Below are 70,990 nucleotides of genomic sequence, written 5' to 3'. Positions count from 1 at the left end.
TTGCCAGGTTAGAATAACAGGGGAGCAAAACCTTTTCTCTGCTGCTGTATCTGTTCCCCTGACTCCATTAGAAAACCACAACACTTAAAGCCTTTGCAGACTGACTCCAATTTGCACTTCAGTGACTCCAGGTGTGCAAATGTGCTTATAAGAAGTACTACTGAGAATTAACTGTTTATTTTTGTGCAAAAATTGTCATGGTAGGGATGTGCCGAGCAAACAGATGAGGGGACCCAGACTGTTTGAAATTAATATTTAACATTACATGATATTCACAAAATGGCAGCCAAACCCAAAAGAGATTATATATTTATCCTTATTTTGGCTTGTCTTACACTAACGGTGTTTAAAAATGCAGGAACTCTTCAGTGACAACATCAGAGGTCTCTGACCTGCATATTAAGGGTGATCTCTAACCTCTAAGTGTATCCAGGGAATGTACTTCACCTGTCCCTTGGAGCCCGTGCTATTCTTGTCCCAGCCGGGTGAAAAATACCCAGAGCCACTCTCCAATCTCCAATTAGAATTCCTCCCATCAATTCTTCACAGCAACAATTGCAACTGAGTGAGAAAGAGGCTGTTTATGGCTCTTGGCCCTCCACCATGCCACAGAATGCAGCCATGTGAATGGACACACGTATTAAAGGCTTTCTGAAACAGGTGTTGTTTAGCAATGGGATATGATGACAGATCTTCTGGACATGAACTATTTGTTCCCTTTGAGCTTGCCCGGGGAACAGAAAAATACATGCAACAGAGAAGGTGAGGTTCACACTTGGATGCCCAAACCACAGATGCTTCCTCAAAAGCGCTTGTATTTCAAGCCCACAGTGAATTTACAAGACGCTTCTGCTCATCCTTCTGTAATCCAACTTTGCTTAAAGCGATAAGGATAAGGAGTTTAAAAACAACTCTGTTGTGTGACTGCATTTGTAGCATTATAATACATGCATTTATAATCTAAGCTTTCTTTTGGAGTGTGACTGATTTTGCTGCTTTACTCTAAATAAGAGTGAGAGTAAGATGTGGAAGACAAAGGTGTGAATACTTTATATTTAAATGTGCATTTGTTTTTACATTTAGATTATACTTCCCGTTATCTAACATTATTAGTCATTTTATAAAATGTTTAAATGAAAGCTTTAGCATATCAGAAAATGGTATCTTTTTTCCATGATATACATTATACATTTGTGATGCCTAAATACATTTGTAACATTGATTTCAGTCTTTATTTATTTGGACAAAACAGTATTTGATTCTGTTACCAACCATAACATCTTAATTATCTTAATGACATAGTTCACCCAAAAATGAAAATTTGCATTTTTGTTTGAACTCCCAATCTGACGGCACCCATTCACTGCAGCTGAATCCATTGGTTAGCAAGTGATGTAATGCTAAATCTGTTCTGATGATGAAACAAACTCAAACTTACTACTGTTGTATGAACATTATTCTGTTTTATGACAGAAAGCTGAAATAAAATGTAGTAAATTATAGACAAGTAATGGCTGTAAGTATTAGAAAAGAGTATCTAATATTTTGTACATGTTGTTTATATTTTACTTGAACAAATTAATATGAATATTGATGCTTCTCTGTTTTTCATGATTATGAGGAGCAGCTAAGAGAGGTCACGCTTGGTTAAGATCACAACAGTCTGAAGGACAGATTATGATAATTCAGCTTTGTGCTGGTCACAAGTCAGTGCATGTATATTGTGTACCCCAAAGAGATTCTAATGTAATGCAAAAGAAAAACATGTTTGGAAAGATGATATCATCTCACATGTTCCTACTTCCTGCCAGAAGGCAGCACACGTACGTGTATCAGTGGTTTAAACTGACTTTAACAGAACTTTTCAATGACACACAAGTAAGGTCACCTCAGGCTAAACTGAATGCATTAATGTAACTGGGTCATTGCACATGTGCTCAAGTTCATTGTTAATTTTAGGCATTTTTATGGACAATGGGTGACAAACATTTGCACATATGCTGTATAATATAAACTTTGAAGAAACATGCAGAATCAAAAGCATCTGCAATTCAGTAAATATGCTGGTGGGACGGAGACAATTTGTTTGTGAAGGCTCGGATTCAGATTTCATTCAAGTCATACACTTGTCTTGAAGAACAGAGTATAAATCAAGTCTGAGTCCATTGATTTTTAGTGTGATTGTTTAAAGGTCAAACATATGGAAGTGGTTTAGGCTCATATGTCATCTGTGAAAACCACAGAATCTGTTTCATTTATGTATGTATTAGATGACCATAGATAAGAGAACTGTTTAGTTAAAAGATAGGTCTGGTCGATTGGGAAATTTCCCCAGTGAGACCTCTGCATCTTGCTGCGTGTTGTAATACAGGACACCCATTAGCAGGGTCATATGGTGCCCTGGATAGTTTAGTGTTTAAGCAGTCCTAAATAGATCCGTTTTAGGGCAGCAGGATTACACGAAGAACCAGGATGATGCTCACAATGTGAGGCAGACTTATCGAGCCCCCAAATTTAGTCCATAGGTAACTGCTCTGCTTTATTACACAGACAAAACCGGTCAAAACAGGGCATCTGCACCTGTTCAGTGATATTAAACCCTGCTCTAAACTGATCTCATTGTGGCAGACCTCATAAATCACATGCCGGGCGTGATGAGAATGTCGAGTGACCAAGCAAAACAAACCAGTGATCAAGTAAGTGCTTTTACCACTCCGCCCTATCAACTGGTGATAAATCAGGTCCTGCTGTGCATTACAACTCTTCTGATTAAAGTGCTCACCTGGACCGGCCCCAAACCTTGCGCTCCTTTAGCTCTGGCTCATGCAGGATGCTGTTTGAAATCTCATTAGCGAGAACTTGCACAGATTGATTAGTGCTAACTAAGACATCTATGACTTCCAGGCGCCTCCAAACGCCTCAGTGAGCGTGCGACCTGAGACAGAAAGCTGAACACATCTGAGCTGACCATTGACATCCTGAATACTATATTTAGTTGTATATTTGACTTCCGAAACGAAGGCATTCAAAGTCATGTGCCTCATGGCCCTGTCAAGTGGGCTTCAACGAACAAAGAAACGTATCTATCTATCTGTCTGTCTATCTATCTATCTATCTATCTATAGATTAGTCAATGACTCTAATTGATGCTTATCAATTAGTTTGTCAAACAATCAATGAAAATGCATTAATCAGTCAACACATCGGTCTATCCATCCATCTATCTGTCTGTCTATCTGTCAGTCTATCTATCTATCTATCTATCTATCTAGTATTGATAAGTCTAACTGATGCTCTATCAATTGCTCTGTCTACTAATCAATCAATCAATCAGTCTGTTTTTCTTTCTATCTGTCTATGAGTCAATGAGTATGATCCACCCTCTATCAATTAGTCTGTCAATCAATGAAAAACAATGAATGAATTAACAAATCCATCCATTCATCCATCTATCTAGTCAAATCAATGCTTTCCTATTCCAGTTTTACCGAATAGTTGATATTTTGGGCAAATTATTTTAATAATATATTTTTCTTCATTGTCTGTTGTTTACTTTAAAATAAAATGTCATATATTTACATTTAATATACAACATATGTTTTGACATCTATGTAATAGCCTGAGTCAAACGAGTTTCAAAATGAGTTTCTTCCAAATTACTCGTAACTCTGAAGAACTCCAAACAACATCGTTTTGAATATATAAGTAGGAAATAGCCTACGTATATCTGAACAAAAACCAAAGCGGAACTCACCCGCAGTCGCTTCCCTCACGATAAATTCATGGCAGCGATGTCATAGCTCTCCAATCTCGATTCGCAGTTCCTCACTTCTGCACAACATCGTGCTCAGAAAGACGACGAGCATGTCTTGAGACAAGACCCGAATGTTTTTAATCGCTTTGCTCCTTCATTAATTCCTTCTGTAGCGACACATCCCTCTTGGGTCTAGTAGGATAATTGTAAGCTTAATTTAGGTTGGCTGTTCTCCGCTCTGACGCTGCTCTGCACTCGATCCTCTAACTTCCAACTCGCCACCTGCCCGTTTCAATAGGATACTGAACATCCAAACCCCAGCGGTTTACTGTTTACTGGTCTGTTCAGCAGAGCCAAGTGAAGGATAAGACCTCGTGAGAGCACTCTGGGAGAGTGACAGATATTTGCGCGGCTTGGCCAAATCTCTGGATTTAGGTAAAACAGCAGATGGTTGCTGGAGTGAAACGCGTGGCTTGCAGATGGAAGAAAACATCTCAAAGGACATGTTTGTTTCAGTCGATTTATACGATACAAAGACTGTTAAAATAAAAGTGCCTTTTCTGTGGTAAACTGGCTATTATTGCACTGTTTTTTGTCGAAAAGATAACTTTATTTTTTTTGACATGTAAGCCTATTTTTATTTTTATTTTTTGATCTAGCCTATATAAGGTAAAAGGATGTAGCTATGTGGTTGTCAGAACTTTGAAATACAGTGACAATATTACAAGAGGTAAAGGAATGGTACAGAATTAGCCATAAAAAGTCATTAAAAAATCTCTATGAAAGTTAATAAATAGCTCATGCTATAACAAAGTTTTTATATATTTAAGGTAGGAAATGTACAAAACATATATTCACGGAACATAATCTTTATTTAATAACCTAATGATTTTTGGGATAAAAGGAAAATCGATAATTTTGACACATACAAGTATTTTTTTTTTTTTTTTTTTTTTTTTTTTTTTGTTGGCTATTGCTACAAAAATAAATCTCCAGCAACTGGTTTTGCGGTACAGGGTTACATATGTGATTCTTACTAGTAGCCTATAACTAATAAAATTAAACTTTTCTTTTTTTTTTTTCTGTACAATTTTTCTTTTACAGCGTCAGCTAACACAATGCAATTAAAACGCAATTTGTTTTCCATGAGGCTTTGAGTCAGATGTGAAGGCCTGCAACAAAGATCCTCTAAAATGCTGACCACGTTCAGATCTCCAAGGAATACTGCTGAACTAAAATAGCTTTTATTAAATAATATTTAAGAACTGTAGCCATTCACTTTCATTTTATAATATACAAAGTTTCACAGTCTGTAGAGAGACAACAATGTTATATAACTCGTGTGAAAACATCTTGATGGTTAAAGGCTGTGGCAGCTATTTTAGCCTTCATGCCAGGATTTAAGAAGCTACACAATCACTAACATTCAGACTACATATATTCTTAAATTACTTAAGTGCCTGAAGTTGGGCATCACACAACAGTAACCAGCACTATTAACGTAAAATGATAAGACATGTTTTATCTTATTCCCTTTTTGTGTGAGGGGGACAGATACTGCACCCAATGAACAATAAATAAATTCTGTCACCAATGTACAAATGACTAAAAAGGTGTGATATTTAGTCTCAAAAACAATGAATCAGACAGGTCTTGCCTTAGACACTGTATACATTTGCTGACATCCATCATAAGAATGTTCCCTAATGGCAACAGACTCATTTCCACATGGTTATTTACTGCTGTTACAACTGTATAGTGCAGGTCCAGTTGAAACAGAGATACTTTCACTGGAATATCATACATTATTAGTTTAGGAGAACAGTGACACACTCCACATTGCCAGTAGGATTTTAATTAAATCTGGCCACTAGAGGGAAAACATTTCAAATAAAGAAAGGGACTGAGAGCAGAAATGTCTCTAATATAGGAAACTCACCTTTATCCTCATTTAGTAGCTTTAAGTTCTTTAAACTTCACAAGATTAATACATAACAGCATGACTGGCCTATTTTGCCAAATCCTTTGTCTTTTTATTGCACTGTAGCCTAGTTACCAGCAGTGATATATATTATATTATTTAAGTTCTTTAAACAATGATTCATTGTTTCTTTGGGGAAGTCGTGGCCTAATGGTTAGAGAGTCGGACTCCCAATCAAAAGGTTGTGAGTTCGAGTCTCGGGCTGGCAGGAATTGTGGGTGGGGGGAGTGCATGTACAGTTCTCTCTCCACCTTCAATACCACGACTTAGGTGCCTTTGAGCAAGGCATTGAACCCCCAACTGCTCCCTGGGCGCCGCAGCATAAATGGCTGCCCACTGCTCTGGGTGTGTTCACAGTGTGTGTGTGTGTGTGTTCACTGCTCTGTTTGTGTGCACTTCGGAGGGGTTAAATGCAGAGCACAAATTCTGAGTATGGGTCACCATCCTTGGTCACGTCACTTTTATTATATTATATTATGCCTTTATTTATGCAAATAATAATTGTCTAGCGTAAATGCCTCAGACTTTGGGAGAGCTGAGTTATATTGATATAGAGCTGAGTTATAAGGGCACTGAGATAAAAGACTGGGGCTGAATAGGGTTTAAAATTCCTATGTGTGTTGACGTGTTGCACATGTTTGTTTCAGAAACTATTTGTCCTTGCATGTTTGCATGTTCAGCTTAAGATAGCAGTTCTTAAATTATCTTTGAATGTACCATATGTACATAACTTTGTTGTGTTTAGAAAAGCCTATAAATGAGAGTGCTTTAAATGGTTAGTTCACATTCAGAGTCTTTTCTCTTTTCTTCTTTTTTTCATATTGTAAACAAAATCCTTATTGCTGTTTGTTGTACATTTAAAAAGGATTTATCTTTTATCCCGGCACAACCTTCTGAAATCTACTACATCATTCCTAGCAGAATATTTCTCTCTCTTTCTCTGTTTTTCTCTATATCCACTGACACAACAATCTCTTGACCTGCCTTAATAAATGCCGTACTGACTTTGGCTTAGAGTAAGACGGGCTGCACACTGATTTGTATTGGTCAAATCCTGCCATCACAAACCCTCAGATCCCTGTGCACGTGGCAGATGGTTTTGAAATTGTGAATGTGCTCTTGCTCTTAAAAGGCTGTTTGTCACACTGCATTAATGTATAGTTTTCCAGGCCTCTGTTTCTCAACTCTAATCCCCAGCATGTGAACATCTGTGCATCAATGGTGGCGGCACTGGAAATGCAGGAAGAAGCTCCTGTGATGGGATTTATGAATGGAGTGTTGAGGTTCCTCATCGCTGCTCCGTTTTTTACTCATAATAGAATAGATCTAAACATTTAACAAAAAGTTAAATGAAAATATTTGCGCATTTGGAATCAAATGCAAATATTTTCTCATGGAATCACGTTAAATAATTTTTTTTTTAAAACATCCCAGAATGCACATCATGAGGTTGGTTGAAAGAAGTCGAAAGTGTCAAGCTTATTTAAAGTAGCTTAAATAAAGACTTGATTTGTTAAACCTCTTTTGGCCACCTGACTTCTGTGTTCATTCAAAGTTTTGATGACTTCATTATTTCACTAAAATGTGAAAAATAGATATTTAAGGGTGTTCGGATTTATGACAGGTAGTATATATAGGACATATACATGCCCACAGAAAAAGGGGAAGTTTGATGCATGGCTCTAGTTCTCAGTCTGAATAATCAAATGTAAAAAAAGGTTTCATAAGTCTCGTGACAGTCATGGGAGCAGACATGTGACCGCAGCAAGGCATTCTGGGTTTCTTTATCTCTGTGGTGGAATGTAAAGTAATAGAACACAGATGTAGAGTTTGCTGCTAGCTAGCTGGGTTAAGGAGTTAAGTTAAGTTAGTTAAGTTTTTTTTTTTTTGCTGTGTATAGTAACTGAACATTTGTCATGCTGGAGCTATCTAAATTGATGTATTCTAAATAAAACCTAATATTTAATGTTTTTATCAGGTAAATATGATTGCATTGCAGTGTTTTGTGTTACAGTTTTTTTCAACTGCTTACACACAAAATTATTACTTGTCGCACAATTTCTAAAACCTGAGACTCAAACACCAGAACCACACACTAAATCTGCAAAACCATACACACATTTTTGGCCTTATACTCAGTTTTCAATTTCATTAAACACTTTTTGCAAAACACAACACACAATTTTCCATGCAACACACAAAAATCTGACAGGAAGTTTCTTGATTTCCTTTTATAAACACAACCAATCAAAATGCCACACTAATTCATCAGTGCCTCACACTAACTCTGCACATGTGCAAACACTTGTTGCTTTACTAAACAACAACCAATCACAACTTTAGTAGTGGCCTATAAATAGGCCAAAGGTCAAGTAATAGCTTTGGAGAATGGATGCAAACAGAGTAAGGGGAGTTGGAGTGAGAGCCAGAGGACGAGGTCGACTGAAAGGAGTTGCTAGGGGAGGAAGAGGTTGAGTCAGAAATGGAGGAGGAAAAGGAACAAGAAGAGTGGTCTCGAATGAGATTAGGGCTACAGTAGTTGATCATGTGATAAACCATGGTTTAACATTGAGAGAGGCTGGACTGAGAGTCCGGCCTAATTTGAGTAGATTTACTGTGGTGGGTATAATTTGAACCTTTAGAAATGAGAACCGGTATGTAACAATCTAATGTATTGACACATGTTGATTTTTTTTACCATAACAAACAATAGGCCTATACTATAATAAATATATTTTACTGTAGTACCCTTGCATTCATTTACAGTTTTTTTTCATCTGCTTACACACATTTTCCAAAGTTTTCCTCTTTTTTTTTTCTTTTTTTTTTTTTACTTAACACACAAATTCAAGAATTGCACACACAAGATGCAAAATGCCTCACATCTCTTTCAAAATGAAACACCACAGTCAAAATATAACAAACATATTTCAAAAGCAAACATTTGCATTACGTTGTAAACCCCTTTACCATAATGCTATATTTTTGATTATGTCATATACACACTGTTATTCAAAACCTAAAGCTCTTCTTTTAAAAGCTCACATGTACATGATTGAATGTAATTGGGAGAGAGCTGTTGAATATATAAAGTAAAAACAAAAGCAAAATTGAAACCAAACTTTATTTTTTTTATTTTTATGTTTTGCTCTTTTGTGGTTGTAAATGTAGTATTAGTGTACTGTACACAGTTTGAAAAGAAAAGAAAAAAAAACACATCAAAAACATGTAGTGTTGTAGCATGTAGTGTAAAACCAAACATAATGTGTGTGCTTGCATGTGGAGATGGTTGGGTGTGTCTAGGCTCCATCTCTCCTCCTGGCTGGGTCCGGCCAACATACGTCATCCATGTCACATGCTATATTCTCTCTTGATACCTTACCAAACTGGGACCAATACAATGCACTGTAGTAAATGAATGCAAGGGTACTACAGTAAAATATATTTATTATAGTATAGGCCTATTGTTTGTTATGGTAAAAAAGCCATTATGTGTACATTAGAACATGTGTCAATACATTAGATTGTTACATACCGGTTCTCATTTCTAAAGGTTCGAGTTATACCCACCAAAGTAAATCTACTCAAATTAGGCTGGACACTCAGTCCAACCTATCTCATTGTTAAACCATGGTTTAATCACATGATCGACAACTGTAGCCCTAATCTCATTCCAGACCACTCTTCTTGTTCCTTGTCCTCCTCCATTTCTGACGTGCCTCTTCCTCCCCTTCCTCCCCTTTCAACTTCACAAAACAGACCCACCCACCTCTGTAAAACACTCAGAGATGTTAGTCCCGTCTGAATTGGTACATGAAAATTCCAGACATCAGGTGGTATAAAATCAAAACTCAAACATAGTTTAGAAAACTAGTCCCGTCCAAATAGGGCTTTAGTCGACCTCGTCCTCTGGCTCTCCCTCCAACTCCTCCTACTCTGTTTGCATCCATTGTCCCAAAGCTATTACTTGACCTTTGGCCTATTTATACGCCACTACTAAAGTTGTGATTGGTTGTTGTTAAGTAAAGCAACAAGTGTTTGCACATGTGCAGAGTTAGTGTGAGGCACTGATGAATTAGTGTGGCATTTTGATTGGTTGTGTTTATAAAAGGAAATCAAGAAACTTCCTGTCAGATTTTTGTGTGTTGCATGGAAAATTGTGTGTTGTTTTGCAAAAAGTGTTTAACGAAATTGAAAACTGAGTAAAAGGCCAAAAATGTGTGTATGGTTTTGCAGATTTAGTGTGTGGTTCTGGTGTTTGAGTCTCAGGTTTTAGAAATTGTGTGACAAGTAATAATTTTGTGTGTAAGCAGTTGAAAAAAACTGTACTACAGTGCATTGCATTGGTCACAGTTTGGTAAGGTATCAAGAGAGAATATAGCATGCGACGTGGATGACGTATGTTGGCCGGACACAACTCCGGACCCAGAGAGATGGAGCCTAGATACACCCAAACATCTCCACATGCAAGCACACATATTATGTTTGGTTTTACACTACATGCTACAACACTACATATTTTTGATATTATTTTTTTCTTTTCAAACGGTGTACCCTAATACTACATTTACAACCACAAAGAGCAAAAAAAATAAAGTTTGGTTTCAATTTTGCTTTTGTTTTTACTTTTATATATTCAACAGCTCTCTCCCAATTACATTCAATCATGTACATGTGAACTTTTAAAAGAAGAGCTTTAGGTTTTGAATAACAGTGTGTATATGACATAATCAAAAATATAAGATTATGGTAAAGGTGTTTACAACGTAAGACAATTGTTTGCTTTTGAAATATGTTTGTGGTATTTTGACTGTGGTGTTTCATTTTGAAAGAGATGTGAGGCATTTTGCATCTTGTGTGTGCAATTATTGAATTTGTGTGTTAAGTTTTGAAAAAAAGAGGAAAACTTTGGAAAATGTGTGTAAGCAGTTGAAAAAAACTGTAATCTAAGCGTTTGTTTGTAATATAATGCAATTAAACTATTCAATAATTTAATCTATCCGGGTCAGAGTTAGACCTTCTTTCTAGGTATTGCTGTTTAATATGTTATAATATCAAATTAATTCCTGTGAGCACCATGTTTTACCAAGAAATTCCAATAAATGAGATGAACAGTAATTATCTGAAGTATATTTCTTGATACACTGAAAAAAAAAGTGTATTGAAGCGCTGTATTGAAGCGCTTTTTATTGATTAGTTTGTACATTTGTTGAATAATGTGCAATAAATTGTAATTAATAGCAACTGTGTTCCACAAACTAATCCCAGTTTTTACGATTTTTTGGGACACAGGTTTTTTTTTTTTCAATAAACAAAAGCTGAATACATTTTTAAATATAGTCTTCTCAGGCTTGTCACCATGTCAGCAGGCTGTACTGCTTTTGGCCTGTGATATTTATAGATTTGCTTGTATGTTTGTGAGTAATCTGCACATAGTATGAACACTAGGGGACTTTCCTCGTTATACATTTATATCTTAGTGCTGACCCCATGCCTATACAGTAGACATCATGGGACAATTTTAAAGTAGACCTCATGCAGTGACACACTGCACAGGGAACTCAGGTTGTTGACTAACAAGCGGAAGTGTTCATGACAAGCTAACATGGCCTCAGGAGAACGAAGTAGAAAAAGATTATTGATACTATCAAATCAATTGTGAGTTTGAAGTCATATGTCCTCTATTTATGCCAGCTAAAATACCAACTGAAATTGTGAACTGATGAATGCACAGAAGGTTTCAGACTCTTAATCACATCCATCTTTTTGCAGGAACCCAACAGAAATTCCCTAAAAATCTGGATGGGTTGTTTCTTTTGTTAGTGTGACTAAAACTATCTAGCCTGCTAAATTAGTGGAAATAATTAAAAACCACTATCATTAAGCAATTCCCAAGATGTTAGAGAGAATTTAAGCAGTTTTGGAACAAGGAAAAGCTACACCAAATGTATTATGTAAAACTAATGGTTGTTTATGTAAAAATAATGGATGCATTTAGAAACTTCTTGGTGCTGTTGCTAATTTTTTTCTTGGCAACCTTATTATGCAAAAAATTTAATATAATTTAAAGCGGAAAACAACACAAATGATCTCTAAAATATTATTATAAATTCTCTCGTTGGTAGTGTTGGTTTTAGTAAATTTACTCAATTTAATTTTAATTTTAAATATAAATCTCTTTCCAAGACCTTGGACACTATTCCCAACTTCCCAATTTTCCTAAAACTGTAACCTGACTCATGACATCATCGCTTTGAGCTGGTGTTTAAACTATTCCAGATGAACCGGGTCTTCTTTTTCCTGCAACAGGAGCAACTTCCTCAAAACTCCAGCATATAAAGAGGTCGTCCACTAACCCAGTTTCAAACCAACATTCACCTTTTGTTCTGAACTTCTGGAAATCAGGTAAATGAGTTTCCTCATCACCACTGTTTTTATTTTTAACTCCTCGTAAATGATTTGCATTGTTTATTTGTAAAGTGTTATAATTGCTGTTTTAATATTATAAAATGTTTATTTGAAGTTGTGGGTGCACATTTGTTGCAATCACTTTCGCATTCTTTTTATTCTTTTTATTCTTCATTCTTTTAAAAACGTATAACACTGCAAATTTCTTCTAGCACATTTCAGAAATCACCACTTAATCCTCATTTCTCTAAACTAAATACACTCAAAAAATGCTGGGGTTTGCAGCCCAACTTTGGGTCAAATTTGGACTAACCCAACTTTTTGGTTAAAAATGTAATGTAAAAATTTAACCCAAGTGTTGGGTTAGTCCATATTTGACCCAAAGTTGGGTTGAAACAACCCAGCATTTTTTAGAGTGATAAGTTTCACTGTCTGCGGGTGTTGTTCTTGTTTGTGGTTTATGGTTAACATGGTTTCAAGAGCGCCACGGGTGTGCCACTGAAGTTTACAGTGTGGCTTTACACCTCTGACTGTAGTTTTGTTTGTCAGGGCATAATGCATGCATTTGGTGGAATCACCCTGCTTGTGGTGGTGTGGGGTGGACTAGCTCACACTCTGGAGAACCTCACACTCGATGAAGCATGGGAGGACTGGAAACTCACCCACAAGAGGGAGTACAATGCCCTGGTGAGTAATAGCCTATAAAGACAATACAATCATATTTAGTACCTTAAAAAAAAAGAGGGGAAGGTAGCTTGTATTTTTTTAAAGACTACATTGATTGGAATGTAACGGCTAAATCCCTTTATAATAGGGCTGTGCCTTAACATGCAACCCGGCTCAATAATAAAAAATAAAGAGAGAAAGAAAGGGATCTGTTCATTTTTTATTTTATTTTAAAGAGTTTCAAGTATTATATGCGAATTCCACCTAAATCCTTACTCAAAGATGCCATGCATTAGAGTATAAAATAGATACATCTTAATTAAAGGAATAGTTCAACCAGAAAAATGAAAATCTCCTGAAAACTTACTTGTCCATATGCCATTCTAGATAAAGATGAGTTTGTTTGTTCATTGAAACAGATTTGGAGAAATTTAACATTACATCACTTCCTCATCAATGGATCCTCTGCAGAAAATGGGTGCCGTCAGAATGAGTTAAAACAGTTGATAAAAACATCACAATAATCATCAAGTAATTAACATGACTCCAGTCCTTCAATTTAGTCTGTGTGAAGCAAAAAGTTGCATGTATGTAATAAATAAATCCATCTAGACATTTTTTACTTCAAACAACTGTTTCCGGCTAAAATAAGAGCCCTTTTTTTCAAGTGTTTTGCAAAGTATCATAAGTTGGTGGTTTATATACAGTTTAGGAACCACTGGCCTACATCATTCAAATCACTCATTGTTTGTGCCTTCTTACATCTGTGCTTTATGGTGGACAGGATGAAGAGTCTATTCGACGGGCGATTTGGGAGAAGAACATGCAGTTTATTGAGGCCCATAACAGAGAGTACGAACTGGGGATTCATACCTATAATCTGGGCATGAACCATTTTGGAGATATGGTAAGTGCCCTAATTCAATCTATTAATAATTTACTGCTTTAAAATGTTTAACACATTGTTTTACAAACATTTGTCAGTCTAATATGTTGGAAAACAGCCGTACATGTGTATTTCTGTGCCTTTAAGATGTCACATTCTTGCTAAACTTGTTTGGGAGTAAACATGACAACAAGAATGTTCCAAGAACAACATATGTATCATGAAGGAAACTAGATCCAAGTTAATTGATAACATTTTTGAGTGTTGATCAGGATTTTTTTTTTTGTTTTTTTTTTTTTGTCTAATGCTTATATCTCTGCAGACACTAGAAGAAGTGGCAGAGAAAGTCATGGGACTTCAAATGCCCATGTTCCGGGACCTAACTAACACATATGTGCCTGAGGACACAGTGGAGAAGTTGCCCAAATCAATTGACTACCGCAAACTGGGATACGTAACCTCTGTCAAGAACCAAGTGAGGAAATGTCATAATAATTTAGTAATATTGTGGCAATATTTCCTCATTCTGAGAAACTTTTACATTACCAATCCTATCCTCACGTGCTTTCAAACACATTTCTACAGAATGAGGGTTACCATCTAACTTTGATCAATACCGTCTAAGTATCATTTGTTGTTTCAAGCCAACTATAGTTACCAAAGTACTTAAGATTATTTCTCCACCAGTATTTAAGTGTTTTTCTCCCTCGCTCACCTCAGGGTTCTTGCGGCTCATGCTGGGCCTTTAGCTCTGTCGGGGCTTTGGAAGGTCAGCTGAAGAAGACCAAAGGTCAGCTGGTGGACCTCAGTCCTCAGAACCTGGTGGACTGTGTGACTGACAATGATGGCTGTGGTGGAGGATATATGACAAAAGCCTTCAAATACATCAAAGACAACCATGGCATTGATTCAGAGGAGGGCTACCCCTATGCTGGAATGGTAATAGTTAGTCAAAATGGCTTAAAAAAGCATTTTTTTTTTTTTTTTTTGGTTGTTTTAGTACATTTGATGTGCCCAGCTGAAAGTTGGTAAGAAGATCTGTGTGAAGAATAATATTGAAAAATGAGTCCTAGAATTTTTTTTTTTTTAGATGTTGACAGTCACAAGTTTTCATCACTTCTGCCCAATGCAGGAACAGCAGTGTGCCTATAACAGTTCAGCAAGAGTGGCCAGTTGTAAAAGGTATAAAGAGATTCCTGAGGGAAATGAGAAGGCACTGACTGCTGCCGTGGCAAAGGTGGGACCTGTATCAGTGGGTATAGATGCCATGCAGTCCACCTTCCTGTACTACAAAAGCGGTACTTGACATCACTTTTACAACTACGTAGTCTTTTGGTGTTGTTGTTTTACTGAAATGTTTAAAGTGAAGGTCACTAATAAGACTAAAATCTCAATCCCTGCTATGTCCAAAACCCATTTCTAGGTGTGTACTTTGATCCCAACTGTAACAAGGATGATGTCAACCATGCAGTTCTAGCTGTTGGTTACGGAGTCACGCCGAAAGGGAAAAAGTATTGGATTGTGAAGAACAGGTAAGGCACATTAGCTGGGAACAAAGGACAGCACTGATTAAAATAATAAATACATTTTATTCATTGATTCAAATGAATAATTTAAAAAAATATGATTAATTTAAAAAATGACATTTAAATAAAATATATAAATATTACATTTTTAAAAGAGTAAAAACATTTCCATGTTGTCCTAGTCAGCATGTAATAGCGTAAAAATCTCCTAATCCATCTGTTTTTGTTTCTGTGCCTGAAGCTGGGGTGAAGACTGGGGGAAGAAGGGGTACGTCCTGATGGCTCGTGACCGTAACAATGCATGTGGCATTGCCAGCCTGGCCAGTTTCCCTATCATGTGAGAGCTGGAAGTACGGAGCTCACAAGGGACCAAACTTGTCTCCTGCTGACCAGTAACAAAAGGGACCCAAAAGGGCTCTTTAAAAGAAGCAGTTGATTTGAATACCACAATGTTAAATGCATCTTCCTCTTGTGTCCTTGATGTCTTGTTCTTAATTCTTTCAAATTAAGCAGTTAAAAAAAACAATTTCTTCTTTTTTTTTTTTTTTTTTGCAATATTAGAAATTTATAAGGGAGATTTTGATATTGTGAATACAGTCTGTTAAACTTTTTCCCCCTGGTGGGATCTGTTCTTTGACAAACTTGTTTTATGATGTTTTAATTATATAGAGTATTAAGCTTTTTTGTGTGACCATATTAAATAAAACTGTTAATATTTGGGTAAAAGTATCTAAATGTTATTTTCACAAATGGTTTACTGCAATAAAGTTTAATGATGTAATGTTTATCACACAGTTAATACCAAGTCAATATTACACCTCTGTACAGAAACGTTTCCTATTATAAATGACATTCAGAGAATAAAATAATAATGCCAAGCCACATTTATTTAGAATTCAGAGAACATGGTCTCTGTAATACATGTACGACTCTGTACGACATGTACGACGTATGAAGACGTAGATTTTTGCTGATGAGGAAGAGAAAGCTTCAGAGTCTTTTTTTGGGGGAGAGACGAAACCAAGACAGGTCAAGAAAAGAAACATACTGTACTAAAGAAACTAAACTGTTTAAGTAGCCTCAGCTGTTTAAACAAAAAATATGACAGTCATGTGTTCACTGTTATGAAACCTTATGACCATAATTGACCCCCCCCCCCCCCCTTTTTGTATCTTGTACCCACTTCTTCAAATTCAACTGCTACTTATAATCTCTATACTGTATGTAAAAAGAAACAAAGTAATAATTGTCAGAAATAATTACTAAATGACACAATTACAAAAATGAAGATGATGAATAAAAACTTGAGCAATGCATTCATAAGCCACTATTAATGTTAAAAAGATGCCTGGGACACATAACATTAAAATTATTATAATTGTTTTTTTTTAAATTAAATTATTTATTTATTTTTAATTTTACAATGGTAATTCAATCACATTTATTATTTGTCTATTGATTACATTTCTTATTTATTATTGATTGCTTTATTTCAGAAAGCTTTGCGTGGCGTGAAATGTAATGCAGTAGCTATTTAAAATGGTGAATGCTGAACACTCCACTTTCGGTTCTACATACAGTTTGCTTGTACTTTCTGAATGATTGAAAGCTGCAGTTAATATTCCACAGAGCTTTTGTTCCAAAATATAACTACAGACCATGTCATTGTGACTGATGGATGTTTTGAAAACACCATAGTCCTATTCAGAATCCGCAAAATTCTATTTTCTTATTGAAAAAAAAAAAAAAAAGAACCATTTTACCACTCAGCATAGCTCTGATATTAACTAAGAGTTATCACACATTTAATCATACTAAGTGTAGTTATATTCATTTCATCAAATCAGCACCAGGTCAGCACAAATATTTGCCAAATCATGATGACTCATTTTTATAAGAAAATAGCAAATGCTTCATGAAAGGAAAATTTAGGTAATGTCCAATTCCACAGTGGTAATGTGGCCTATATCGATTTTTTTCCAATGTCATTCTAAGCACAACATGTTCATCTAGGACCTAAAACTTGTGGCATATGCACTCTCAAAGCCAGATACCAGGTCAGCAGTGTATAGGCTACATGTGCTTGCGTGCTCTGACGCTGTGTTTAACCAGATCACTTCCTCTGTCTGTCTTCCTGTTTTCTTTGTACATTGATATATCATTTAAAAACAAAAACTATAATTATGGGTAAAGTTCTAAAATACCACGTGGTTATCAAGTCTTCTATATTCTTGTGTGAAATTAAAAATAGTCTACTGTGCATCTATTGTACATCAAGAACAATAATTTCTTCTGGTGTTTAATTTAAATTCCGCTAGATGGCGACCCAAACACAACGTATGAGAAAGCATGTAAAATGAAAACATTCGTTTCCAATCAGTGTGAAACATATCAGAACCTAGTTTGATTCCAGCGTAGATTGAGTATTTCTACTAATCGTAAATGACAGCTGCTGCTCTTATTTACTTTACAGTTACAGAGTAACTTTGCTGGTTTACACGTGGAAATTCCCCTCAAACTATAATTATTACACAACCTCGGAAATATTGTTTTTAGGTTAGGCTGCAAGTTCCCATGCATCTTACAATTGCATATAAATAATATTAATAATAGTATATAGGCATATATATATATTGCATTATTTTATTACTACATTAATTACATATTGTTTTTTAATTACATTTTTATTTTTGACTATAGGCCTACATCACATATATGCTATATGTTTTTAAAGTAACAGGGCGAAGCAAAAAGTAAGCAAAGACATCTGTGACATATGACAACAGGCAGAGATTAGCACGTGATGGAACAAATTAAAAGCAAAGCAACCAGGAACTCACAGACGCTGATCATCGCCTACGCTACAGACCACCAGAAGTGCAGCTTACCGAGAGTGCACAGGTGAGACGAGACAAGACACATGAGCACATTTTTATTGTTATTGATTACTGTTATGTACTTTATGTTTGTAACATAATTCTCTTTTGTCCGGTTTTCCTCTCAAGATAAGTTTCTCTTTCGGTTTTAGATGGTTAACCCTTTACCTCTTAGAGATTTGAAATGTTTTCAGTGTTTGTATTAACTTTTGGGTGTTAAACACTGCAAAAAATACTTTAATTGTCGTGTATACCGTGTCGCTGAATGAAGGATAGGGCGAAGTCGATCAAACAAAGCAGTTTAATTTCCGTTTCTTTCTGACTCATGTGTTCTCTTGCTCATTTTGAAAACCTTTAAAACTGCATTTTTGCGTTATTTTGCCTCATTAATCCATCTGGTTAAAACTCATTTTTTACCTTTAGATTTAAAACTGGGTTTGTAAAAACGGCACCGACATATAATAGCCTACATTATAAATCAAACAATCTCTCTGGTTTATGAAAGTACAGCCCATTTTTGGGGAATCTGTAAACGCCTAATGTCTGGATTACTTGGATTTCCTCAAATTTACTATATTCGGACGTTTTAACTAACTTTATGGTGTTCTTGTATATACATTCTTCTTCTCTGTACATTCTTATAAAATGTATGCAAGTCTGTAACTATTACTGGCCGTTTTGCTCTTGTCAGGTCATGATGCTCGGGGGCTTGCTGTTTGCTGTGTGTTGTAGCACAGCACTGGCACATTTCAACACAAATCTAGACCAGCACTGGGAGTTGTGGAAGAAGACACATACTAAGTTTTACTCCAGTAAGGTGAGAATAGAAATTTCACAAGCATTGGTCAGATGATCCCAATGAAGATCTTTCATCTACTTACAGATTCATTTTCATAATGGTGTTTTGATTATGTTGTGAGACTAGAAGTTTTACTACTATAGTTTGAAGTGGTGTTGATGCCATTTATATATTGATTGAATTGTGTGAAAATGTTCGTCTTTAAACTGGAAGTATTTATAAAGGATATCTGTAATGAATGCAGTGATGGCAGTCTTACAACAACGTACCACATATGTGATCCTTGTAATGAGAATGTGATTTGTTGCAGGTTGAAGAACTGGGCAGGAGGGAGTTATGGGAGAGAAACCTTCAACTTATCACTCTTCACAACCTGGAGGCCTCCATGGGCCTGCATTCATATGATCTGGGCATGAACCACATGGGTGATATGGTGTGTGCGTTTCTTTGATCATGATTATCTGCATGCAATAGCTTCCAGCTAGATCAAGTCAGAGTATGTGAGCGGAGTGGAGTGGCAACAATTTCCCCTCCGCACTCAGAGCATTTAATAATCACTCCGCTCCAGCTCCGCTCCGGGTTCACAATTTCCCGCTCCCGCTCCACTCCGCGCTCAGTGATACCAGAAACACCACTCCGCCTTCGCTCCGTGGCTAAAGTATTTCAGTATGTTTGAAATGTTATGTTCATAACGTAGCCTATATTAAAATAAAAAATAAAATAACGGGAGAGTTTCAAAGTGGCTTAGGCTATTGTGTGCAAACTTTTTTTTCCTGCCACATGCCAAACTAATAACATGGATGTCAGCATTAAAAGGTATAATTTAATGTATTCTGCTGTGCAAATTTTGTTTGTGAAGAAAATAACAGTACATTTTTATTTTATCTACAGATCAATGCATTTCTTACAGATTTCTGCTCGTTCAAAATCAGATACAGATGAAGTAACACTGTAAGATTACATTTGGTTGAATGCATTATTACGAAAGCAATTGTGTGTGAATGTGCTGTAACTGTTTAAATCATGCTTTGACCCGAAAATATTCAGTAAAAGGAACAGACAAACTCCTTGAGAACTAACCTATAACTTCCCGCTTGGCTATTGTCGTCATTGTAACCTTCTGATTTGAGAGATCCATCTTTATCAAGCTATAGTTAAATATGTTTAACGTGAATTCTTGCTAAATATGCAGTTATATTACGGGCCGTTGGCATGAATTGTACTCGTGATGGAGCGGTGGTGGAGCGCTCTTGGAGCGATTGAAAACCACAACGCTCCGACTTTTAAAAAATCCGCTCCTCGCTCCTGTCAAAATCACACCGCTCCGCTCCCACTCCGCTCCGCTCACATACTCTGGATCAAGTCAATTAAAAAAACAAGTTTTGATTCTATATTTGTTTTCTTTACAAAAAATCATGTTGGTGGGGTTTTTTTTTTTTTTTTTATTTGTGTTAATTTTGTATTCCTATTTTCCAAATTTTTGTCTCTTTCACAGACAACAGAGGAGATCCTGCAGTCATTTGCCACGACTCGTGTCCCTTCTGACATTAAGAGGCAAACAGCAAAATTTGTGGGCTCTTCTGGGGCTCCTGTCCCAGACTCTCTGGACTGGAGAGAGAAGGGATATGTCACCAGTGTAAAGATGCAGGTGTGAATGCACTCCTTTGAAAGTATGCTACCTGACATCTGCTCCATTAGTGTCTGTTTTTAGGGGCCAAGCCCCAAAGAGGCTGTTGCCCATATTGCATTTGAATGTCCTCTTCCTACTCCTCCTCTTCCTCCTCCTCTCTTATACATGTACGCGTTTATTACTTTGAATTGAATCTCAGTGAAACTTCTTGACTTCTACATCTTTGTGAACCCTCATCTTCCCAGTGGCGCTACAAGATACTTGACCTGGAGATTGTGGGTTTAACTCTTGTGTTGTGGAAATTGTGTGTAATGTTGTGCTGTTTTGATTCCTTTATTATCCAGGCCAGCATTGTACAAATCTGTATTCCTACTGGATTTGAATTATTATTATTATTATGATTATTAATATATATTTTTTATACTGTTCATTTTTATTTGAGCTTGTTCATTCTCATCTATAGTTCTGAACCAGCTGTTTTTGCTGTTCCTTTATTTCTGTCTATTTAACAAGACGGATAGTTTATAGCAGGGAGACCACATTCTTTGTCAGAACTTTTTTTTTTTTTTTTTTTCTCAATTTCACTTCCTTCATTTTGTTTGCCCAGTCAGTGTTTGAGGTTTATTTCCCCTTTCGTGTAACTTCCTCTATGATGATTTGGAAATTCAGAAACCAGTAACTAAAACAGATTGGTCAGAATTCTCTCTCTGCAGCCTTCCAAGCCATTAGGTTCGTGTTTCCGGTTTTGGTAGTTTTATCATGTTTCTCTCTTTTCTGTCAGGGTGCATGCGGCTCATGTTGGGCGTTCAGCTCTGTTGGGGCTCTTGAAGGTCAGCTGATGAAGACCACAGGAAAGCTGGTCGACCTCAGCCCTCAGAATCTGGTGGACTGTTCTTCTAGTTATGGAAACAAAGGCTGCAATGGAGGTTTTATGAGTTCTGCCTTCCAGTATGTTATTGATAATGGTGGAATAGACTCCGAGTCATCTTACCCTTATGAAGGAGTGGTAAGTTGTTTGTGAGGGTCCATGTGAAAAAAAAAGTATTTGATTAATATTTTAAACAAATATAAGGTATCCTATTAGAAGCAAAATCTGAGCCATACATTTGCAGGCAGGTCTCTACATTGGTGAATTTGCATTTGCCAGAGTTTGATGTGGTTTAAAGAAAAGGAAAAAAACTAATACATTTTTATAATAGTTCTAATGTGTAACCTAATAAATAAATGTGTCCTACAGCAAGGGCAGTGCAGATACAATCCATCCCAGCATGCAGCAAACTGCACCAAGTACTATTTTGTCAGTCAGGGAGATGAGGAGGCCCTGAAGCAGGCTGTTGCTAACATCGGGCCCATTTCAGTGGCCATTGATGCCACCCGTCCTCAGTTTATCCTGTACCGCAGTGGTGAGTATTTTCTTCTCTTCACATTTCAACCAAACTGATTACCAACTAATTTTTATTAGATCTTATTAGTTCTGTGATGTTATAATGTTCCTTTTGCATCGGTCCACAGGAGTTTACAATGACCCAACCTGTACACAAAAAGTAAACCATGCAGTGCTGGCTGTGGGATACGGTGCGATTGGTGGACAGGACTTTTGGCTGGTGAAAAACAGGTACAATCAAAACGAGTGTGAAGATTTGTGATCATAAATTGACTGGGTCTGACTTTGTTTTTGTTTTGTTTTTTCCTTTTTTTGTTTTTATTCACACACTCAAAGGCTTATAAAAACAGAAAATCTGTGTCAGAACATTTAGATGACAAATGCAGATACTAATTTTTCTTTTTTCTATTTCATTTTGCTTTAACAGTTGGGGTACCCATTTTGGAGATGGTGGCTATATCCGTATGGCCAGAAACCAGAACAACATGTGTGGCATCGCCTCATATGCCTGCTTTCCCGTTATGTAACTGAAATGTATGAACACTTCAAAAATAGAAATGTACTTTTTTATGATTTTTATATATTTTAATGTAAATGTGTGATCTGTGTTTTTACATTTCCATTGTCTTTTATGAAGCTTACTGAAATAAATGTTAAAAATGTTAAAAAAATGTAAATTGTTTTCTTTGGCTTATATTGAAACTTCAACTTAAAAAGAAAATATGCTATTTATGCACTTAATATTATGCACTTAATATAATATTAATATTTGACCTCTTTTGGGTTCGACAAATTTTGACAACTGGTAAGTGCAGCATCACAGGATATAAACGTACATCAGAGACGTCTGTTTGATGTCTGCAAGATGTTAATTTTTTTTTTTTTTTGTCCTCTGCAATATGTCTATTGGACGTCTACTATCAGACGTCAAGTAGAGGTTTAGAAAATGTCTTAAGATGTTTATGGTTTATAATGTAAGACTAACATTTTAAAAAGAATCTCTCAGATGTTTGTACACCTACACCAGATGAAGTGATTTTTTTTTTTTTAACTGACATCTCTAAAATGAATGTGTACTATCTTTTTTTTAAGAGCTGCACACAATATGGTTAAGAGTTATGATTTTTTTGTTTTTAAAACAAACATATCTTTAGTCGATCAGCCACATTCATTGGGTAACACAAGGAGCAACTGCAGGGGTTTTCAAACCTGTTCTGGAGGACCCCCAGCCCAACACATTTTGTAGGTCTCCCTCATCTAACACACCTGATCTGATTCAACTCATAAAATCATTAGTAGAATGCAAGACTTGAATTTGATGTACAGTCATAGACCAAATATTTGGCTGTGGTCATTCACATTGTTTCTAGATTTTGTAGAGTGATCAGTTGCATTTGAAATAATTGCTTTAAGTTTCATTGGCCAAAAACAAATTAATTAAACAAATTTTGCAGCCATCATCCATTTGCATTAAAATGGCCTCATGTGCAATGAAATTGCTACAAAGAATATTGCACCTGAAATAACCAGATCATCAAGAGCTTCAAGGAGAGAGGTTCAACTGCAGTGAAGAAGTCTTCAGTACTGAAAATTGTGAAATTGTATCACCAGCAGTGCAGAGCTTGCTCAGGAATGGCAGCAGGTTGGTGTGAGAACATCTGCATACATAGTGAGGCCAAGACTCTTGGACAATGGCCTGGTGTCAAGACGGGCATAAAAAAGCCACTTTTCTCTAATAAAAACATAAAGGACAGACTGAAATCCTGCAGGAAGTACAAGGATTGGAAAGCAGAAGACTGGTGCAGTTGTTTTCTCTGATGAAGCTCCCGTTAGACTATTTTGTAAAGCTGGAAAATCGATTGTTCGGAGAAGAAATGGTGAACGTTACCATGAGTAGCATGCTTTTCAATGAAGGGAGTGGGCTCTCTTATAATTCTGCCCAAAAACACTGCCATGAATAAAGAATGGTATCAAAATGTCCTGCAATAGCAACTTCTTCCAATGATCCATAAGCAATCTGGTGATGACCCGTGCATTTTCCAGCATGATGGAGCACCATGCCACAAAGCAAGAGTGATAAAGAGGTGGTTCGAAGATCACCTGTTTTTTTTTTTGTTTTTTTTTGGCCAATAAAAGCCATTTCTCATTTTCCCCTTGACAATAATCCATATCTATGGGGTTCAGGTTTGGTGAGTTCGTTGTGGCCTAGTGGTTGAAGAGTTTGACTCCTAACCTTAGGGTTGTGGGTTTGAATTTTGGGCTGGCAATACCACGACTGAGGTGCCCTTAAGCAAGGCACTGAACCCCCAAACTGCTCCCTGGGTGCCGCAACATAAAAATGGCTGCCCACTGCTCCGGGTGTGTGTTCACGGTTTGTGTGTGTTCACTGCTGTGTGTGCACTTTGGAAGGGTTTAATGCAGAGCATGAATGGGTCACCATACTTGGCTGAATGTCACTTCACTTTTACTTTCAGATGACAATGTACCCCAAATCATCACAGACTATGGAAACTTAACACTGGATTTCAAGTAACTTGGGTTAAGAGCTTTTCCGCCCTTCTTCCAGACTCTAGGACCTTATTTACCAAATGAAGTACAAAACTTGCTCTCATCTGGAAACAGAACTTTGGAGCACTGGGCAACAGTCCAGTTCTTCTTCTCCTTAGCCCAGGTAAGAGATTGTCTGTGGTTCAGGAGTGGCTTAACAAGAGGAATACGACAACTGTAGCCAAATTTCTTGACACGTCTGTATGCCTTGACCCCAGCCTCAGTCCATTCCTTGTGAAGTTCACTCAAATTCTAGAATCGATTTTTCTTGGCAATCCTCATAAGGCTGCGGTTCTCTTGGTTGGTTGTGCATCTTTTTCTTCCACACTTTTTCCTTCCACCCAACTTTCTGTTAACATGCTTGGATACAGCACTCTGTGAACAGCCAGCTTGTTTGACAATTAATGTTTTTATGTGATTGTCTTCTGGACAACTGTCAGATCAGCAGTCTTCCCTATGATTGTGTAGCCTAGTGATCCAAACTGAGAGACCATTTTGAAGGCTCAGGAAACCTTTGCAGGTGTTTTGAGTTGATTAGCTGATTGGCATGTCTCCATATTCTGATTTGTTGAAATAGTGAATTGGTGGGTTTTTGTCAAATGTGAGCCAGAATCATCACAATTGAAATGATTAAACTATTTAAACTACTTCAGTCTGTGTGCATTGGATTTATTTAATACATGAGTTTCCCAATTTGAGTTGAATTACTGAAATTTTATGATAAGTTACAGACAAGACAAAAATGAAAAAGAAAAAATGAAAATTGATGTAATTTTTTTGATCCACAGCCTTGTCACACATGGAAAGGCAAAATGTCATGAAACCTTTTAGATGTTCATTCTAGCACAAAGAGATTTTAGAACTGCTTTAAAAACACAATTTTTAGTCTGCTTATCTGAACTATTAATAAGTGGACCTCAAGATGCCAGAAATGTATGGGAGAGCAGGGTCGAAAGTAATGTGGGACGAAAGTAACAAAGCGATTTTCTATGAGCCTCTTTCTGTATTTGCATTCCCAGCTATGACAGCATATTCCGCATGAAATCCTTAAGGGAGCTGAGAAATATCACGTGATTTCCCCATCGTTTCCCGAAGTTAGGTCCGTAAAACTGTTTTCGAGTACAAAAAGTTAATTACTGAAGCGATAATTTTTTTTAATTAGTTTTGTTGTTGTTGTTTTTCTGTGGTGAGTATTTCTTGTTCATCAAATTTCAGTCAAAGCAATTACAAAGTTTTCTGTCTGAAAATAAAAGTTGAAATTATTTTCTATTGACAACTATTATAATGTTATTTCACATTTGTCAGGAGTTTACAATGATCCATCCTGCACCACAAACATAAACCATGCGGTGCTGACTGTGGGATACGGTGCAATTGCTGGACAGGAATTTTGGCTGATCAAAAACAGGTACAATCAAAATGATTGTGAAGTTTTGTGATCCTGAACGGACTGATTCTCATTTTGTTTTGTAGGAATGTACCAACTCAAATATTTATAAAAAAAAATAACACCACTATTTCAAACAAAACACTGAGATTAATAAAAACAGTCGTGGCCAAAAGTTTTGAGAATTACATAAATATTAGTTTTCAAAAAGTTTGCTGCTAAACTACTTTTAGATCTTTGTTTCAGTTGTTTCTGTGATGTACTGAAATATAATTACAAGCACTTCATACGTTTCAAAGGCTTTTATCGACAATTACATGAAATTTATGCAAAGAGTCAGTATGTGTTGGCCCTTCTTTTTCAGGACCTCTGCAATTCGACTTGGCATGCTTACAATCAACTTCTGGGCCAAATCCTGACTGATAGCAACCCATTCTTTCATAATCACTTCTTGGAGTTTGTCAGAATTAGTGGGTTTTTGTTTGTCCACCCGCCTCTTGAGGATTGACCACAAGTTCTCAATGGGATTAAGATCTGGGGAGTTTCCAGGCCAGACCCAAAATTTCAACATTCTGGTCCCCGAGCCACTTATCACTGGAAAATGCGTGCTGGAAAATGCATTGTTCTTCACCAAACTGTTGTTGGAAGAAGTTGCTGTTGGAGGGTGTTTTGGTACCATTCTTTATTCATTGCTGTGTTTTTGGGCAGAATTGTGAGTGAACCCACTCCCTTGGATGAGAAGCAACCCCACACATGAATGGTGTCAGGATGCTTTATTGTTGGCATGACACAGGACTGATGGTAGCGCTCAGCTTTTCTTCTTCGGACAAGGCTTTTTCCAGATGCCCCAAACAATCGGAAAGGGGCTTCATCTGAGAATATAACTTTGCCCCAGTCCTCAGCAGTCCATTCACTATACTTTCTGCAGAAGATCAATCTGTCCCTTATGTTTTTTTTGGAGAGAAGTGGCTTCTTTGCTGCCCTTCTTGACACCATGCCATCTTCCAAAAGTCTTCGCCTCACTGTGCGTGCAGATGGGCTCACACCTGCCTGCTGCCAATCCTGAGCAAGTTCTGCACTGGTGGCACTCCAATCCCGCAGCTGAATCCTCTTTAGGAGACGATCCTGGCGCTTGCTGGACTTTCTTGGACGCCCTGAAGCCTTCTTTACAAGAATTGAACCTCTTTCCTTGAAGTTCTAGATGATCCTACAAATTGTTGATTTAGGTGCAATCTTAGTAGCCACAATACCCTTGCCTGTGAAGCCATTTTTATGCAACACAATGATGGCTGCACGCGTTTCTTTGCAGGTCACCATGGTTAACAATGGAAGAACAATGATTTCAAGCATCACCCTCCTTTTAACATGTCAAGTCTGCCATTCTAACCCAATCAGCCTGACATAATGATCTCCAGCCTTGTGCTCGTCAAGATTCTCACCTGAGTTAACAAGACGATTACTGAAATGATCTCAGCAGGTCCTTTAATGATAGCAATGAAATGCAGTGGAAAGGTTTTTTAGGGATTAAGTTAATTTTCATGGCAAACAAGGACTATGCATTTCATCTGATCACTCTTCATAACATTCTGGAGTATATGCAAATTGCTATTATAAAAACTTAAGCAACAACTTTTCCCATTTCCAATATTTATGTAATTCTCAAAACTTTTGGCCACGACTGTATATGTGTCGTGGAATGAATGATCAGGTGGTCTATCAAATACCAGTGTTCGTTTGATTTACGTTTCTTCCTTATTCAGGGCCATGTGTTCTCTTGCTCAGTTTGAGTGGTTAACCTATAAAATTGTAATTTTGTCTCATTAATCCATCTGGTATTTACCTTTTAAAGATTTAAATTGGGGTGAGGTCATGATACAGGAAGAATCGAGCAATTGTTCTGGTTTGCATAACAGCAGTGCATTTGGGAGAATCTGTAAACACCTACTTTAATATCTGGATTTATAAAGTCTTATTTCTTATTACTTGGATTTCCTTAACTAGTTAATTTTGCAACATTTGGACATTATAACTTCTTTTTTAGTTTCAGTCTTTTGCTTAATTTTAAACAGAAGAGAAATCATTCTGACCATGTGGTTCATTCAATATAAGCATTTAAAACATAAAAATCATACTGTGGTTAATGGGGTGATGTTTAGGTCAGCTGACAAAATTATGCAATAAGAATATATTATCAGAAAATCTTGATGTTTGAATGTGTCAGTAATGACTTGCTGTTTTGATCTTGTCAGGCCATGATGCTCAGGAGCTTGCTGTGTGCCGTGTGTTGTTGCACAGCACTGGCCCATTTCAACACAAATCTAGACCAGCACTGGGAGTTGTGGAAGACTAATAACAAGTTTTACTCCAGTAAGGTAAGAATCCAAAAGCTGATCATTTATTTATTTATGGATTCATAATGGTGTTTTGTGTTCTTGTGAGGCTAGAATAGTTGCATTACTATAGTTTGAAGTTGTCTTGATGATGCCATCCATGTATTGGAGTTGTATTGAAATGTTTGTCTTTAAACTGTATTTATAAAGGACATCTGTAATGTATGCCGTGATGACAGTCTCACAACAACGTACCACATGTGAGATCCCTGTAATGAGAATGCTGTTTGTTGCAAGTTGAAGATCTGGGCAGAAGGGAGTTATGGGAGAGAAACCTTCAAATTATCTCCCTTGACAACCTGGAGGCCTCCATGGGCCTGCATTCATATGACCTGGGCATGACTCACATATGGAGTGTGTTTTCGTTCATTTTTATCTACATACAGTAGCTTCCAGTTTGCACAAAAATCTTTTTAGCATGCAAAGCTGCTTTATTTTCATAGTTGTGTTTTGAGCATGAAGCTAGATCAGGGCCGCATTTCCCAAAAGCATAGTAAGTAGATTGCCACCAATGGTCTCTGTGGTCAGCTTAGCTCATGGTGCTTTTGAGAAAAGCAGCCCCAATCCATTTAAATTGTTTCTATATTTACGTAACCTTGCATACACTTTGGAATTGTTGGTCTGTTTCACAAAGGAGGTTAAGTGAAAACTCTGAGTATGTTAACCCTGAAATGAGGGAAACTATAGGTTTTCGGTTTCAGAATGGGTTTGTCAAACCCGAGAAAGCAGTGTAAGTCACTCTGGAAAAATGCTCCTCTTACTAAGTGCCCCCCCCCCCCCCCAAATACTAATATAAACAAAAACTATAATAATAAATAAAGATTGATTTTCTATATAAGACAATGATATAAGATACTTAGTCTTGTTTCCTGGGGTGGATCTAAATTAAGTGCATTTTACGTAAGTAAAATTATATGCCAGTGTGGTAGTAAAAATAATCTTAAGGCAAATGGGAAACAAGATTATTCGGAGTGTCTATTACTAAGAGCAAATCTACTGTAGCTCCGCCCTCCATCGACACATAAAGTTAAATACGACGCATGTGAATACGACAACAGCTTCAATGGTGTTGGCAGTAATGTTTTGGGCAAGGAAAACTAGCTTGTAACGCGAATGATTGGGTTAGAGTCTGGCTTTTGCCGAGCTAGTTCTTTTCACTTTACACGTCACATGTCACATTAGAATTTATTTTCAATAAAAATGAACAAAATGTTCTAAAAGTGGAAGTAAAGTGCCTAACAAGTGTTTAATAATGATACAACTTTTTATAATTGTATAATTATCATTAACATGCCCCAGCTGTTACTACACAGAGCCATTGTTAACTGACAAGCTGCGCTATTCCATGCCGATAATGAATGTTAATTTGTGCAGCTTGTCAGTTAACAATGGCTCTGTGTAACAGCTGGGGCATGTTCAAGTTCAAAACGGTGTGCAACGTTTTGCCATGGTTTCCGGGTTGAACGTCATGTTTCCTGGAAACGGCGTGCACCGGTGTGCAACGGGGTTTGAGATGCGTTTTCTCTTGTTTGGTGGGTTTGTCAGAACTGCAGTCCAATCATCAGCAACATGTATATAGAGCACGCGGTATTAAAGTGAACTTGCGCAATGGCTTCAAGGAAAATAATGTACAAATGTGTTCGTTGCAGCTCGGTATACGCAACAACTGAGGATATTAGAAGACATGTTTGTCATAAGTTTTATTATAAAAATTTAGGATATCAACATAATGATGTAGTTTTTTATATTTTTAGCTTTATTGCAAGTGTATGACATTTGGTATAGAAATAAACAATGGTAATTAAGTACTTTTCCTAAAAATGAGAAAGAAAATAAAGGGTATTAAAACCGTATGAACTACAAATAAAGTCAGTATGTGAGGCTAAATAGATGGCTCTGAAAATTTTTCACAAAGAACACAAATAATGGCCTTCTCAGCTGCCATAGTTGCAACTCTTGCGTCATCAGAACAGTTGGCGTTTCTCAATAAGGATACTTCCTTGGCAGGACTGGTCCTTCCAAGTCACTTCCTTCAGAGGCTAGGCGAGACTCCTCTTTCGCATTCGGAGAACACGTAAATGGAACAGGCTAGCAAGTGCACGTAATTGCGTCATTACGTCAGTGAAAAGGTCCGTTTGAATAATGGTATCGTTAAATTGGACAACTTAACTAGTTATTTATAAAAGAAATGCCGACGAAGCAACCAAGCTAACAATTGTTAAATGACAGGTCCGGTTCAGTTAACTATTTGTATTTGTATAATTTACAATATCAGTATGGTAGTAATTTGTACTGGCATTTAAACGTTAAGCTTTACTTATATTTACTACAGTTATAACAAATGTTTGGTAACGTAAATAAAAACTGTTAACCCTCCGACTCCGCTAATGTTCGACATTTTTGAATTTTTGAACAAGATAGCAAAGCTGCGCACAAAGTATTGTGGGTAATTTAAGAGCGCGAAGGATACACATATGCATCCTTTCCTGTGTATGGCATATTTTTTGAACGAAGGACTCAGTCCTTGGTTGAAATTCCGAGGATCCTTGACATTGGAACAGTCCTTCTAAGGATGTCAATGACTTAGCATCCTCGAAATACTGGCTTCTGAGGATCCTTCCTTGACATTGAGAAACACCTAGTGTGTTCAACGCATCACCGTTTCTGTTTAAAAAACGTTGTGAAATGTTTTGTCGGGGCTGAATGCAGCCTTGCTCTTTGAAATCACGCACCTGATGGAATTTATTGCTGATTAGAGAACTGGCTTTACTGACTAGATGTGCATTAATTATTGGCTGATATTTATCGTGCACCCCAAAAAATAAATAAAAATAAAAATAAATCAATTTCATGGATGACTACTGAGTGGAAGTTATAGTGTTACCAACTGGCAGTAGGAAGTGTCATTTTCAAAATGCTTTGAAATCACTTTCTTATTTGCCTAAAATGTAATCAGAATAATGTTAAAACATGATTAAAGTAAAACTGTGAAGGCAGTAACCCTTTCATTGTTGTAACACTTAACAACCAGACTGAAAGTGGATTAAATGCATATTCTGCTATGCATGTTTTTCTAAGCCACCAGGGTGGCGATTGGTCCCATCAATGTTGCTTGCAGGGGTATATATATTTTTTATATATATAAAAAAAAATTGTAAATTATATCTATGAATTATGTAGCTATAAAGTGACTTCATCTTGTTCTTATTTTTGTATGTGCCATGGTGATTCACAGACATCAGAACAGATCCTGTAATCATTTTCTGCAACTTGTGTCCCTCCTGAGGCAAACAGTGAACTTTGTGGGCTCTTCTGGGGCTCCTGTCCCAGACTCTCTGGACTGGAGAGAGAAGGGATATGTACCCAGTGTGAAGATGCAGGTGTGAATGTACTCTGTTTAAAACCATGCTAACTGAGATCCACTCCGTTAGCTGTCTGTCTGTTTTTGTTTTCTTTATTCCTATATAGCATGAATATAGTTTATAGCAGGTGGCCTGGCTACATTTTAAGTTCACCCAAGGAAAATAGCTTGATTGTGTTGTAGATGTTGCTATCATGATGTCGAGTGAATTAACCACATTCTTTGTCCGAGAACTTGGTGTCGTTTTATTTTTTCACTTCCTGTATTTGTTTGTACTGTCAGTTTTTGAGGGACTTTATTTCCCCTTTCCTGTAACTTCCTCTATGATAATTTGGAAATTCAGAAACCAGCAACTGAAAACTGATTGGTCAAAATTAATTTTCTGCAGCTTCCCAAGCCATTAACTCCTGTTTCAGTAGTTTTTATCTTGTTTCTCTCTTTTCTGTAAGGGTGCATGTGGTTGTGTGTGCATGCAATGCTGGGCATTCAGCACTGTTGGGGCTCTTGAAGGTCAGCTGATGAAGACCACAGGAAAGCTGGTTGACCTCAGCCCTCAGAATCTGGTGGACTGTTCCTCCAGTTACGGCAATAAGGGCTGCAATGGAGGTTTTATGAGTGCTGCCTTCCAGTACATTATTGAGAATGGTGGAATAGACTCCGAGTCATCTTCTTACCCTTATGAAGGATTGGTAAGTTGTGTGTGAGGGCAGTGTGAAGAAAACTTACATATCAAATAATTATTTGGGAAAGAATATTAAGTGCACCAATATTCGGTGTCTTGTAGAAGTGTCAAGACCTGTTAAAAATCTGAGACATAAAATTCAGCAGGTTTCCATTACTTTATTTATTTATGTATTTATTTATTTATTTTTTTTGTCCAAATGTATTTCATAAGTCTTTCAAAAATAAATATGGAATTTTTTATCTAATACTGTTTGGCTTGTACTGAAACTTTAAAAGTATTTGTTTATCTTATACACCTTTAGTTGATCAGCCTCATTCATATGGTAATATGAGGGGTAACTGTCTAAAATATTGCATAAATGTGGACTACACCACTCACCTGGTCACACGAAGACAAGTATCACACACACACACACACCGGAAGGCTGTATTCAAGTGCTCAAGTTCAAAGTGGAATAAAAAAAAAAAGTCTAAATCCGATCACCATAATGTGCACATATTTCTATTGTATTTGCTTTTGGCTGTTCAGACTGCCCTATAAAGAGTAGGAACTGAACTGTCACAGTGTATTGTATTTATTTTACTTTTATTTTAATTTTTTTTTTTTTTTTTTTTTTTTTTTTTTTTGTTCAGCAACAAACATGTAATCACTTTTTCAGTAGAAGTCTTTTTTTTTTTAAATGACCTAAAAAATGTTAATAGAAAATATTGATTATACTAAAGACATATGCTGTATGTATTTTCTGATCCACAGTCTGTTATAGTCGCATATGGAAAGGGAAAATTACAAACAAATAAAAATAAAAAAATCAGATGTTCAATTCAGCAGAAAGAGTTATTTTTAGAGTTTCAAACCCTTGCCACCTTCTGCATATCAGAACTATAAGTGGATCTCATCAAAGATGCCAGAAATGTATGGGTTTTTGGGCAGTAGATAGTGAATTCTGTTTTGATCGAGCAATAATAATTTGTTAATTTTCAGTTTATTCATTTATTTATTTATTTATTTACTCGTGTGACAGAAAGTTAGCCGTGTCATATGACAATAGGCAGAGATTAGCACGTGATAGAACAAAATAAAAGCAAAACAACCAGGAACTCTTTCAACATCACCTACTTTACGACGACCAGAAGTGCAGCTTAACGAGAGTGCACAGGTAAGCCGATACACAAGATGTTTTTTTTTTATTATTATTATTATTATTCCCATTTTTATGTGTTTTATCCTTTTAGTAAAAATATGCGTTTTTTTCTCTCTCTCTCTCTCTCTCTCAAAAAAATATCTTTCGGTTTTAATTAAGGTAGTGAATGGCTTTATGTGAATGTTTTCTCTAAGAGATTTGAAAAAATTTCAATGTGAAACATCAGTTAATTTTTTTCACTTTCACATGTATCTTTAAAAAAAGTGATGTAGATCTTAATATAGATTATTGCACTTTCTTCGCCCTGTGCCAATAATGGTGAAAAGAGAAAAGGCTCGTCTTTTTGTGCTTCTCACGAAATTTTTTAAATGATGTGTCAAATTACAAATGTCTCGATAACCTGTGCTCATTTCCAATTTGTTTGCTTTTTTTTAAAGAACAAATGCGTTACTGTGTGCGTTCGTTTTAGCTGACTATAGTTTTAAAGTCCTCATTGAACAGTACCTGTTCTGGCCAGTAGATGGGAAATGGTACTGAGTAGTTTCAGAAAATAGTTATTGATTCAAAGCCCCTAATATTAACCAAATATAATAATAAATGTTCTCTTCTAACACTATATACAGAACATAGTATGTGCATGTGTGTATTGTTTAAGAAATCTCATTCACTGAAATAATCTTGTTATATTGTGGTTGATGACTTAAGCTAGATGTCAACATGATCTAGTAAGAATATATTATTAGATAAAATCGTGATGTTTGAATGTGTCAGTAATGACTTGCTGTTTTGCTCTTGTCAGGTCATGATGTTCGGGAGCTTGTTGTTTGCTGTGTGTTGTAGCACAGCACTGGCCCATTTCAACACAAATCTAGACCAGCACTGGGAGTTGTGGAAGAAGACACACAACAAGTTTTACTCCAGTAAGGTGAGCATATACATTTTCCGAGCGTCTGTCAGGTGATCCAAAAGTTGATATTTTCCAATCTAGAATCTTTTTTCCCTCCCACATGCTGTCACTTGTTGTGAGGAATACAAACTCTTCCTTGCCTCTCGTCAAACTGGTAAAGCTTGTTTAATAGGCTTATTTGTTAAATAATTAATTTGTATGATTTTGAGATTTAAATATTTTTGCAATACTTGGACATAAGAGAAATGAGGCATATCCAGTTGCAGAGAAGGTGTATTTACTGAACAAAATTAAATCAAACATGGGTAAACCAGAAAAACACAGAACAGTAGCAGAGTTGACACATGACCATAATAATGAGTCTTTTGTTTGGACACACTTGACTAAATGGAACACTGTTTAAAATAGGTATACATTGGCAAAACCATGGCGACCGAACATAGCACAGGGAAATGTGATGCGTGGTCAGGAGGAAACCATAGAACGTGTTATGAATGATATATTGTCAGAAATATCAAAGAGAAATAAGACATTTTATCCAAACCTTAAAAGAGCTGAAAGTACACTTTGATTTAATTGATCTGCAGGAGTCAAAAGATCATAATGATTTGATCTATTACTGCAATATAGAAACTAAATTGAGTGAGAGGATATCGTTTGTTTGTTTTTAAAGAAAGGGAAATGGAAATGTATATAGCCTGTAGTCTAGTAGGCATTCTGCTTCACACTCTTTACCATTTGGTGGCAGTAATGTACCAAAATGTAAAAAAAAAAAAAAAAAAAAACACTTTTGTTGCCAACCACCAATAAACTCAAGTAGAAGAAGAAACCTGACCCTGCATCCCACTGTCCATACTATCCATCCTTAGTAGTATGTGAGATTAGAATAAGTGTGTCCCAAAAGCATAGTACGTTGAAAAGAGTATGCCAAAAGTCCCCAGACGGTCAACTATTTTAGGAAGATTTTTGAAGTGTGGATCCGTGCACACTCTAATGGCTAATATTGCCCACAATCCATTGTGCTTTGGCAAAACATGTTAGATGTGCGCAACCGACAGTTAAGTGAAGAGAGTTTAGATAAAGGGGTCTGAGTTAACAATAATCAACATTTATCCTGGTAAAAAAAAAAAATATATATATATATTTATTTAATGTTATCGGTGTTATTTCATCTGCAATAACAGTTTTTTGTTTTTTGTTTTTTGTTTTAATAAACATCTGTTTGGCCATTAACTTTATTATGCAGAAAATATTATCAGAGTTCTCCAAATATACACCCATGGCTGGCAGATCAACATGCTGCTTTCCTCTCCAATATGGTAGGAAGTTAAATTAAAAGAAATGTGGAGGTTTTTTTTTTTTATCATATGCTTTGTTATATGATGCATTTTGTTAATGTGACAAGATGATTGACACGCCAGTTTACAGTGACAGGGTGCATGTAATTATGCTACAGAGCGCTCCATTAAAGATGCAATTGTATGACGTCATAGTATGTACCAAAACTGGCCTATTGTTCTACTACACACTCAAAGGTGTGTACTTTTCCCTCACCAAAAAGTACATACTTTAAGGGCATAGTATAAGTAGGCACATTCGGATGCGGCAACACAACGGGGATTGTGATTGGGGAGGCTTAGATTAGGAAACCGAAGGAAGGGTTCACTGAATGAGTCGCAGAAATGGCGGTTGACAACACTGGACTGTGTCTGGAGATTTGATGGATTAAGTGACATTAGTAATGATCCAGAGATGGAGGAAGTGGTAGGAATACAGAGTTAAATGGCTGGAATAAAATTGTTAATTGTAAGAGAAAGAAAACTTCTTATTTTCTGTAAAAATTAAAACCAACAGAAAGTGGTACAAGGCATTAAATCAGTGCTTGGTCCGATGATGAGTTGTACAGTACCGTGTAAAAGAGCTTGGTTAAGGGGAATTTTAATTAATTAATTTTAATTAATAATTTCAATTGATGTATCCATCGATACAGTAAAGCGTGACATGGGGGGTTCTAAGGTGATTGAAGCTAAAAGACTAAAATGTGTATACAAAATAAAGAGAAAATAGATAGTCTCTCTGTACTTCAGTTTGAGGAGGAAAGAATGCCAGAGAGAGTATACATTGGATATGTCAGTTATGTAGTAAGAGCATAAGTAGCACCTCCAGTCAGATGTTTTTGCTTTCTTTTCTTTCTTGCACTTTTGTAGAGTGAAACACGTAATCCTAGAGGCGAAGTCAAGCCACGCGACTCATAGACCAAAGATATAGCCTCAACTATATAATGCGACATTCGCTGCTTTGTAACAGAGGAGCCTTTGCTCTTACCACCAAAACACACGAAGGGCTGGTCGGATCCACGGCATGAGCTATGCAGATTACAAGGTTGTTTTTTTTTTTTTTAAAGGGTTCAGCCAAAAATGAAAATTAAGCCATAAATTACTCACCCTGAAGTCATCCTAGGTGTATATGTCTTTCTTCTTTCAGATAAATTTGGTTGGAGTTATTTAAAAAATGGTCTTTGATCTTTCAAACCGTTTGATGCAACTTAGCGGGTGTTGCACTCCATCAGTTCATGATAAGTTTAATAAAAAGCACATCCATTGAAAAAAAGTGTATTTCACAGAGCCAGACAGAGACCCTTGCTACCTGACCCCGCATCAGCATGGGAGAAAGCCTCTAAGACCACTTGCTGAAACGGCTTAAAAGGATGGCTTGACAGACCTTCCAAAACGATCAATAGATCCCAAGAAGGAACTCGTGTCAGGTGGAAAGGCCTACGCCATTTTGAACCTTGCATAAAACGTGAGACCAAAGGATAACCCACTGAAACCCCTCCTACAAGTGTATGTCCTGCAGATATGGCCACTCCAAACACTTTGAGAGTAGCAGGGGTCACTCCTTAAGAAAAAAAAAACGACTCTGAAGAAACTCCGGCACTGAACCGATGAAGCAATGAACTGGATCCAGAACATGTTGTCTAGGCCGCATTACAAAAAGTCTACACTTGAAAGCATACAGTATATGCGTCTTGTGGAGGGAGCTCTAGAATTAATAATAGTGTCATAGTCTCAGCCAAGAAACCAAAACACATTTACATATTCCGCTCAGAAGCCAGACACATAGCTTCCATAAATCTGGTCCAGTATGCCAAATCGTGCCACGAGCTTGTGTCAACAGATCGTGTCTGAGGGAAATCTCCCAAGGAGGGCTGACCAACAGACTGACCAGGTGAAAAAAAAACACAACTGGGAGGGACACCACAGGGCTACTAAAAGAAGGTGCACCACCTGGTCCGATCGTAGTCTGAGCAGAACTACTGGGAGCAGCCGGATCACGAGAAAAACATACAGGCTGATTCTGGACCATTTGTGGGCCAGAGCATCCAGACCTAAAGGAGATGGGGGAGACTGGGAAAACCAGAGTGGGCAGTGCATAGTCGTGCTCAAAGCAAACAGATCCACTTCTGCTCGTACGAATGTCAGCCATATGAGATCCACCACTTGAGGTTGAAGTCTCCATTACTCATCCTGTAGCTATGTTCAGATGACACAGGAATTTAGTTTGAGCCCAGAGAAGTTCACTCCTCACCAGCCTGTACAGGGGTCGAGAATATAATTGGCCTTGATGATTCAGGTAAGAAACTACGGTTATGTTGTCTGTCATGACTAACATATGACAACCCGTCAATTGCGGTAAGAACTGCCATGATTGGGGAGGAGCAGGGAACGGGGTCTTATATAAAGCATACGTTACGTACGCGTGGGGCGTGGTGCTAAGCGCTATTTGGCCAATAAATTGGCGTGATGGTATAAGGGCTTCAGACATTCATCAAACCAAGGGTGTTCCAAAAGCGATGACGTCATCCCACCATTAAAGTGAACCTATGAAAGGGAATACAGAAGTGCTAGATGTGGAAATCATTAATATGGGAAGTGTGAGCAAGGGAAAATTGCTGTAACTAAAATGCTGTAACTGTGGAGGTGAACACAGTGCTGGCTTTGGGTGATGTGTGGTCCATTTCATATGCTGAGGGTCAAGGAAATTGATTAACAGTCTTAATTAATTAAAATCGTAAACTACTATCAATAAACGAAGGCTGGAAAGTTGAAAAAGTTGAGTTAATTACATTTTTAAGGTAAAAGAAATATATAGAATTCTTAACTAAGTAACTTATTAGCTTTAATAGGCATTTGTGTATATTTATGTAATATAGTAATACAGCTTACACAAGTACGGTTTAATTAGGTAATTTGTATATTTGTATCTAATGGTCTCTCTGAGGCCTAAGCCCCCCTGAGGATTAAATCTTAGAACCGCCCCTGATTGTGACAGTTTTGATTAGTAATGTCCATAATTTTATATATTGCTTTATTAAACTGTGAAATTGTCTGTTGTTTCTTTCGACAGGATGAGGATCTTGGAAGGAGGGAGTTGTGGGAGAGAAACCTTGAACTTATCAAAATTCACAACCTGGAGGCCTCCATGGGCCTGCATTCATATGACCTGGGCATGAACCACATGGGTGACATGGTGAGTCCAGTGTCTCTTTTTTTCATTTACAATGAATTTCTTGGTCTGTGAATTTTATCTGTATGCATATTATTCCAGTTTCCCAAAAAAAGTTTACTATTTAATGGAACCGTATACAGTAATAGAATACAATTATTTTATTTTTGCAGTTGATATTTTTTGTATGCTTTCTTTAGAAAACTTTCTTTATAATATCACCTAGAAATTATAACAGACATAAAATGCATTTTGCTAGGTGCATAGACCATAAAAGATGCCCTGAGAAACAAGTGACAGTTATATCACCTGTAACTCAAATTTATTTATATCTGTCACGTTTATTTACAGACAGTAGAGGAGATTCTGCAGTCACTGGCCACAACTCGTGTCCCTCCTGGCTTTAAGAAGCAAACATTAGAGTTTGTGGGCTCACCTGGAGCTGCTGTCCCAGACTCTCTGGACTGGAGAGAGAAGGGATATGTCTCCAGTGTGAAGAATCAGGTATGATTTAAAAAAAATAAATAAATAAATAAATAAATATATATATATATAAATTTTAATTATATATATATATATATATATATATATATATATATATATATATATATATATATATATATATATATATATATATATATATATATATATATATATATAAATTTTAATTATTATTATTTTATTTTTATTTTTTTTTGAGAGAGAGAATACAATCTGTTATTTGCTAATTTAGTTTTGTGTCTGTGTTTTATTTGGTAGGACAGCAAATTTCTGTTTCTTTCTATAAACCAGAGACCAAAATTTTAAGTAGTTAATATTATTAGTATTTTCATAAATCCATCTTGGTATCTACTGTATGTAAAATTAGGGCAAAAAGTGTCCTGTTTTAGTAGTTTTTATCTATTAATTTTTTCTCTCTCTGCTCTTAGGGTGCATGTGGTGCTTGCTGGGCATTCAACTCCATTGGGGCTCTTGAAGGTCAGCTGATGAAGACCACAGGAAAACTGGTTGAACTCAGTGTTCAGAATCTGGTGGACTGTTCCTCCAGTTACGGCAACAAAGGCTGTAGTGGTGGTTGGATGACTAATGCCTACGAGTATGTTATTGATAATGGTGGAATAGACTCTGAGTCATCTTACCCTTATAAAGGAGTGGTAAGTTGTTTGTGTGAGTCCATGTGTAAAACAATAAAAAAATTATGAGATTACATTCCATATTAGAAATGACAGGACCTGTTCCTCTGAGATTTGAGTGATACATACATGATCAGGTCTCAAAAAGGCCAGATTTGTCAGTGTTTGGCACATTTAAAAAAGCTGCAATCCATTTGCATAAGTGTAATCTAATAAATAAATGTACCTACAGCAAGGGCCATGCAAATATGATCCATCCCAGAGGGCTGCAAACTGCACCAATTACTATTACGTCCATCAGGGAGATGAGGAGGCCCTGAAGCAGGCTGTTGCCAACATTGGACCTATTTCGGTTGCTATTGATGCCACCCGCCCTCAGTTTATCCTGTACCACAGTGGTGAGTATTTTTTCCATATACATTTCAATCTGATTACCAGATCAAGGTATTCAGATGACAACTGTATGGTCAAAATGATTTATTTTTCATTTAAGTGGTAGAGCATTGCGCTATCAAGGTTGGGGGTTTGATTCCCTGGGAACACATAATAGGTGAAAATTGATAGCCTGAACGCACTGTATGTCGCTTTGGAAAAAAGCGTCTGCTAAATGCATACATTTTAATTTAATTTAATTAAATGTATCTAACATCTATCCACAGGAGTTTACAATGATCCCTCCTGCACCGATGTGGTAAACCATGGAGTTTTGGTTGTGGGGTACGGTGCAATGGCTGGACAGGATTTTTGGCTGGTGAAAAACAGGTAAAGACTGACTAATTGTGAAACTGTGTGATCATAAAATGACTTATTCTTATATTGTTTTGGGGAATGTACCTACTTAAAGGCTTGTAGAATCATAACTCCTGTCTCAAACAAAATATTGAGATGAAAAAATACAAATGCTGATTGTTATCTTTTACGTTAACAGTTGGGGTACTGGATTTGGAGATGGTGGCTACATCCGTATGGCCAGAAACCAGAACAACATGTGTGCCATTGCCTCATATGCCTGCTATCCGGTTATGTAGCTGAAATCCAGTCGAAATCTAGAAATGTATAAAAATAAGATTTGAGCTGTATTTTATAATCTCATTTATTAACTTTAACTGTGTGTTCTATTTGTTTTTTTGTTCCCCGTTGTCTTTTAAAAATGTATGTATCATATAATTATCTTAAATACTGAATTTTAAATCTTTCTTTTTTTTGGCTTGTAAAGCTTTAAGAGTTCAAATGCTTTCATTCTATTCGATATGTTTACAAATGATTCGGTTTTTGTCACACAGTTTTATCAATCACAATGAACAGATTCACATATTTAAGGTGACCTGTTATGCCCCTTTTTACAAGATGTAAAATAAGTCTTTGATGTCCCCAGAGTGTGTGTTAAGTTTTCTCAAAACACCCCACAGATAATGTTTTTAAAGTCAGTCATGTGATTGTACTGTGCATAATAAATGTGAGTTACACAGACTGGGAGCATGGCGTGATAAAAATAACAACATACCTGTAGCTAGTCTCATGGTGCCTTGTGTCCCACTTGTGATTATGAGCTCAACAAATTCAAACGGTCGACATCACGTTTCTTGTTTTTTTTGTTTTGTTTTTTTTACCACATTCCTATTTATGATCATTCTGGTAGCACGTGAAGGCAGCATCAGTGAAAATGGATAAACAGTGGTATAGCTTTATCTAATTGATCCCTCTTTCAGGAGCAACCTTTGCACAACTCCAGCAATGAACTGACCCTTGTTTGTGGGGCATTCCTACATAAAGTGATTGGCACAAACACAGGACTTGAGTGTTTTTTTTCCAGGATATTTCCTTTGAAAATGGAATGGTGGGAAACTATGGAGACTCCTATGTTCGTTGGTGCATCCCAAAACACAACACTTGTAATGCCTCTATGGCTCTGACATTGTATCTCTCCAGCAACTACAGCAAAAAAAAAAAAAAAAAAAACATGGCGGTCTGTTGCTTCTCACTCAGGGCGATAGGGCAGAGAGCATCACAAATGGTTAGGACTTTTTCCCTAAAATGACATAATCATAGGGAGAAATCTGGAACCACTCATTTGGGAGTCTGTTTATGATTTATTGGGATTATTAAAAAATTGAGTGGGTGGATTTTTACCATCATAGGCTGGTTGTTTTCACACACTGTTTAAACACCTTATAAAAGTGATTTTGCATAATAGGTCAACTTTAAAGGATTTTTTTAGATCAGCACACAATGTCCATTTTTGATTAACATTTAGATTGCTGTGATTTTTACACTTTTGGTTGATTAGCCACATTCATAAGGTAACAATGGAGAGAATTACATAAAATGACAAAGGAAACACATGCTACCTTTTCAGTCTGTTTATGTGAACCGTTTATTGTATGCCTTAAGAGAATTAATTTTGTCAGCCTATGTTGTGATCCAACAATCAATCCTATTTAATATTTATTTTGGTCTCTATACTCACTTTTACAAGGTAACACGTTTTTTTTTCTTCTCCTCCTTTTTGGAGGGATAAGCAATCATGAGATCATATTCCCTCTCTTGCCATTCCCATTTGGTCTATTTTGATAAATGTTCATAAATCTCTCTCTCTCTCTGAGGATTGTGGAAGTGACTTAAAGCAGAAATAACTTTAACTTTCTGAGCGCTGACTGTGGTCGGTGGTATGAGACAGTGACTTTTCAAATTTGACTCTTGGACATGGGTGCAAGTGCATGCTCGACGACTCCATGTCAATTGAGAATGTATTTATATCGATCAGCAAACAGATTGGTGGTTTAAATATTAAATCAGGAATGAAAGGTTGGGTTGTAAATAACATAGCTTTACCTTTATTGTGTGGTAAAGTGTACACAGCTCATCCACTCAATGGCTGTCCTCCAAGTCTTCCAGACGAAGATATTTAAACTCATAGACAAGCAGGGCCCAAATCCTGAAGTTTTTAGAAACCTTCACAGCCCCTCTGATCTTGCCCTGTGAGCCAAAAAGATGATGGCACAGTCTATTGGCCTTGCCATGGGTATGTGGCAAAGCAGTAAGCAGGGCAATAATAAATTATAAATAATAAACAAAACAGGGCAATAATAAATTATTACTGTTACTACTACAACACGAAAAAAAATAATAGAGCACAATTAAAAAAAACTCAGGTTGAGCACACTCACAACAATCAACAAACTTTTTACAATAAATGCTTGCAATCACCAAAACACAGTGAAACGGAATTACAAAACAAAGTTAACCAATAACAAAGCAACAGCATCTTCAGATGATAGTTCCCACGTACGCAAGTAGTGAAGTACTGTCTGCAATGAAATTACAATTCCTAACCAAATCCAAATATCACCCCATAATAAATTTAAACCACATACCGTACAAATAAGTTCTGGAATCAAATCAGTCAGGCAGACAAACAATGTGCTGGGAAACTAAGAGCTTGTTCAGTATATACAAGCAGGTGCATCTCAGTAAATTGGAATGTTGTGGAGAAGTTCATTTATTTCAGTAATTCAGTGCACATAGACTGAAATAGTTTAAGTCTTTGGTTCTTTTAATTGTGATGATTTTGTCTCACATTTAACAAAAACTTACCAATTCATCTCAACAAATTAGAATACTTAAGTAGATCAATAAATAATTTTTAGTGAATTGTTGGCCTGAGTATGTTAATTTACTGTACATGTAAAAAAAAAAAAAAAAAACTTTTCTGTTTTAATGAAGACATTAAATGATTTATGATTATATTTAATGTAGCCTATACGGTTTGTATTGTCTAAAGATCCTGATCTTTCTGGTGATTCACTCATCACACATTTTTTTAGGTCTTTAAGGCCAGGCCCGGGTATACTTCTCATTCGCAGCGTCTGAACAGCTTTCAAAAGGCGGACAAGCTCGACACACAGTACCACTTCTGTCTCATCACTCACCTGGTGCGTGCGCTGTTGTATGCGTACCGTCCATGCGGTCTCAAAAATTGCCTGCAGGTCGGCGGGGTGCACAGCTGTCCGCAACCCCCACTTGATTACGAAAATCACATAATGCAGACGGTGCGTGGGTGCGGACGGCCCAAGTTAGGCCTTTATCAGTTGCGCACGAGATGTAATGAAAATGTAAATTTCATATGCAATGAAAATGTAAGTTTCATTGCATTATGATTTTCTTGTTAGCTTATCCAGTTAAATCCACTAGATGCAGCGCTGCTGCGATGTTCTTTTCAAAATATTGCATAAAAAGAGAACAATTATGTGGAGAAGACATTGTTTACATCAAAACTGAAACAAAGCTGTTCACAGTTACACAGAATGCATATTTCGCTTTCTAGAGGGACACCATTGGACTCGCGTCTCACACGAAAGCCATGTAAAATTAATATTAAACTTTTTAAAAACATATCTCGAGAATTTATAGTGGGTTTTCACCACTGATCTATATTATATTATAGATCAGTGGTTTCCCCCATCCCACTGCCTCTCATGGTTTTAAATGAAAAATGTACTCTGTGCTTTGTATTAAACTATGCATGCATACCTACATGATTGCTGTTTTGTTTATAATTGTTTAAGCAACTTCATTATAATTGCTTTTGAAATATTATTAACTTAACAGTAATGTATTCTAATGCTTTTATTAAACGTGCATTAGTAATATTTTGCTCGATGCCTCTTGCATCAGGAGAGAAGCAAAAAGCATTTCTTCACCCTAACTGAAATTATGCATTTTAAATTCGAATTTTGATAATATATAAGTAAAAAAGCCATTTTGACAGTCCTATTGTGGATGATATCTGACCTATCATCCAGATATCAACATAAATCAGTGAGAATATATTTTCAAATAAAATATTGACACTTTAATACTTGATACGATATCTTTTACGGGCCTTTATGCTCTTGTCAGGTCATGATGTTCGGGAGCTTGCTGTTTGCTGTGTGTTGTAGCACAGCACTGGCCCATTTCAACACAGATCTGGGAGTTGTGGAAGAAGACCCATACTAGGCTTTTGGTTGGAGGGGAAGGGCCAGATAGGGGAAGGGGTATAAAATAGAATTGGGATTGGGCCTAAGTTTTACTCCATGGTGAGAATATGAATTTCACAAGCATCTGTCAGAATCATAAGCTGATATTTTACCTACATCTACCACATCTATTTTTTTTAATCACGTTTAGTTGGGAATAAAGACTTTCTTGTTTCCTACTGGTTAAACTTTTTTCATGGACTTATTTGCTAAAGAAATAATTTCTATTCATTTGAATCTTAAATAGTTTTTCCAGTAACGTCAATAGTTTTATATATTGCTGTTTTAGAGAGAAATCTTGAACTTATCACCCTTCACAACCTGGAGGCCTCCATGGGCCTGCATTCATATGACCTGGGCATGAACCACATGGGTGATATGGTGAGAATATGAGTCCAGTGTCCCTTTTTTTCCCCTTTCCACTGCATTTCTTTGTCCATGATATTTGTATGAATTAATGTGTTGTATTTTGCGTTAATAAATGAATAACCCCTGACATGCAAAACTTAATTTCCTTGTTTCTATTTGTAGCATGAAGTTCCTGTGAAATTTAAAGAATGATTTTTGCATGAGGGAACAGCATGCATCATCCCTTTTATTTTATTGTTTATTTATTTTATTTTCATTTTCTTCACAAAAGTTTCTAGATGTTCAAGTTAAAATAATATCTAGAAATTACACAGCCCAAAATTTTGTCAGACACAGGCTATATCAGATGCCTGGCAAAGCAAGTGACAATTTCATCCTCTAAATCTCAGATTTTCCTATTTGTCATGTTGATTCACAGACAACAGAGGAGATCCTGCAAACGTTAGCCACGATTCGTGTGCCTCCTGGCTTTAAGAGGCAAGCAGCAGAATTTGTGGGCACTTCTGGAGCTGCTGTCCCAGACTCTCTGGACTGGAGAGAGAAGGGATATGTCACCAGTGTGAAGAACCAGGTATAATCCTGGTATGATATATTTTGAAAGAAAAATAATAATAATAATTCTCATCTATATTTGTGTCTGTATATTTGTGTCTGTTTATTTCTGTGTTATATGTACCCACAAGGCAAAAATGTGCAAATATTCCACAGTTCTTGTGTTTCCAGCTGTGGTAGTGTTATGATGTTTGTCTCTTTTCTGTCAGGGTGCATGCGGCTCATGTTCAGCTCCGTTGGGGCTCTTGAAGGTCAGCTGATGAAGACCACAGGAAAGCTGGTCGACCTCAGCCCTCAGAATCTGGTGGACTGTTCCTCCAGTTATGGCAACTATGGCTGTGATGGTGGTTTGATGAGTGCTGCCTTCCAGTACATTATTGATAATGGTGGAATAGACTCCGAGTCATCTTACCCTTATGAAGCAGTGGTAAGTTGTTTGTGAGGGTCTATGTGAAGGAGAAAAAAATTTACAAAAACATGGTAGAAACATTCCATGTTAGAAATGAGAGGAACTGTCACAGCAATATTTTATCGATATGCATAGATCATTATGAATATAACCTAATAAATAAATGTGTCCTACAGCAAGGGCAGTGCAGATACAATCCATCCCAGCATGCAGCAAACTGCACCAAGTACTATTTTGTCAGTCAGGGAGACCAGGAGGCCCTGAAGCAGGCTGTTGCTAACATGGGGCCCATTTCAGTGGCCATTGATGCCACCCGCCCTCAGTTTATCCTGTACCCCAGTGGTGAGTATTTCTTGTTCATCAAATTTCAGTCAAAGCAATTATAAAGTTTTCTGGCTGAAAATAAAAGTTGAAATTATTTTCTATTGACAACTATTATAATGTTATTTCACATTTGTCAGGAGTTTACAATGATCCATCCTGCACCACAAACATAAACCATGCGGTGCTGGATGTGGGATACGGTGCAATTGGTGGACAGGAATTTTGGCTGATCAAAAACAGGTACAATCAAAATGATTGAAGTTTTGTGATCCTGAACTGACTGATTCTCATTTTGTTTTGTAGGAATGTACTCAAAGTTTTCTAAAAAATAACACCACTATTTCAAACAAAACACTAATTGCTAATTGTTATATTTTGCTTTAACAGTTGGGGTACCCATTTTGGAGATGGTGGCTACATCCGTATGGCCAGAAATCAGAACAACATGTGTGGCATCGCCTCATACGCCCTTTATCCGGTTATGTAACTGAAAACATGTTGACTTCTATGGATATAAATAAAAAATGTATTATTTAATAATCTAACTTCTTATCTGTAAATGTGTGTTCTATATACTTTTTTAAATTTTATTTCCAATTATCTTTTAAAAAAATCCAAATGTATTTTATTAATGTCTTAAATAATTACAAGGAAAATAGCTTTCACTGTATTCAATATGTTTACAAATGACTTGGTTTTATTCAGTGCAACATCACAACAAACAGATTCACATGAGGTATTAAAGGATTCTTCAAGATCAGCACACAATGTCCAGTTATGATTGACATTTAGATTGCTGTGATTTTTACACCTTTGGTTGATTAGCCACATTCATAAGGTAACACAAGGGAGAGAATGGCATAAAATGACAGATGTTCACACCAGCAGAAAGAGGTTTTAGTTTAGAGTGATAGGTACAAGAAAAAAAGAAAACATTTGCTACCTTTTCAGTCTGCTTATCTGAACCGTTAAAAAAAGGATCTATAGATGCCAAAAATGCCTCGAGAGAATGATTTTTGTCAGCCTATGTTCTGACACAAGTTTGCTGATGAAATCATATTTTTATTCGGGTGATTCATGACACAGCTAGAACATAATTGCATCATATTTGTAGGCTATTTAACTTTTTTTCTCTCTATGCTCACTTTTACACAGTAACTTTTTTGGTTCATTTTTTTTTTTACTTTTTGGAGGGATAAGCAATCATAAGATCAGCAAGACCCTTCTCTTGCTCCGATTGTCATTCCCATTTGGTCTTTATATTGATAAATGTTCTTCAATCGCTCTCTCTCTCTCTCACATACACGCACATTCAGACTAACAGGGTTCTCTCTGCCTGCAGGTATAGGGCTGTGATTTAGTTGTGTTCACGGATTGATTCCAGCACATTTGGCTATAAAAACTTAGTCACGCACAGACGCTCCCTGAATGGATGGGATCTTTGGTACAGTTATATCTCAGCTACACGACACATCACACACAGTTGAGGTAGATGAAATTAGAGCTGTCGGGTAGAACAAAAATGGCCAAACGGGTTCCTCTCAGTGGGACGGCGAAATGGAAATATGACTTAAGATTTACACACTGTAGTAACTCTTTCAGATATATCTGAAGAGGATAAATACTCCGGGAATATGGCGCGATTTATGTTATTCTCAGTAAGCAGGAGGACAAAATGTCCACTAGGAGGCGCCATATACTAAATTACGCTGGACGCGTCTGCCATGATCTGCTAAACGTGATCTTCGGGACGCTACATGTCGTCGAGTGATCTCTAACCATCTACCGCGGTAAGTTTGCAAATTAGTATAACCTTAATTATTACATCTCTACAAAAAGAGAGGCCCGGCTTACCCCCAGTGCTGCAACAGGGTGAGCTGGAGAGTTGAGACGCACACAGGCTGACACCCTTTGCCCCTCGCGCAGCACGCCTACAATTGTCGCTCATTAAACTTTAATTCACATCCCCAAACTCCCATTCACACTCCCCTCCCGTTCCTCACCGTGATTCGGTAATGCTGCTAGTCTCTGATCTGCCACCCCTCCCCGTGAACGCCCTAAGCCCATGGGTCCGACCGAGTGCCGAGCGCAGGCCCCAGCAGCTGAGAGGACACAGATAAAAAGGGCCTCTTTGAAGTCGGCAAAAGTCGATGGCCTCTTTCATGGGCCCTCTTTCAAGTGTGTGCTGTGAAGGGGCCTTACTACATGCCCTGCAAAGGTTAAACACAGGGGAACGAGAAAGAGCATTGAAAAAGGCCCACCCCGAGAGACCACGGCACAGCATGTACAATCATCGTATAGTAAATAATGAGGACTGCAGTGAGGAGATCACAGTATACAGCCTAAATTTAGAATCATCCCGACTTTATAGCCACTTGTGTGCTGTTTAACGATCACGCTGAGTCTCGATTTGTTCGGTCAGGCTGTGGCCTAAAGGTTCTAGTCATGCAGTACACATGTGAACGATGAACATGGATGGGTAAGCTAGCTTGGCTATGGAGATATCTAACACAGCGTTCAGGAGATGAGAAACATCGGACATTCAGAAGGACAAATATTCATCTTTGGTATTGGGACTCCTATCAGAGATAGGGTCAATTTTCACACACAAACAACACTGTGAAATAAATACTGATGGCAACAAGCAAATAAATAAAATAAATAGCAAGAAGATTGGAAATAAATACATAAATAATTATAAATATCCAAAGTGGTTGCTCATGTTCAATTCAAGCTTTTTGCAAGTATTTTTCATCATGGTCTTCCAGATTTTGAGCTTTTTCCAGTACGAACAGCCATTGGCCAAATTGTGTGCTTGAAATCTTTACAAAAAAAAAAAAAAAAAAAGATTTCTCCATCTTCTGTGTGACAAATCATTTGAAATCAGATGGAAATTATGCAAGAGTGTCCTGGATTCCTCTTTTCAGCCATTCAGTCAGCAGAATCTCACCAACAAGTAAATGTCTGTTGCAAAAAGAGACACGGCTGTTTTTGTTTCGAATTCCTCTTCATAATGTCTGAGAAGATGCGACTCCAGTTCTGTGCTGAAACTGTAGTTGTCCCACTGACAGCAGATGCCTTTTTTGGACAATGAGGACTGGCATTTTGTAACAAAGGCGTATAAAAAGAAAACAAGCTCTCAAAAAATGTTCATATTTTGGTTTTAGCTTCTCTATCCAGTTGTTATTTTCCCTTTAAAACAATCTCTGAAAGATTTGTTTGCACCCTTCTTTGTTTCTTTGGTCATTCATTTATCATTTGTTGCAAAATCGTCTCTCTCTCGAGCACCCTAAAAATATAATTTTGTCTGTCATGATCAACAAAGAAAAACCGGAAACATTTGCGCTGATTTTAGATGCTGTAACGAATTACAAAATTAATAGATTCGATATCTATTCAGTACCTTTTCATAACCCTCAGTGTGTTGATTTGTGAATGATTTCACAAGCCCTGTTGTGTTGGGCTCATCCTTTGAGATTTAAGCTAATATAATCAGCGCTAAAACTACAATCAAATCCTGTCTCGTCTAGACATTGCGAACATCAGACTTAATCTTTGGTTTCATATGCTGTTGATTTGTATACACCCTTGATTCAAAATCTCAAACTCTAGGAGCTACAGGTAAACCTGTGCTGTGGAGAGCATAAATGGCTAATTTCCCCATCATGCCGTGGAGCAGGTCACAGTTGGAGATGCGTTGCTGGACCCCGTTGAGCCGGTGGAGGATGGGCGGCCCTCTTCAGTCCAGCGGTTGATGTTTCTGCGGCGAGCGTTCATGAAGAAGTTGCTTACGGTGGAAAGCTCGAGGCCAAGCTGCTGAGAGATGGTGATCTGCAGGTCTTTGGTCGGTCTGTGGTTCTCTCTGAAAATGGCCATGAGAGTACGACGCTGCAGGTCTGTGAAGACTAGTCGGGTGCGCTTAGGCCCCTGGTTGCGCTCTAGCTTGGATTGCTCCTGTTCTTTACGCTTACAAGCTTAAAAAGAGACAGAGACAGAGAAAACATTAGCTGTTTATCTTTGTTACATTTACATTTATCAGACACTTTTATTCAAAGCTACTTATAGTGCATTCAGGCTATACATGTGTTTTATCAGTATGTGAGTTTACTGGGAGTCAAACCCACAACCTTTTTTGCTGCTAACGCAATGCTCTACCACTGAGCCACCGGAATGCTTGTTATCTAATAGACTCTACACTTTGTTAATTGCAGAAAACAGAAAAAGTGTTTCATAAAGGTCTATTCAGTATAGATTTTCATCAAAAAGTAAACAGCTGAAAAACAAGAAAGCTGCGCAGGTTGGCAGTTATGGTCAAAGGCTAAAATAATCTCCAGTTTTTTAAATCTGTACCATTTTAAAATGTGAAGTACTGAATATGAATTGCAACTAGTTTAATGATTAGTTTAACTAAGTCCTTCACTGTTTTAGAAAAATATGCTAATGATCAGGAAATTACAGTCGAAAGCAAAAAAAAATATTTATTTTAAACTTTAGAGACCTCAACATTTTAAATAGTTAAACATTGCATCTTAAATGCATCTAGTTTGAGAGATGATGAATAAGTCCTTTGCTATTAGAAGATCTTTGCTGCTATAGAAAAATAGGCAACAGCTCAGGAAATTACAGTCGAAACCAAAACAATTTAAAGATCTAAAGCTCTTTCAAATAGAAAACTGTAAATTGAAACTAGAATTGAAGTAGAAAAAGGACAGTTAGAGCTTATGTTGTCAATAATCTGGATTTACTATATTCTGCGATAATTATCATTTACTGCTATTAATGTTAAATAATATACTGCTTAATTAAATACCGCACTGGCTGTAGACCAGACTATTGCTTGAAAACCAGAGAGAGTCTCTATCAGACAACTGCCAACTTGATAGATAGATAAATGTACTTTATTGATTCCTGAGTGGAAATTCAGGATAAGGGAGATTAAGTGATAAAGAGAAAGACTGTAAATGTGCTGAACAATAATGATCTATATCGAATACAACAGAAGATGAACAAACCAGAAGAAACAAAATGTTCAAGACAGACTGTTGCCCTCAAAATGCACGTTTTGATGTTTCAGGTCAACTCCCGATTCTCTAGATCGGCCCCACTGGCTTTCACCAATACAACGGCGACCATTAACTAAATGCTTCCTGATGTTGTAATCATGTGTAAAAGGTAGGAATTACCATGCTATAAATCCTGCGCTCCACACCTCACTCACAGACATAAACATCCCCCCATAGAGTTCTTATGATTGTGGGAGCAGGCCCTAATCATGATGTATACCACTTGTCTCATGTAGCTGAAACGTGATCGAAAGCCTTTTTCATCAACCACCCCACCCCCCAATTGCCTATCACCCCCTTCTCCCCCCGAAGCCTACTCCACCCCCCTGCTGATTTTTTTTCGGGCCAGGGGCTGATAGAAATTATTGATTAAATGTGTGCTGTTCAGACGCCCCGACCTATAGAGGAGCTTTAACCCCTTTAGTGCTGGATGAAAGGGGAGCTTCTGTGTGCCAAACTACATTTATTGTCAATCTCTGCAGGATGGCAGAGATCTAAACTTAACTATGCAATTTTTATAAAAACAATTTGGGGCTGAAAATGTAAAAGTAACAGCATCAGTGAAAAAGCCTCTGCTATTTAAGCCGATTATAGTTCTGTGATTCCTTAAGACAAGCGCTTTAGGCTTCAGTGCTTGTGTGTGAAATCCCAATGCTGTCCGAATGCTGAGCTTTAGAGTAATGATCTCTACCCTGCCCTGCGACCGAATTTCTCTCTGTTCATCTCTCTCCCAATCAAAGCTCACAGAGAAACACATCCACACAAAAGACCTGAGGAAAAACTGAGTGAGGGAAAAAGAGAGAAACAATTCAGGATATGTAGGAAAACCGGGATATGAATTTTAGGTCGGTAAATGTAGCTTATAAAATATAAAAATATGCATTTAGTGTATAATAAATGCAGTGTCATCTCAGGCCCTGTTTGCAGTATGCATGAAACTGGGTAAAAAAAAAAGTGCTGATGATTTTTAAAACGATGGGTATTTGTTGCATAAATCCTTGGTAAAAATCACTGCGTTAAGCTGAATCATCATTAAATTTGTCGGTCATTTGAACTCCTGCTGTCTGCGTGAGAGGATGCGTGTAGCTGCATGCATTCTAATGTTTGCTTACGCCGTCTTATTCACAGGAGGTGTGTGCTGGAGCCTTCTGCGTTGCTTTCCCAAGAAAATCAATACTAGCTAGTAATTAAACAAAGGGCATGGTGAGAAAAGTCAACACTCATGGAAAGTGGGTTATATAGGGAAATACAGTGGTGTCCACTTATGCTTTTGTGCACAGAAGCTGTGAAAAAAAGGCCTTAAGAAAAATCCATCAAATGGTGATTGGCCAACAGAATATTTACAGTCTATATCAATTAAAATGTATGCAAAATATTTCAACTAATAATCCAAGCCTAAATTATGCGTTATGCACATCCAAAAAACAAAACAAAACAAAAAATAGCTTGGACATTTTTATGGTCACAAAATCATGTTTTCACAGTACCACTCATCATCCTAAATAAACATTTACTGTCAATCAAAATTTCCACTACGGCATGTTTAGTGACCACCACGAAAAACAACAGCAGGACACGGTACCACACAGGCCAACGGGGCATTGATTGAGTCCATGTATTTCGTTGCATGGAACACCCCGACGACTGAGGGCACAGTGGTCACCAATCAATATCTGTAGTGGTAATGCAAGCAGAATAATTCATTCTGAAGCTTATTTCATGCTTAGGTATTGATCGCTTGGGATTCGGAAAGATTTTGGGAGAATCTGCGTGTTTGTGTTTGTCTCCCACCCCACAATCCTCAGTGGCTGCTGCAGCACGCCAGCCGACATTTTGAAAACCGCCCCAATCCCTGCATCGCCAATACACCCCCTCCCACCCGCCTTCGTCCTTTCTCATGTTACTGTTTTTCTCTGGATCTCTTTGTGTGCTTTAGACAACAGTTTAAGTTTCAGCCTCTTTAATGTCAAAACATTGTAACACGGCAAGATTCTCTGGATTTAAGTGAAATATTACTTATTTCTTAATGGTATACACAATGTTCATTTAGCACTATTGAAACATTTAAAGTGCCAATATTTTACTGTAAATTCAGCAGTTGTTGGTCAAAGATAATGTTGTATCTGTGGTACTTTTCATGTATTGTAACTGAATAAATGTATTATGTTTTTGTGGTTAATCATATATGTACTGTACCATTTGGCATTTTTCTTAACAATACTCACATTTACATATTAATTTTGTAATACAGTTTACTTATTAATTTGGGGCATTTGATCTGTTTTGCAACAACAATCCATTTCAAATTCAGTTAAACAAGCTCAAGCGTTTTACCTTCCAGGCGTAACGAGGCCATCCTCTGAAATTCTGGCTCCTGTAGCCAGCGGGACATCCTTTTGAAGGTTTCACGGCCAGACTTGAGTTTCCCCCAAGGTTTGGGGTTCCTCAGCAGGTCTGAGAGAGTACCCTGTGACCTGCACAGAACCCGCTCTGCGAAAATGGCCTGTGGGATGCTGTATCTCTTCAGTTCAGTGATGATTCTCTGAGCCACATCTTTGGTGTTGATCTCCTCTCCTCCACCGCCGTTCTGTGAGCTGGCCAGCATGCCCTCCCTTCCCAAACTGGTGTTGGAGGAGGAAGGGGAAGAAGAAGGGAGATCCCCGAGTTTGGAGACCTGTTGGCTTGGGAGGTGGTGCTGATAACTCTGGTTGTATATATGGTGGTGGTAGGTGGAAGTGTGCTGATGGGCATCCATTTTGTTTAGCTGGTGGCTGACCCCATGCTCGCCCCCCAGAGACGGCGGTGACATCTCCCTCCCAAAGTCTGGTGCTGTTCGACAGATGTTACCCCCATTGCTGCCCATATGGACCTCATGGCCACCTGGAAGCATCTGGCTACTGTGTCCATTCTGACTTCCCAGGCTACCATAGCCATGCATGGTGGTCTCCAGGCCTGCACTGCTCAACGGTGGAGACAGACCCTGTCCCAAACCAAAGTCTTTTGCGTATGCCGTATAGTAATTTCCTCCCAGGCCTCGATCTTCTCGCATGAGTGTGAAGCTACCGATAACGTTGCTCACGGGCAGGCAGGGATGATGATGATGGTGGTGGTGAAATTTGTCATCAAAAGGCTGGAGGGGTGTCAGTGTGGTGTAGGTGCTTCCACAGCTGGTTGGTGGGTCCCTACTGTACCCCAGAGTTGCCATGCTGTGGTCATACGCAGGGCTCTGGTGGTCAGACTCCAGGCCCATAGTGTGGCCTCCCAGAGTGGGACGAGGGAAAGCAGCCGTGAGATCCCGAGAGTGCAGCATGGCTCTGCTGTCCTGACTGTGTGCCAGCTCTACGTGGCTGTGCACAGACATCTCACCCATATTACCATCCATGTCTGCACCGTCCTTACTCCACTTCTTCCTTAAATTCCAGCTGATGGGTTTTTCTAACAGTCTAGAGTGTGGTTTCTGTAATTTGATCTAAAAACAGTTCCTGATGCTGTTTATATCTCAAAATCTGATTTCAGATTTTTCTTGGAGACATTTCATCACAGTGGCACCATCTTGGGTCACGCAAGCAAATGTGTTCCATAAATGTTTCTTAATGTATCCATGTGAGTCTTGCTTTTGCCTTGGTGACCAAACCTGAAAAAAAGAAAGGAGGACCAAGATTACTTTTTAATAATTGATGACTTATTCAGCTTTATTGATTAATCACAAATATTATAATACTTGAACCACTATGATGATTAGGTCCGTTAATAATAACTTTTTTCTATTGATAGCACTTATTTTGTTTATTTAATGAAATTCATTCAGTTTTAAACAATCATTGAGGTTTAAAGACAGGTTGAGAAGAATTAAGTAAGAATCGCTTACCTCAGAGCGTAGCTTATCCGACTGGATGGAGAGAAGCGAAACAGCCTCTCCAAAACACAATCAAAAGCCGATCATAGGATTGGTTATTCTGTACACCCTTAGAAATCCCGAGTTTGCGATAACACAACAGCCGGTTTTATGTAACAACGACTTATGTGTGTAATCAGCAAATATCAGTGTTCAAAAAAAGCAATGGCTCGGTCCGGTCCTTCACTCCCGTTATCCGCTAGATTCTCGCTGGACCACAACTGCCGAGGATGCAACACATATGACGCGTAAAGCCGTACGATTTAGACTTCGCTATTCTGAAACCGTGTCAGAAATGAGCGCCGATGTACGTCTAAGCATTGCGCTTCGTCGCTGTCATTATCTCTGTGGTTTTGCCCTTCTGTATCCTCATCGATCTCGGCCCCAACTCTTTCTCTCCTCTCTCTCTCTTCCCCCAGCCCCCCCTCTCTGTACGTCACACTCTTAAAATCTGACAGATGTGGGGTGAATTTTCAGCCCTCGTTAACTCCTTCCCTCCTGCGCTCCTCAAGAAGCCATTGTCTTAGGTGGGGCTCGGGACGGTTTTTTGAATTATACAGTTTCAGAAGAGTTGACTTAAAAAAAAAGGAATTCATTACTAACATTTTCAGGGCGCAATCTGTTGAGGTTCTCGCATAACCCGAAATGTCTTAGTGTCCCAGTCACAGTTTTCCAAACGTCAAATGGTAGGCTATCTTTAAGATATCTCAAACAAAACAAGTTATTTCATCATATTTATTGTAATATGTACATTTTTACTAATGTGATGAATAATGACACACACACACACGCGCGCGCGCACACACACACACTCACACACACACATACATATAGCCTATATAGCCTATATCTCGCCTTGTGGTACTGTTGCTATATGGTTATCTCCTCACGCCAACTCGATTTTGCATTTCTGTTAGGTAAAATTTAAAATGCGCATCAATATTCTGAATATTAGTATAATATTTTATGTAATAGTGTATCTATATTTAGTTCTACTTTTTATAGCCCTTCGAGAATGATGTTAAGGTTTATTTTTGGTGATAACAAATAAGCTAGTACATTTGAATTTTAAAAAATAAAAGAAAAACATGGTGTAATTAGAAGGCCAAAGCCTTTATGTACTATTAACTACAGTTTTATTTTCCCAAGCTATGGGTAATTAACTGAAGCAACAAAGCGTATAGTGACAAGGAGTGGTTCTTATCAGCTGTCAGCCTATAGCCTACAGTGTAGTGGTGGACAATTAACATAAGAGTTTTCCCCTCAATCACAGAAGTGCTAAACAAGATCATTGCACTTGATCTATCAAGTGATCAACCTATGACCCTCTTTCTAAGAGTAGCCTACACGCGACCTTTCCTAAACCGCGCGATCTAATAAGAAACAAAATTACACTTCTGTCATGTTTCCATTTAAAATTAAAATAAAGACATGTACGCTCCAGGTTTTTGTGTGTCGGAGAGAGGTGGACGTTTATGCGGGTAGGTGTTTGAAACTTGGAATATTAATCATATCAGTATGTCAGTTTAATTTTTAGAGATGAGCATAAACATTTTTTTTCCAGTGCGATGTGGGACCGCTGTCTTCCCGCAGCAGATGCTGCACTATCGATCCGCGCTGAGCAGGGCCGAGTGAGGGAGGGGAGGAGGGGTGTGTGTGTATGTGTGCGTGCAGAGTGTGTGGCTGGAGGTAAAATGGTCAGCTCTTACCGCAAAAAAAAGGTCTGTTTGAGGGTCGAGGTGAAAGTTCAATCGCTGCGGCTGGAGAGCTCGATAGAAGATATGAAAACAATCCGTTTCGGAGTACATTGATAAGCCTGTACACCCTTTCTTATCTGTCATTCTTATAAATAAAACACAATAATTTTATTTTAACCTTTTAATAATTGTCTTGTGAATTTTAAAGCCATCTACAAATCCAGCATATGGATTGAATGGGAAAATTTTAATCCACATAAATTCAAGTGAATTGCGATAAAAAAATAAAAAAATAATAATAATAATAATAAATATATATATATATATATATATATATATATATATATATATATATATATATATATATATATGTGTGTGTGTGTATTTTTTTTTTTTTTTTTTTTTTACAAATATAGCCTAATATAGATAAATAACAAGTGATCATCATGAATTGTTTTCTAATCACGTCTCCTTTCGGATATCGGATATATACAATTGTTAATATTATTTCAAAATAATTTCACACCTCTCTTAAGATTTCTGCACGAATTAGGGAGAGCTTACAAGAGAGCTACAAGTTCGGCACCATGTAAGGCATTGCAGAATATTCTTGACCAATTCTCTTTTTTTGTCTGGGACACGTATCAATGATCAAACATTGTTCAAAACAAACCGTGGAAATCAAAACAGCGGCCAGCGAGTTAGTAAATTATTTATAGCTGTCTGTTGAGTTCTTTGAGCCTTTGGCCGAGCCACGTCCTCCTCCCGAGCGGCCTGCAGGTTAACACGTACATGAGGCTAAACGAGCAGAGCTACGCAGACAGATACGAACAGTGTGTTTTCTTAGAAGGTTATTGAAGAGTTTAACTCCTTCACATCATAATGTCACTATATCTTGTCTTTGTTAAATAGCTCATATCACTCAGCACATAAAACCAATTAAATGTAGGCTATTTTAAGTAGTGGCCTAAATGTGTAAAACTGATTGAATATGGACATTCGACATTTCTACTTCTACAACGAAAACATTCTGACTGTGCAAATTTTTGTATATATTGTAGGCCTATGGAGATCAAAGTTAGCAGACCACATCTTAAAAGTAGAAACATATTTATTTATGTTCTCACTACAGATGACGTTTCGAGCCTAAAAGCTCTTCATCAGAATAATATATATTTATATACAGAATATGTTATATACTGTAGGCCTACATAAAAACATTTTCATGGAATGTAAGGAGTAACTTTAAAATTCAATGCAATACACAGAAATATGTATTATGAGGTATAGCCAGATTTGTTTTCCTATGCTTGGTATTTTTTGGCCTCCTGATAAATCTCAAAGACATAAATATTATTGATCACATTTGTTTGTGTGGTTCTTGAAACCTTTGTGCCAGAAAATTTATTTCGTGCATTTATTTTGTGAGGAGACATACAAAGCGTAAAACATTTCTGTTTAAACACAGGCTTCATTCAGCATAAGTAATATAGAAACATTTAATAGAAAATTACTGTTAATAATAATCCGTTTTTACTCGTAGCCTTATAACAGTTACGATTTTTTTTATTACATAATATTGTTTTAAAAATGACTTTTGTATAGTCTCTAATTTCCCTTAATCTATCTGTTCTTGTTCATCCAGGTTTATCTGTTTGTTTTTGATCGCAGCGCGTTATCATATAGAGCCTGACAGAAATATTACAATTAAATACTTTATTCAAGACAATAAGCAATATAACAAAATAAAAAGAACTAACGGAAATCTACCAATGCAATGAAAAAAAAACAAACATGAAAAGCTTAAATTGAAATAGAAATATTTTACTGTTAACCTACAATTATGTCACTTTTTCCCATTTAACCCATTTGAAAAGTGTGCAAGGATGTTACTAAATCTGTGAGCTACATTATTTACATTCAGCAATATTTGTTTTCATGCGTTTTTGTCTCCTGTGTTAGTGTTAATATTGTATATAAGTCTTAATATTTTGGCCTCGGAAACGAAAGCACACATTTAAATCAATTAAAAATGATAGGGTACCTCCTACAAACTTAACCGTAAATGCAAAATATAAAAGGGCTAGAACAAATTAATTTCGTCCAAATATAATAGGACGCATGGTGAATAACAAAAAGAAGTAGATCGATAAAAAAAAGTCAATAACACAATTAACATGACCGAACCTCACTGAGAGCAGGCATACGACACATGAAAATAAAACAATACAACTTTTTTCGCCTGACTGAAATGGTACACTGTAACTTTACAATTATAAAAAATTAAAACGGAGGATTATGTAATAACAATTCTAAAAGTTTTGAATTACATATCTATAAAGTGTGTGTGTGTGTGTGTGTGTGTGTGTGTGTGTGTGTATATATATATATATATATATATATATATATATATATATATATATATATATATATATAAAATTACATTATAAAGATATTTAATTTTCTGGGATAGCTAACTGCATCAGAAAAGCTACAGAAATTACTTAAAGAGTCTAACTTCAGTGTGTTCAAGAACGTCAAGATTCGTTTATCTTTGTCAGATTTTGCGTTGTAAAGTTCAAACTTAAGTTGAAATGTAAAGCCTAATTTTTTTTTAACTGTAAATGTTTTTAATTAAAATACATCTTACATTACACACGATCCTATAGCCTAAGACAATCTTCATACCGTACCGCTGTCAATGTCCACTGGATGTATTATTTTGTTTAAAATTATATCTGGTTCTGTTTATACACATCTCAATTCTTTTGTCCCGCACGTTTCAATACAATTCAATCGGGAGATTGAATTATTCACTAGAATGTACAATTGTAGGCTACATTTACAAATATAAAAGGCCTACTACAGGCCTACATAGGTAGCCCATTTTATTTATGTAAAGGTATTTCAGGTTTTATATATGTATATATAAAAAATAGAAACGGTTTTCAGACAAATCCTGAGAGAGATTTATAATTCTCACAAATATGAAGACAATAGGGTAGTCTGGCGAATTACTATTAAGGTCATGCTCATATTCATCTTTTTGTAACGTTTCACCAGTCACATTCGCAAACTCAGCCACAATGTTAAAGGATAATCTTTTCTATGATTTTACGATTTAACCTCTGAGCCACAGCAAGTGTTCAACCGCATTGAAATGGGCGCGCGCCCGTGTATTTGGTTCTGTTTATCGATTGGGAAACGTGGGCGTGCTGCCAACATGCAGGATGGCAATCTATTATTACCATTGTGAATTATTAGCAATCGGAGTCGAACAACAGGCCATATATATAATACAGCATGTTTATTATGAATTGCTAAAAGATTTCTAATGTTTTACATGCTAATGCATAGCGTTTAGACTTGACTGAACCTAATTAAATCACGCAGTAAAACAAGTGTAGCATTTTAGCCTTTAGTTTAGCCAAATTTTAACGACATATCTTCAAAGCAACAAGATGTTTCGATCCAGATGATTCCTTTTATAACTGGTTGAATCATATTTAAATAACTTCACAACATTTACATTTAATTGTAAAATTCTTATAACAAATCTAGGGTTATATTTTTGTTACTAAAATTATTTTAAATGCAAGGCCTTCCCCAAATCAAAAGCAGCAGCTCTCACTTCTAACGCTAAAAAATCGTCTGCATCACAACACTGAACATACAAAGGCCTTGACATGATTCTGCCTACATTTCCATTGCAATGTCTTTCCACAAAATAACAACAGCAACAGCAGAGCACTTCAAAAACCCACATGAATTGCACAATATAAATAAACATCTATGCAAACACAATGATCTGCTTTTTGTCCATGCAGAACAGTCACACCTCCTCAGCTTGTGAGTGCGTGTGAAGTGAACCTTCACATTCTTTATGTGTTATTAAGAGTGTGTGTTCTGTATATCCAGTCTAAAAGATGCTGGGTGGGTGGAGGGTCTGAGATTGCCTTGCAGTCGGTTAGCATCCCTTTCCTTGCCCCTCTCTTTCATTTCTTTCCTTCTTCCCATCTCTCTTCTTCGTTCCTCTCTGTCGGGCTAGCATTCACGTCCTTCCATCCCATCTTCAATTTTATCATAAGACAATGTCCTCCTGTCCCTAGAAATCCCCAATTTTGCAGGTTCCCTCTGTATCCTGCATCCGTCTATTTCCACACAATTTGTCCTGTATTCATTTTGCTTTTCTGCCCGGTGATGTGCCGTCTTCCCTGTCTCAGTGTGCGTGTGGCTAGATGCGGTTTCTGTTCCTGCTCTTTTTAATCAGCATGTTAATAAGAAAGGTAACTAATCAATACGTTCAATGGCCTGGCGATTGATACCATCTCAGCCTCCCTCCCCTCTCCCTTTGATGCACACACACACACACACACACACACACACACACACACACACACACACACACACACACACACACACACACACACACACACACACACACACACACACACTAGGAGCAAAAAGGCTAAATAGTAATCAGAAATAAACACTGAGGGAATAATTACTTTAGTTTAAGTTCAGTCATTTAACAGTGATCTGTCCGATACTGGTATCTTGTGGAGAAGATTTTATTTTTAAATACAAGAAGAAATGGATATTTCAGAGGGAATTCAAGCATATGCTCTATTAAGTGTTCAGGATCCGCAAAACATAGGGATGCTTTTTTCACTTGTATCAAAGCACTTGGTGATACACTCATATTCCAACTTCAACACCAAGAGTAAAAATATCTCTTAGTGAGCATGTGTGTTCTTCACCCCAGGGTAAGGTCTTCTACTACAAATGGCCAAATCCAACAGGGTGGAAAGTGAAAAATGGCAGAGGATAAAGAGAATTCCCTTAGAGAAGAAAGTGTTTCGGGGGGAAAACATTAAACACACATGCAAACACAGAATGGCCTTTAAAGCTGACATTCTGCCGACCTGCAGTCATGCTTTTACTTTATGGTAGTTTCTTTGCAGTGTGTACATAGCAAAGTCCTCTTTATGTTTGCCTTTGGTTGACTTTAACTGTTTGCACATTGAGCTGCCAGATTAGTGATACTAGATTGTACATTCTTCTAAAGTGTTTTTTCCCCTTGCATTTAAATTTTTTTTTTAGATAAAGGGTAAAATGCAAGGGCTCTGTAAAGTGAATGTTCTGTGTCAAATGCAAGTTAGCTAAATCAATAGCACTTGCAGCATTAACTTATAAATAAGACGCATCTGTAGTTTTCTTAAAAAAACTACGGATATTGTAAAGCACTTACAACAGATGTGAATGGGGCAGTTTTGGAGGATTTGAAGTAAGAATTTTAAAGCTTATATTTTATAAAAGCACTCAAATTGATTCTACTATATAAATGTATTTTTAATGTATTATTATGTTTTTACAGTCATTCTAACAAAAGTTTAAAAAAAAGGGGGGTGGGGGGGTTTAAACGCTTCTGTATAACAAAAAAGAAGATAAAAAGGTGAAGTAAAAGACATAATTTTCATTTTTTTTGTGTGACACCTATCCATTTTTAGAGGTACTAGGCAAACGTTCTTATATTAAAATATACAGTATCATTTACAGTATCATTAAGCTTTACCCATCAAATGTGGCTTATTTACATGCTTGGAATTATTAATGACTAATTGAAAAAGCCTAAGTGCCATGTTCCAGAAATCTCTGATATGACAGAAGCCCTATCATATTTCTGGCACTGATGCGAGGTTGTGTTTCAGCTCACGGCTCTCTCCGAATGTGGCGTGTGTGTGAGTGTCCCTAGGGGGGTTTAGAGTGACCACTGCCCCCTGACCCCCCCTTCACACTGTCACCCCACAAACCTCCATCAGAATACACCAGTCACCTAGCAACAGAGGCCTGGTAGTCAGAGGTCAAAGACCAGGGGCTATCGCAGATATTACACACACTCCAAGAAACGTTAATATAGATTCCCAGAATTACAGTCATCCATTTTAAGGATTATGTCATGGCATCATTTTATACTGTATACTATACATTAAGCATTGTAAGGTAAAGCATTGTAAATTACCTTAAACAGTCTGAGGCAGCACGTCCAGAGTGGAAGGAGGTAATGAAAAGAGGGGGGTGGAGAAAGGGACCAAAGAATGGATGAGTGCAGATGCAGCATTAATCTGAGCCTTGATCAGGGACGACTGCAGCACCGTGAATGAAAGGATGAAGAAGACCAGAAGGATGAAAGGCACATCCACCTTGACTCCATCTGTGCTGAAATTCACTTACTGCACCTTCAGCCTGACATCACCCACGAGGAGTTTAATCATCATTTCCGACACAGGAGGCACAACAATATGAAACTTATGGTCTTGATGACCTAATCTACTTGTTAAGTCGTGACATAAGGAACAGTGTTACCATGTCCAAGCCTCAATGTTTCTCAGTTGAGAATACTAGCTCAACAACCGTTTATAAGCACTCTTTATTCATATCATACATTTAAGCTAAGCTTTAAAAAACTCACAGTGTACACTGCAGTCCACAGGCTCACCGCGTCCTGGACAATATGTTAATGAGTAATACAGTACACCTTGGGTGTATTAGCACCATTTTTTGGTTGTTTTTGCCAGTAATAAAGCGCTTGGATGCCATAACTACTAAAGTCCTGTTCACGCCAAGAATGATAACTGTAGACCTTAGTCAGGGCATCATATTTATTTTTTGACAGGATTGAAAACAAGGCTGTGAGGGATAGAAGAACAGTGCATTCAATGGATTCTGAAGCCGTTTAACAAATAAATCTGATGTGACGAATTTCATCAATCCAATCTGATGACACATCGTTCTAAAAAAAACATTCAGTAGATTAAAAAAAATCCATATAACAGTTCTGAAAGCTGTGAAATTTAGATGATCTAGAACCTTTATATAATGCATGCCATTGTAAATACTGTAAGTCTAGCTTCATTTTCATCCATGTTAAATTATGCTAAATAATGATAACTTTTAATAATCATTCAAAATCTATTAGTACAGGGAAGTCTACACCACAGTAAAAATGACAAAGAGGAACATTATTGAAGTAACTTTCAGAGCAGTTTTTTTTAGACCTAATAAATTATAAAAAAAACATTGACAGCCAATGAGAATTTGTAAGAGAATTCAAAGTGGCAATGACCTGTAGTGTGCAATATGTATATAAACAGATTGTCCAGTGGTGTGTGGACAATAATAAAGTTATCATTCTTGGTGTAAACAGACCTTAATGTTTCCTTCTAAAAGATGACGCTAATAAATGCTTCACAGACAGCTGCTCACAAACATGCTTGAGATTAGGCAACTGTCACTCCATTAAAAAAAGAAAAGGCTGTTCTGTACACACACACACACACACACAGATGGCTGGTCAGCACGTGCCTGAAGGAGGGCAGAGCAGTGACCCTCAGCTGGACACTATGGCCAGGTCAGTGACACTCAATCCATCCTTTAAGGCCAGCTGCTACTAGTTCTGTGCTAATGGCACCTCCCCAAACACACACACACACAAACACCCTTAGGCCCCCTCAATCTGCCTACACTGACCAGTGAAAAGGCACGGATGGGATGGGGTGGGGTGGAGGACAGCTGGACACTCGCCACTCTCCTGCCTCCTCAGGGGGTGTCCTAGTGTGTGTGGGTACATGTGAGCGAGAGAAAAGCTTAATAGCCTGGTGTGGATGAGAGCAATTGGAAAAAAGAAGAAAAAAAGAAGCGAGTCTGGCACACATATAGACCCCACAGAGAGACAATTAGCAAGTTAGCAATGACCCATTTTAGTTGGCCACCTGATTTCCCCCTTAGATTTCATTTTCTCGTAAGCACTGTGACAGAATCTATCACCTGACGGCAAACCTGTGTGATTTAGCACTGTGGCTACTTTGGCTAAAGTACTCCAGCAACCGTAGGTCCAATGATCCACAGCTCCAGGCTTTCCAGTACCATGGGCCAGGCTGAGCTAGACGGTCAATAAATCAATAGGTCACTCTCACACACACAAACACACACGCACACACACACGTCACTGCAGGGCTGAGAGGCCACATGAAACTACCATTGATTGAAGGGGGTAGGGAGAGTTTTGACGGTCAGAGCTGTCTATGTGTGTGAGGTTATGGGGCTCACCTCAATTCCTAACACTGCAATAGGGAGTTCAAAACAGCCTCAGTAATGCTTAAACACTTAAACACACACACACACACACACACACACACACACACACAGCAGAGGCGAAAGATCTTGGTGTGCCTATACTCTTTTGTCAGCTTTTGTCAGAACACACATTCTAAGTGAATGAAAGCCTTTGAGCTCTGTCTCAGACTGTTCTTATATAACTAGGAATAGACAATATATTGATAACTGGTTAATTTCAGCTTTTTTTATCTGTATTGTTGATATTGGATATTTAATTATTAATGCAAATTTCTCCTATTTTTACATTTAGATCTTTAAAAGCGATAATAATTTATTAACATTGTTAAAAGTAATCTTTAGTAAACTGGAAATGAACATACATTTTTCATACTGTACATTATAATATTTTGATGCATAAATGTAGCATTAAAAGTGAATAATTTTAGTCTTTACTGTTTTATTTTTCATTTATTTTAACAAAATATTGTATAATTTAAATTTTGGCTGTTTATTAGTAACATAAAATTTTAAAGATTATCAGAATTGGTCAGGAATAACAATGCATCCCCAATTTAGCAATTTTTAGAGATGTAGATTTCTTCCAAAGCTCCACTGTGCCTTTTAAAAATAAACATTCTTTATTGGCATCAACGGTTCTAAAAAGAACATTGAATATCCATGGAATATATATATATATATATATATATATATATATATATATATATATATATGTATAGTGGAAAACATGTTCTTTAAATTATTAAAACGTTCTTTACACTAAGGAAAAAAAAAATGAACCCAAAAAATGTCTTCTGTGACATTGCTGTGGAGTGTATGCTTGTGTATGGAGTGTATAATTACTTTTTTTTTTTTTTACTCCTTGAAAGCAATCCATATTCGAATAGATTGTGTCTAAAACGATTCCTGTGTTAAGTTGGCTGGCTTCTAGTGTTAAGTTGTCTGCTGATCCGCTCTTTGTTGCAGTGTTTTGCTCACTCATGCACTCATTGAAAAAAGCCTTAGACTGTTCTTCTCCAGCTCTCTTTTATGACCTCATCAAGTCAGCGGCTGCAGCATTGAGCATGTTTACTTGACCTGCAAATTGGGGTCAACATAAAGTAAAGACCTGTACACTTGTGCAAAGAACACAAGCAAATAGTGGCCATTAAGACATTGGATATTGTGTACACCAGCAAAATCTTACGCTGTACTCTTTTTGGGGAGAAAAATCCAAATTGCACTGTAAACATTTTTTTTAAATACAACAAAATACATTACAAAATTGTATAACATTTAACCTTTTTGAGTGACACTTAAACCAGCACAAGCTGGCAGGGACTAGCACAAGGTGGCAGGGAGTAGAAGACAGGTGTAAATAAACGCCGGGGGGTCTGTCCTTGCTCGGGGAGTTGCCATGGCAACGGCTGACAGAGCATCCTATCGATCGCACTGTCCAGTCTGAATTGTGCAGCCCCTGAACCCACGTTTTTTTCTCTGTGTGGTGATGGGTGTGGATCAATACCTGATATTGTGTGCCTCTTTTGCCTTGCGTCTCTCATGTCCTCCATAATAGCGGTAATGATAGTGAGAGGGAAGGAAAAAGAAAAGGAAGAAGCCTGAATAAATGGTAAAAAGACAGCTGGATCTATTTCGTCACAAATGCAAAAAAAAAAAAAAAACGTCCTTCTTGGACCGAGAGGCACGCTCTTAAAAACAATAGACAGCAATCATGACACTTTGTCTGTATTATTCACAAGTACTGTGCGGCACTCCAGAATTGCTACACACTGTACTGTGACACACACAGAATTCGCTTTCGCCATAATGGAAAATGTCAAATCTGATTTTTCCACACATCTCCCTGTCTGCATATGTGAACAGCCACACAGCATTTACCTAATGTGAGGCCATTTAGTCCAGCCTTTGCTTTGACTGTTATACAAATCAGAATGGCTAGGAAGACCAGGCTGCACCGGTTCAGCAAGAGCTTGTGAAGGAGAGCGAGGCACGGAGAAGGACCTGCGGGAGCTCGTTTAAATCTGGCCTGAGGGATCCCTCCAGCTAGGGGTCATGGTTGGAGTCGCAGAACACTGGATTTAAAGGTGGGGCTCCTTAAGGTGCCTCTGTTGCCCCGAGGCACAGCCATCACAATTCCTGCAGTGCTGGAAATGAAAGCCAGACTAGGACAAAGGCCCTTTCCTTGCTTATAGCTACTGCTCAGAAAAATTACTTAAATGATTGAGATGTCGGTTACATCTTTCTTTTTGCCTCCGTCCTCCCCAGCAACACCCTAGTGTGAGTTTAAGAAGAATTACTGAATGGTTTAACTTCTTGAGTAAACATATATATAAAAAAATTATTGTATTAATTATATATAGACTAAAATAGCATACAAATGCTACCACTAAAAGCTTTAAAATTTGATTTGAAAAATTGCATTGCATTGCATTGCATTGCCTACATCGAAGACATTACTCCAGTTCTATTTGTGTTAAAGGAAATATTTTAGAGTATACTGACTCACTCCATATGTTTGCTAGAATGTTGTCCACTGATATCATTTTTTTTTAACATGCATAAACTTCGGTCATCCCGGGCTGAGGAGTCCTTGATCTCTAGAGACTCGACTGAAGTCGCTCAAGCTGTTTTTGTGTTTCAATCAGTGCTGCATGGATTTGGCTGTTCGCCTGCAGTACTGAGCTCTTTGCAGCGGTACAAATGTAAATCTTTGCTCCGCGGGGATGGAGTGTGAGGGCGAGCGGAGTGGCTGCCCTCGCATCCCTGCGAGATGAAAACCCATCCACTCGGAGAGGCACAGCGGCTACCAGGGCAGAAGTCAGGCGCGGTGGGGCCAGGCATGTGGGAGAGAGAAGTGATGGAGGGAAAGTTTTCTCTGCCTCCAGCACTCTGCATACGTTGTGAGAGTGAGAGCCTGCAGTGAACTTGGCAGCACACTTCAAAACTTTATGGAGCAGACATGCACACTGCATTCTAATACAAACTGTGTCTTGATTCGGAATTCTTGAGATTCGTCAGACGCTATGCCTTTTTTAATTCTTGGCTCGCCGATATAAGATTTTGCTCGCCTACATTTGTTTAAAGAGTGATTTCTCATTGGGTCTGCTTCTCTCTCAAAGCGCTCAGATGTATTGCTGAATTAATCATAGTTGATGTCGATCACATTTGGGTAAACGTTAGGTGCCAACGTTTTACATAACCACTTAGTGGGTTATGTTTAACATTTAAAAGGCATTTCATCCACAAATGAAAATTCTATTATTTACTCATTCTCATGTAGTTCCAAACTTCGATGACTTTTTTCTACTGTGGACAAAAGGATATATATATATATATATATATATATATATATATATATATATATATATATTTATATATATATATATATATATATATATTTATATATATATATATATATATTTATATAGATATAGATATATATCTGTCCATACAGTGAAAGTCAGTTGGATCTAATAATGTTTGAAAGTCAACATGAGGTGGAATATATGCCAGAATTTTGTTTTAATAGCCTATATATATAAATATATATATATATATATATATATATATATATATATATATATATATATATATATATATATATATATATATATATTTATATTTGTGTGTGTGTGTGTGTGTTGATCTACTTGAACATCTAGCCTGCAGATTAAATCCTGCTGTTTCTAGTCAAATATAAGACAGATAGCACTGGTCATGGATCCATTGGTGGGCAGTTTCAGTATTCAATTCGAGGTTCATGTTAGCGAGCCACTCTGTCCTGTCCAGGAGCTCCATTCACTTCACACTCAATAGTTATTTATCATCCAACATATTAGCCATTGCAGTGTCGATATGAAGTCCAGTGCTGAAATTAGTCAGTGCCAAGTCTGTAACTACAGCCCAAGGTCAGACACACACTCTGCTGACAGGAGTGATGGTCCGCAGCTCACAGGCACATACATCCAGCCCAAGGGCAAGTGTACGGTACTGATATTTCAGAGGGAACACACGTGTAAAACACTCTGTCATGTTGAGGGATGCCAAGTATGAATTCAGCTTGGTTGTGACGCGTTTTATCTCATGGATACCAATCGATAGGGTAAAAGTGAAAAAAAAATCCTATACATTTTTGTTTTTGCTTTGCTAGTTTGGTCATAGATAAAGGTGCAATTTTAGTTCACATTTGATTTCTCTCAGCTTTCACAAAAAGGTACAAGTATGAACACTTTGGTTACTAATATGAACTTTTCATGTACAAATATGTACCATTTTTGGGTAAATAAATTATTAAATCTTATCAAAACTATCACTATCTGGAAGGTTGTGTGTATTCATTTGAATTGAAAATGAATATTTGATATTCAAACTGAAATTATCCTCTGTGTTTTATTGCATTATGAATGTTTTGTTTTCCTTCTTTAAAAAATAAATAAATTAAATTGCACTAAAAGTTTAGCTAAGCTGCTAAGCTGAAGATTTGCTAATCAGCAGCAAAACATTTTCTACCCTTCTGGCAAGGTCAGGGGAACACAGTCCCCTGCTAAATGTCCTAAGTCGCCCTCTCAGAAGTCCTGAGGGGTGATATTAACCCCCCCCCCCCACACACACACACACACAGACAGACAGACACACAGTCTGACAGCAGCTAACTTGGTTCGATTGCTTAGTCCAAACTCCACTCCACTACCCTCCCCCTGCAGGTCTCATTTTATATTGTACTTTTAGGTCCAAACTGAGATGTCTGCTTCATCCATGCGAGTACAAACATGACTACTAACAGCTGCTGTTTTCCAGGACGCTAAATGGACCAAACTCTGATGTCAAAAACAAAAGCTCTTGTGTGAATGGGCAAAGAGGAATCTGTTGTTTCTGATCAGTGACAACTCTAGTCCCAAAGACAGCCAAGTATGAAAGCCTGATATTTGGAATATGCAATTTGGGAGATTTTTAACAAAATAACATTAAAAATTGTGTTTCAAAAAGCTGATTTATCTTCAAGAAGCTTGTTGCAGGTGCAAAATACAGGAAGATTCAGGCCACTATTCACAACTTTACATCAGACAAATATTACTAATACTTTAATAGATTAATTTTTTATATATTTAGACAATTCAACAAATTCTCCGTTTCACTGGGAAGATGTTATGTTGCTTAGCTGTAAAGAACAGCATCAGGAAACAAAGCCAAATCTAGTTTTCTGTTCAAATGAGTCTAATATCTGTACTTCTCTAGACATACATTCTAAAATTAATTATTTATTATATCACTCAGGTTCAAGTACATACATATAACTGTCTGCTTTACTAAATCAGGGCTGCATGTTATTTCATTGGAATCAGTGTTTTAATATACTCTGGCACAGTACATGCTGCCATCTAGTGGACTGGTTACATTTGTACATGGTACTGCAGCTGCAGTGACTACGGTTTTGTCATGCTACTTAACATTTCTAGGCATACATTGATCTAATAGAAAACTAACATAAATAACAAAATACAAAATTAATTTGTGCACTCCTCAAGTTATCACACGCCAATGAACCATAAAACTTGTTAAC

The 70,990-nt window shown here is 37.3% G+C and overlaps 6 protein-coding genes and 1 pseudogene across 9 annotated transcripts in view; 4 read left to right on the top strand and 3 right to left on the bottom strand.

The window, feature by feature from the left end:
• The window catches only part of LOC128030108 (leucine-rich repeat and immunoglobulin-like domain-containing nogo receptor-interacting protein 1), a 10,658-nt gene extending 6,345 nt beyond the window's left edge, over positions 1-4,313 (bottom strand). The window contains exon 1 of the mRNA XM_052617602.1: positions 3,755-4,313. The gene's annotated coding sequence lies outside the window, so the exon portion shown is untranslated. The remainder of the gene's footprint in view (positions 1-3,754) is intronic.
• A 7,730-nt stretch (positions 4,314-12,043) lies between these two features.
• On the top strand, positions 12,044-16,537 carry LOC128030028 (cathepsin K-like). Its single transcript, XM_052617494.1, has 8 exons — positions 12,044-12,140; positions 12,693-12,830; positions 13,594-13,716; positions 14,018-14,170; positions 14,416-14,634; positions 14,828-14,993; positions 15,119-15,227; positions 15,463-16,537. Exons 2-8 carry the CDS (start codon positions 12,699-12,701, stop codon positions 15,560-15,562), a joined length of 1,002 nt encoding a protein of 333 aa, XP_052473454.1. The 5' UTR covers positions 12,044-12,140; positions 12,693-12,698; the 3' UTR covers positions 15,563-16,537.
• Positions 16,538-17,963: 1,426 nt separating this feature from the next.
• LOC128030613 (cathepsin S-like) lies at positions 17,964-22,581 on the top strand. Its single transcript, XM_052618373.1, has 8 exons — positions 17,964-18,122; positions 18,789-18,914; positions 19,207-19,329; positions 20,392-20,544; positions 21,308-21,532; positions 21,764-21,929; positions 22,039-22,141; positions 22,338-22,581. Exons 2-8 carry the CDS (start codon positions 18,792-18,794, stop codon positions 22,435-22,437), a joined length of 993 nt encoding a protein of 330 aa, XP_052474333.1. The 5' UTR covers positions 17,964-18,122; positions 18,789-18,791; the 3' UTR covers positions 22,438-22,581.
• Positions 22,582-32,037: 9,456 nt separating this feature from the next.
• On the top strand, positions 32,038-41,753 carry LOC128030611 (cathepsin S-like). Its single transcript, XM_052618372.1, has 8 exons — positions 32,038-32,284; positions 34,221-34,346; positions 38,736-38,858; positions 39,186-39,338; positions 39,764-39,988; positions 40,200-40,365; positions 40,627-40,729; positions 40,896-41,753. The coding sequence occupies exons 1-8, from the start codon at positions 32,066-32,068 to the stop codon at positions 40,993-40,995; spliced, it is 1,215 nt and encodes a 404-aa protein (XP_052474332.1). The 5' UTR covers positions 32,038-32,065; the 3' UTR covers positions 40,996-41,753.
• A 1,208-nt stretch (positions 41,754-42,961) lies between these two features.
• LOC128030196 (cathepsin S-like) lies at positions 42,962-47,407 on the top strand (annotated as a pseudogene).
• Positions 47,315-55,980, bottom strand: LOC128030610 (hepatocyte nuclear factor 6). The gene is made up of 3 exons (XM_052618371.1): positions 55,571-55,980; positions 54,037-55,336; positions 47,315-50,613 (listed from the first exon to the last, which is right to left on the bottom strand). Exons 2-3 carry the CDS (start codon positions 55,082-55,084, stop codon positions 50,303-50,305), a joined length of 1,359 nt encoding a protein of 452 aa, XP_052474331.1. The 5' UTR covers positions 55,085-55,336; positions 55,571-55,980; the 3' UTR covers positions 47,315-50,302.
• A 14,763-nt stretch (positions 55,981-70,743) lies between these two features.
• The window catches only part of LOC128030981 (HORMA domain-containing protein 1), a 4,065-nt gene continuing 3,818 nt past the window's right edge, over positions 70,744-70,990 (bottom strand). For all 4 annotated transcript variants that reach the window (XM_052619096.1, XM_052619098.1, XM_052619099.1 and 1 more), the window contains exon 15: positions 70,744-70,990. This exon is cut by the window's right edge and continues 165 nt beyond it. The gene's annotated coding sequence lies outside the window, so the exon portion shown is untranslated.

The sequence above is a fragment of the Carassius gibelio genome, chromosome A16, assembly GCF_023724105.1.
Source record: "Carassius gibelio isolate Cgi1373 ecotype wild population from Czech Republic chromosome A16, carGib1.2-hapl.c, whole genome shotgun sequence".
Classification (NCBI taxonomy): domain Eukaryota; kingdom Metazoa; phylum Chordata; class Actinopteri; order Cypriniformes; family Cyprinidae; genus Carassius; species Carassius gibelio.
Note: the sequence above shows the minus strand (reverse complement) of the source record. Positions and strands in the feature narration are given on the sequence as shown.

What these genes read in the sequence shown, in the direction of transcription:
- LOC128030028 (XM_052617494.1), top strand. Translation starts at nt 12,699, where the DNA reads ATGCATGCATTTGGTGGAATCACCCTGCTTGTGGTGGTGTGGGGTGGA. An exon ending in AGAGGGAGTACAATGCCCTG is followed by an intron (nt 12,831 to 13,593) that starts GTGAGTAATAGC and finishes TATGGTGGACAG; the next exon opens with GATGAAGAGTCTATTCGACG. An exon ending in CTTCCTGTACTACAAAAGCG is followed by an intron (nt 14,994 to 15,118) that starts GTACTTGACATC and finishes ACCCATTTCTAG; the next exon opens with GTGTGTACTTTGATCCCAAC.
- LOC128030613 (XM_052618373.1), top strand. Translation starts at nt 18,792, where the DNA reads ATGATGCTCGGGGGCTTGCTGTTTGCTGTGTGTTGTAGCACAGCACTG. An exon ending in TGAACCACATGGGTGATATG is followed by an intron (nt 19,330 to 20,391) that starts GTGTGTGCGTTT and finishes TCTCTTTCACAG; the next exon opens with ACAACAGAGGAGATCCTGCA. An exon ending in TCACCAGTGTAAAGATGCAG is followed by an intron (nt 20,545 to 21,307) that starts GTGTGAATGCAC and finishes CTTTTCTGTCAG; the next exon opens with GGTGCATGCGGCTCATGTTG.
- LOC128030611 (XM_052618372.1), top strand. Translation starts at nt 32,066, where the DNA reads ATGCAATGCTGGGCATTCAGCACTGTTGGGGCTCTTGAAGGTCAGCTG. An exon ending in CTTACCCTTATAAAGGAGTG is followed by an intron (nt 39,989 to 40,199) that starts GTAAGTTGTTTG and finishes ATGTACCTACAG; the next exon opens with CAAGGGCCATGCAAATATGA. An exon ending in GTTTATCCTGTACCACAGTG is followed by an intron (nt 40,366 to 40,626) that starts GTGAGTATTTTT and finishes ATCTATCCACAG; the next exon opens with GAGTTTACAATGATCCCTCC.
- LOC128030610 (XM_052618371.1), bottom strand. Translation starts at nt 55,084, where the DNA reads ATGGATGGTAATATGGGTGAGATGTCTGTGCACAGCCACGTAGAGCTG. An exon ending in GGCCTCGTTACGCCTGGAAG is followed by an intron (nt 50,614 to 54,036) that starts GTAAAACGCTTG and finishes TCTCTTTTTAAG; the next exon opens with CTTGTAAGCGTAAAGAACAG.